This window comes from Oncorhynchus keta, unplaced genomic scaffold (genome assembly GCF_023373465.1).
Source record: "Oncorhynchus keta strain PuntledgeMale-10-30-2019 unplaced genomic scaffold, Oket_V2 Un_contig_4470_pilon_pilon, whole genome shotgun sequence".
In the NCBI taxonomy this organism is placed as follows: domain Eukaryota; kingdom Metazoa; phylum Chordata; class Actinopteri; order Salmoniformes; family Salmonidae; genus Oncorhynchus; species Oncorhynchus keta.
Window position 1 is genome coordinate 166,348 of NW_026287790.1, and position 72,089 is coordinate 238,436.

Below are 72,089 nucleotides of genomic sequence, written 5' to 3' on the forward strand. Positions count from 1 at the left end.
GGAATGTGAGATGTAATCTACACCTGGGGGTTAGGCTGATACAAATCCTCATTCATTTGTTTAATACATTCCTACACTTTCTCGTTCACAACTTGTGGTGGGTGTGGCTTCATGACAATGATCACAAGAGCTGCTGCTCACCGATTTGACTGTTCCACTTGCCAACACATCAGCTATGTGGTGTCGGCTATCGCCGGTTAATGAGCTGATTTAATCTTAGTGTTTTTAATAAAAGGTTAAGGCAATGTTTTTAAAAGTACAGTTACATTGTTACTGCACAGGTTTAAGCACAACATTCTATAAAGTGTTAAACAGTTGTTCATATTTAACTTGCAATAATCTCACATCAGGGATATCATGTAAATCAATGTTTCCCAAACTTTGTATAGTCCTCAAACATTCAACCTCCAGCTCCCCCTCTAGCACCAGGGTCAAGCACACTCCAGCTGTGTACCCCCTCTAGCACCAGGGTCAGCACACTCCAGCTGTGTACCCCCTCTAGCACCAGGGTCAAGCACACTCCAGCTGTGTACCCCCTCTAGCACCAGGGTCAGCACACTCCAGCTGTGTACCCCCTCTAGCACCAGGGTCAGCACACTCCAGCTGTGTACCCCCTCTAGCACCAGGGTCAGCACACTCCAGCTGTGTACCCCCTCTAGCACCAGGGTCAGCACACTCCAGCTGTGTACCCTCTCTAGCACCAGGGTCAGCACACTCCAGCTGTGTACCCCTCTAGCACCAGGGTCAGCACACTCCAGCTGTGTACCCCCTCTAGCACCAGGGTCAGCACACTCCAGCTGTGTACCCCCTCTAGCACCAGGGTCAGCACACTCCAGCTGTGTACCCCTCTAGCACCAGGGTCAGCACACTCCAGCTGTGTACCCCTCTAGCACCAGGGTCAGCACACTCCAGCTGTGTACCCCTCTAGCACCAGGGTCAGCACACTCCAGCTGTGTACCCCTCTAGCACCAGGGTCAGCACTCCAGCTCCAGCTGTGTACCCCCTCTAGCACCAGGGTCAGCAGGGCACTCCAGCTGTGTACCCCTCTAGCACCAGGGTCAGCACACCAGCTGTGTACCCTCAGCACCACACTCCAGCTGTGTACCCCTCTAGCACCAGGGTCAGCGCACTCCAGCTGTGTACCCCTCTAGCACCAGGGTCAGCACACTCCAGCTGTGTACCCCCTCTAGCACCAGGGTCAGCACACTCCAGCTGTGTACCCCCTCTAGCACCAGGGTCAGCGCACTCCAGCTGTGTACCCCCTCTAGCACCAGGGTCAGCTGTGCTAGCACCAGGGTCTCCAGCTGTGTACCCCCCCTCTCAGCACCAGGGTCAGCGCACTCCAGCTGTGTACCCCTCTAGCACCAGGGTCAGCACACTCCAGCTGTGTACCCCTCTAGCACCAGGGTCAGCACACTCTCAAATGTTGTTTTTTCCCATCATTGTAAGCCTGCCACACACACACACACACTATACAATACATTTATTAAACATAAGAATGAGTGTGAGTTTTTGCCACAACCCGACTCGTAAGAAGAGTTCTTATAGGACCAGGGCACCAATAATAATATAATGATAGTAATACATCATGTTGCTCTTTATTTAACCACCTTACATATAAAACCTTATTTGTTCATCGAAAACTGTGATTAACTCACCACAGGTTAATAAGGTTGTGCTTGAAAGGAGGCACATAACTCTGCAATGTTGGGTTGTATTAGAGAGAGTCTCAGTCTTAAATCATTTTCCACACACAGTCTGTGGCTGTATTTAGTTTTCATGCTAGTGAGAGCCGAGAATCCACTCTCACATAGGTACGTGGTTGCAAAAGGCTTCAGTGTCTTAACAGCGTGATTTGCCAAGGCAGGATATTCTGAGTGCAGCCCAATCCAGAAATCTGGCAGTGGCTTCTGATGAAATTCAATTTTCACAGAACCGCTTGTGGCAATTTCGTTGAGGCTCTCTTGTTCAGATATCGGTAAGTAGACTGGAGGCAGGGCATGAAAGTGGTAACGAATCCAGTTGTTTGTGTCATCCGTTTCGGGGAAGTACCTGCGTAATTGCGTATCCAACTCACTCTGGTGCTTTGACATTGTCCGTAAGCTTGAGTTCATTTGCACACAAAAATCAAACAATGATGGAAAGACCTGTGTGTTGTCCTTGTTAATGGTGACAGAGAAGAGCTCCAACTTGTTAATCATAGCCTCAATTTGGTCCCGCACATTGAATATAGTTGCGGCGAGTCCCTGTACTATTGATTCAGATCCTTCAGGCGAGAAAAAACATCATCCAGAAAGGCCAGTCGTGTGAGGAACTCATCATCATGCAAGCGGCCAGACAAGTAACAATGATGGTCAGTATAAAGAAACCTTTAAGCTTGTCTCTCAATTCAAAATAACGTGTCAATACTTTGCCCCTTGATAACCAGCGCTCTTCTGTATGTTGTAAAAGTGTTACATGGTCGCTGCCTTTATCATTGCATAGTGCAGAAAATACACAAGAGTTCAGGGGCCTTGCTTTAACAAACTTAACCATTTTCACTGTAGTGTCCAAAACGTCTTTCAAGCTATCAGGCATTCCCTTGGCAGCAAGAGCCTCTCGGTGGATGCTGCAGAGTACCCAAGTGGCATCGGGAGCAACTGCTTACACGCGCATTACCACTCCGCTATGGCTTTTGCGCCATCTGTACAGATACCAACATGAGCAGCAGCTACGTTTGGCTACATACATAAGTGGAATTCCTGCGAGAGAGTAACGGTTCATTTGATTGGAAGGTAATTGTTTTTATAGGCTACCTGTTGTTATTTCGCAGCACACTAGATGGTTTCATTTGATTTCTGACAGTGAAACGAGGCCACTCAGGCGTGAAAAAATACTCATTCAAAAGTATGTCCCCTTTGGAAAATATAAATGGACTATTTGAAAATGTGAAGAAAAAATATCTATAAAAAAAATACAGTTGAAGTGGGAAGTTTACATACACCTCAGCTAGATACATTTAAACTCAGTTTTTCACAATTCCTGACATTTAATCCTAGTAAAAATTCCTTGTTTTAGCTCATTTAGGATCACCACTTTATTTTAAGAATGTGAAATGTCAGAATAATAGTAGAGAGAATTATTTATTTCAGCTTGTATTTCTTTCATCACATTCCCTGTGGTTCAGAAGTTTACATACACTCAATTAGTATTTGGTAGCATTGCCTTTAAATTGTTTAACTTGGGTCAAACATTTCGGGTAGCCTTCCATAAGCTTCCCACAATAAGTTGGGTGAATTTTGGCCCATTCCTGCTGATAGAGTTGGTGTAACTGAGTCAGGTTTGTAGGCCTCCTTGCTCGCACACACTTTTTCAGTTCTGCCCACAAATGTTCTATAGGACTGAGGTTAGGGCTTTGTGATGGCCAATACACTGACTTTGTTGTCCTTAAGCCATTTTGCCACAACTTTGGAAGTATGCTTGGGGTCATTGTCCATTTGTAAGCCATTTGCAACCAATCTTTAACTTCCTGACTGATTTCTTAAGATGTTGCTTCAATATATCCACACCATTTTCCTACCTCCTGATGCCATCTATTTTGTGTAGTGCACCAGTCCCTCCTGCAGAAAAGCACCCCCACAACATGATGTGCCACCCCCGTGCTTCACGGTTGGGATGGTGTTCTTCGGCTTGCAAGCATCCCCCTTTTTCCTCCAAACATAACGATGGTCATTATGGCCAAACAGTTCTATTTTTGTTTCATCAGACCAGAGGACATTTCTCCAAAAAGTATGTTCTTTGTTCCCATGTGCAGTTGCAAACCGTAGTCTGGCTTTTTATGGCGGTTTTGGAGCAGTGGCTTCTTCCTTGCTGAGCAGCCTTTCAGGTTATGTCAATATAGGACTCGTTTTACTGTGGATATAGATACTTTTGTACCTGTTTCCTCCAGCATCTTCACAAGGTCCTTTGCTGTTGTTCTGGGATTGATTTGCACCTTTCCACACCAAAGTACGTTCATCTCTAGGAGACAGACGCGTCTCCTTCCTGAGCGGTATGACGGCTGCATGGTCCCATGGTGTTTATACTTGAGTACTGTTGTTTGTACAGATGAATGTGGTACCTTCAGGTGTTTGGAAATTGCTCCCAAGGATGAACCAGACTTGTGTAGGTCTACAATAGTTTTTCTGAGGTCTTGGCTGATTTCTTTAAATGTTCCCATGATGTCAATTAAAGAGGCACTGAGTTTGAAGGAACGCCTTGAAATACATCCACAGGTACACCTCCAATTGACTCAAATTATGTCAATTAGCCTATCAGAAGCTTCTAAAGCCATGACATACTTTTCTGGAATTTTCCAAGCTGTTTAAAGGCACAGTCAAATTCGTGTATGTAAACTTCTGACCCACTGGAAATGTGATACAGTGAATTATAAGTGAAATAATCTTTCTGTAAACAATTGTTGGAAAAATGACTTGTGTCATGCACAAAGTAGATGTCCTATCCGACTTGTCAAAACTATAGTTTGTTAACAAGACATTTGTGGAGTGGTTGAAAAGCAAGTTTTAATGACTTGCTTAAGTGTATGTGAACTTCAACTGTATATATTTTTTAATATGAATCATATTTTTATTTAGCGTACCCCCAAAGGCATTCCCCAGTTTGGGAACACCTGATGTAAATTAACCTTCTATGGCAGGAATCAAACCCAGGATGACTGCTTAGAAGGCAACTATGCTCACCGCTATACCACCATCGCTCAGTACCAACACCACCACGAGGCAGAGACTCACAACATTCCTACCCAGAATTCACATGGGGAAATGTAGGCCTGATGGTTCATTGTAGGCCAAGTGAGTTTTTGCTGACACATCTTATGACAGACAGAGTGAGAAGGAGTGGAGGAAGACTGAGGAAGCAGGGGAACAGATAGTCAACTATCTGCCTCCTCAACTCAGACTGAGGAAGCAGGGGAACAGATAGCCAACTATCTGCCTCCTCAACTCATACTGAGGAAGCAGGGGAACAGATAGCCAACTATCTGCCTCCTCAACTCATACTGAGGAAGCAGGGGAACAGATTGCCAACTATCTGCCTCCTCAACTCATACTGAGGAAGCAGGGTAACAGATAGCCAACTATCGGCCTCCTCAACTCATACTGAGGAAGCAGGGGAACAGATAGCCAACTATCTGCCTCCTCAACTCATACTGAGGAAGCAGGGGAACAGATAGCCAACTATCTGCCTCCTCAACTCATACTGAGGAAGCAGGGGAACAGATAGCCAACTATCTGCCTCCTCAACTCATACTGAGGAAGCAGGGGAACATATAGCCAGCTATCGGCCTCCTCAACTCAGACTGAGGAAGCAGGGGAACAGATAGCCAACTATCGGCCTCCTCAACTCATACTGAGGAAGCAGGGGTATTTATGATCAAATAGCTACTTGGAAAACTCAATACTGGATTGGTAATTTTCTCTCACGGGAAAAATAAAATCATATTTTTCCCTCATACTGGGAGGAAGCAGGGGAACAAATAGTCCAGTCTTGTAATCAGTCTGAGGGGCCCTCAGGTAGTCAGAATGAGGGAAGCAGTGGGGACCAGACTTAGCCAGGCTAGGTGGTGGATGTGCCTCAGGAGGATGGAACTCAGACTGCAGAACCACCAGCCCATCCTGGAGACACCACACAGCGCAAGCTGTTAGATACTGTCAATGACCTCACAGTGAAGGGTGCTTTATCTCGATTTAAAACAGACTGAAAAGGAACTCTACAAGGCTGTTAGATACTGTATGACCTCACAGTGAAGGGTGCTGTGTATTTATGATCAAATGGGCTACTTGGAAAACTTTTTCAATACTGGAATTGGTTGTTGATTATCTCACAGGGAAAAAATAAAATAGATATATTTTTTCCCTCACCTTGTAAGTCTGTGGAATAGGAACTCTACAAGGCTGTTAGATATGACCTCACAGTGAAGAAGGAGATTTATCTCTATTTAAAACAGACTGGAATAGGAACTCTACAAGGCTGTTAGTACTGTATGACCTCACAGTGAAGAGGGAGATTTATCTCTATTAAAACAGACTGGAATAGGAACTCTACAAGGCTGTTAGATATCTCACAGTGAAGAAGGGAGATTTATCTCTATTAAAACAGACTGGAATAGGAACTCTACAAGGCTGTTAGATACTGTATGACCTCACAGAGAAGAAGGGAGATTTATCTCTATTTAAAACAGACTGGAATAGAACTCTACAAGGCTGTTAGCTATGACCTCACAGTGAAGAAGGGAGCTCTATCTATTTTTAAAACAGACTGGACTAGGACCTCCACAAGGCTGTTAGATATGACCTCACAGTGAAGGGAGCTTTATCTGTATTTAAAACAGACTGGAATAGGAACTCTACAAGGCTGTTAGATACTATATGACCTCACAGTGAAGAAGGGAGATTTATCTCTATTTAAAACAGACTGGAATAGGAACTCTACAAGGCTGTTAGATACTGTATGACCTCACAGTGAAGAAGGGAGCTTTATCTCTATTTAAAACAGACTGGAATAGGAACTCTACAAGGCTGTTAGATACTATATGACCTCACAGTGAAGGGAGCTTTATCTCTATTTAAAACAGACTGGAAAAGGAACTCTACAAGGCTGTTAGATACTGTATGACCTCACAGAGAAGAAGGGAGATGTATCACTTTTTAAAACAGACTAGAAAAGGAACTCTACAAGGTTGTTGATTATGACCTCACAGGGAAGGGAGATTTATCTCTATTAAAACAGACTGGAATAGGAATTCTACAAGGCTGTTAGATATGACCTCACAGTGAAGAAGGGAGATTTATCTCTATTTAAAACAGACTGGAATAGGAACTCTACAAGGCTGTTAGATATGACCTCACAGTGAAGAAGGGAGATTTATCTCTATTTAAAACAGACTGGAATAGGAACTCTACAAGGCTGTTAGATACTGTATGACCTCACAGTGAAGAAGGGAGATTTATCTCTATTAAAACAGACTGGAATAGGAACTCTACAAGGCTGTTAGATATGACCTCACAGTGAAGAAGGGAGATTTATCTCTATTAAAACAGACTGGAATAGGAACTCTACAAGGCTGTTAGATACTGTATGACCTCACAGAGAAGAAGGGAGATTTATCTCTATTAAAACAGACTGGAATAGGAACTCTACAAGGCTGTTAGATATGACCTCACAGGGAAGAAGGGAGCTCTATCTATTTTTAAAACAGACTGGACTAGGACCTCCACAAGGCTGTTAGATATGACCTCACAGTGAAGAAGGGAGATTTATCTCTATTTAAAACAGACTGGAATAGGAACTCTACAAGGCTGTTAGATACTATATGACCTCACAGTGAAGAAGGGAGATTTATCTCTATTAAAACAGACTGGAATAGGAACTCTACAAGGCTGTTAGATACTGTATGACCTCACAGTGAAGAAGGGAGATTTATCTCTATTAAAACAGACTGGAATAGGAACTCTACAAGGCTGTTAGATACTGTATGACCTCACAGTGAAGAAGGGAGATTTATCTCTATTAAAACAGACTGGAATAGGAACTCTACAAGGCTGTTAGATACTGTATGACCTCACAGAGAAGAAGGGAGATTTATCTCTATTAAAACAGACTGGAATAGGAACTCTACAAGGTTGTTGATTATGACCTCACAGGGAAGGGAGATTTATCTCTATTAAAACAGACTGGAATAGGAACTCTACAAGGCTGTTAGATATGACCTCACAGTGAAGAAGGGAGATTTATCTCTATTTAAAACAGACTGGAATAGGAACTCTACAAGGCTGTTAGATATGACCTCACAGTGAAGAAGGGAGATTTATCTCTATTTAAAACAGACTGGAATAGGAACTCTACAAGGCTGTTAGATACTGTATGACCTCACAGTGAAGAAGGGAGATTTATCTCAAATTAAAACAGACTGGAATAGGAACTCTACAAGGCTGTTAGATATGACCTCACAGTGAAGAAGGGAGATTTATCTCTATTAAAACAGACTGGAATAGGAACTCTACAAGGCTGTTAGATACTGTATGACCTCACAGAGAAGAAGGGAGATTTATCTCTATTAAAACAGACTGGAATAGGAACTCTACAAGGCTGTTAGATATGACCTCACAGGGAAGAAGGGAGCTCTATCTATTTTTAAAACAGACTGGACTAGGACCTCCACAAGGCTGTTAGATATGACCTCACAGTGAAGAAGGGAGATTTATCTCTATTTAAAACAGACTGGAATAGGAACTCTACAAGGCTGTTAGATACTATATGACCTCACAGTGAAGAAGGGAGATTTATCTCTATTAAAACAGACTGGAATAGGAACTCTACAAGGCTGTTAGATACTGTATGACCTCACAGTGAAGAAGGGAGATTTATCTCTATTAAAACAGACTGGAATAGGAACTCTACAAGGCTGTTAGATACTGTATGACCTCACAGTGAAGAAGGGAGATTTATCTCTATTAAAACAGACTGGAATAGGAACTCTACAAGGCTGTTAGATACTGTATGACCTCACAGAGAAGAAGGGAGATTTATCTCTATTAAAACAGACTGGAATAGGAACTCTACAAGGCTGTTAGATACTGTATGACCTCACAGTGAAGAAGGGAGATTTATCTCTATTAAAACAGACTGGAATAGGAACTCTACAAGGCTGTTAGATACTGTATGACCTCACAGTGAAGAAGGGAGATTTCTCTATTTAAACAGACTATAATAGGACCTCTACAAGGCTGTTAGATATGACCTCACAGTGAAGAAGGGAGCTCTATCTATTTTTAAAACAGACTGGACTAGGACCTCCACAAGGCTGTTAGATATGACCTCACAGTGAAGAAGGGAGATTTATCTCTATTTAAAACAGACTATAATAGGAACTCTACAAGGCTGTTAGATACTATATGACCTCACAGTGAAGAAGGGAGATTTATCTCTATTAAAACAGACTGGAATAGGAACTCTACAAGGCTGTTAGATACTGTATGACCTCACAGTGAAGAAGGGAGCTTTATCTCTATTTAAACAGACTATAATAGGAACTCTACAAGGCTGCTAGATATGACCTCGCAGTGAAGAAGTGAGCTTTCTCTCTATTTAAACAGACTATAATAGGACCTCTACAAGGCTGTTAGATACTGTATGACCTCACAGTGAAGAAGGCAGCTTTATCTCTATTTAAACAGACTATAATAGGAACTCTACAAGGTTGTTGATTATGACCTACAGGAAGGGAGATTTATCTCTGACTGGAATAGGAACTCTACAACTGATATGACCTCACAGTGAAGAAGGGAGATTTATCTCTATTTAAACAGACTATAATAGAACTCTACAAGGCTGACCTCACAGTGAAGAAGGGAGATTTCTCTATTTAAACAGAACCTCTACAAGGCTGTTAGATATGACCTCACAGTGAAGAAGGAGCTTTCTCTCTATTTAAAACAGACTGGAATAGGAACTCTACAAGGCTGTTAGATATGACCTCACAGTGAAGAAGGGAGATTTATCTCTATTTAAAACAGACTGGAATAGGAACTCTACAAGGCTGTTTAGATCACTGTATTTAAAACAGACCTCAACATGAGTGAAGAAGGGAGATTTATCTCTATTAAAACAGACTGGAATAGGAACTCTACAAGGCTGTTAGATACTGTGAAGAAGGGTGATTTATCTCTATTAAAACAGTGAAGAAGGGAGATTTATCTCTATTAAAACAGACTGGAATAGGAACTCTACAAGGCTGTTAGATACTGTATGACCTCACAGAGAAGAAGGGAGATTTTCTCTATTAAAACAGACTGGAATAGGAACTCTACAAGGCTGTTAGATATGATAGGGAAGAAGGGAGCTCTATCTATTTTTAAAACAGACAAGACCTCCACAAGGCTGTTAGATATGACCTCACAGTGAAGAAGGGAGATTTATCTCTATTTAAAACAGACTGGAATAGGAACTCTACAAGGCTGTTAGATATGACCTCACAGATTTATCTCTATTAAAACAGACTGAAAGACAAGGGAGCTCTACCTCTATTTATTTTAAAACAGACTGGAATAGGAACTCTACAAGGCTGTTAGATACTGTATGACCTCACAGTGAAGAAGAATGTATCTCTATTAAAACAGACTGGAATAGGAACTCTACAAAGCTATTTAGATACTGTATGACCTCACAGAGAAGAAGGGAGATTTATCTCTATTAAAACAGACTGGAATAGGAACTCTACAAGGCTGTTAGATACTATATGACCTCACAGTGAAGAAGGGAGATTTATCTCTATTAAAACAGACTGGAATAGGAACTCTACAAGGCTGTTAGATACTGTATGACCTCACAGTGAAGAAGGGAGATTTCTCTATTTTTAATAGGACCTCTATTTAAACAGATTTAAACAGACTGGAATAGGACCTCTACAAGGCTGTTGGATATGACCTCACAGTGAAGAAGGGAGCTTTATCTATTTTTAAAACAGACTGGACTAGGACCTCCACAAGGCTGTTAGATATGACCTCACAGTGAAGAAGGGAGCTTTCTCTCTATTTAAAACACACTCTAATACGAACTCTACAAGGCTGTTAGATTTGACCTCACAGTGAAGGGTGATGTTTTTGTGTGTAAAGGGTGATCAAAGAGATTGACTCCATGCTTCCCTGTTCACACACAGCCGTCTCTCTCTCTCTGACGCACGCACGCACGCACGCACGCACGCACGCACGCACGCACGCACACACGCACACACACACACACACACACACACACACACACACACACACACACACACACACACACACACACACACACACACACACACACACACACACACACACACACACACACACACACACACACACACACACTAAGAGGGTTGCACTTTGGCTATGGGTGTTAGACCTCAACTCTGGAAGTGTCTGTAAATAAATGGTTTTGCCACTGTAGCCAGACATTCCCCTAGGCTGTGGAGCCAGCTTAGCCACAAGCTGCTAGCGTAACAACTACCACTACTCAGCCAACAGAGAGCTGCTGAGGAGCCTGCTCGCACCCCACTGCTTTCAATGCTACGCTTCTAAAAGTAACTTTCCATAGATTCCAAACGGTTTAATCTCATTATTTCATGTATAATGATGGCCAAATGGGCGATGTAGAAGTATTGGCCTGTATACAGTAACACTGTTCTATGGTTAAAGAGTGAAAATGAATTTGATTGAGCCTGTGCAATATGTTGACCAATTGGTATTCCATGGACTTTGGAGGGTTAAGTAAAATATATTAGGGAAAAGTATGTTCTCTCTCTACCTCTCTCTCTGTACCTCTCTCTCTCTCTACCTCTCTCTCTATATATACCTCAAAGTGTCCCTGCCCTCTCAAACAATATTTGACTTAGATTAAATGATAAGATCAACTCAGCACCCAAACATTTAAAAACAGTCTCAAAACACTTAAACAGTCTCAAAACCTAGAACACCTCTAAAAACACATGCTCTTTTATCGCTCCATTTGATTTATTTAACCCTTAATTCACCAGGAAAGTTGACTGAGAAGACAATTTCATTTACCAGGAAAGTTGACTGAGAAGACATTTTAATTTACCAGGAAAGTTGATTGAGAGGACAATTTAATTTACCAGGAAAGTTGACTGAGAAGACATTTTAATTTACCAGGAATGTTGACTGAGAAGACAATTTAATTTACCAGGGAAAGTTGACTGAGAAGACAATTTAATTTACCAGGAAAGTTGATTGAGAAGACAGTTTAATTTACCAGGAAAGTTGACTGAGAAGACAATTTAATTTACCAGGAAAGTTGACTGAGAAGACAATTTCATTTACCAGGAAAGTTGACTGAGAAGACAATTTCATTTACCAGGAAAGTTGACTGAGAAGACAATTTAATTTACCAGGAAAGTTGACTGAGAAGACAATTTAATTTACCAGGAAAGTTGACTGAGAAGACCATTTAATTTACCAGGAAAGTTGACTGAGAAGACAATTTAATTTACTAGGAGTTGACTGAGAAGATAATTTAATTTACCAGGAAAGTTGACTGAGAAGACAATTTAATTTACCAGGAAAGTTGACTGAGAGGACAATTGAATTTACTAGGAAAGTTGACTGAGAAGACAATTGAATTTACTAGGAAAGTTGACTGAGAAGACAATTGAATTTACTAGGAAAGTTGACTGAGAGGACAATTGAATTTACCAGGAAAGTTGACTGAGAAGACAATTTAATTTACCAGGAAAGTTGACTGAGAAGACAATTTAATTTACCAGGAAAGTTGACTGAGAAGACAATTTAATTTACCAGGAAAGTTGACTGAGAAGACAGTTTAATTTACCAGGAAAGTTGACTGAGAAGACAATTTAATTTACCAGGAAAGTTGACTGAGAAGACAGTTTAATTTACCAGGAAAGTTGACTGAGAAGACAATTTAATTTACCAGGAAAGTTGACTGAGAAGACAGTTTAATTTACCAGGAAAGTTGACTGAGAGGACAATTTAATTTACTAGGAAAGTTGACTGAGAAGACAGTTTAATTTACCAGGAAAGTTGACTGAGAAGACAGTTTAATTTACCAGTGTAACGGCAGATCTCCTCTTCGTCTGAAGAGGAGTAAGGACCAGACCAAGATGCAGCGTGGTAAGTGTTCATGATGATTACTTTAATAAATAAACTGAACACTATAAAATACAAAACAATAAATGTGAACATGAACGAAACCGAAACAGTACCGTGTGGCGACAGACACTCACACAGACACAAACACTCACAAACCAACAGTGAAACCCAAGCTACCTAAGTAGAAGACAATTTCATTTACCAGGAAAGTTGATTGAGAAGACATTTTAATTTTCCAGGAAAGTTGATTGAGAGGACAATTTAATTTACCAGGAGAGTTGACTGAGAAGACAATTTAATTTACCAGGAAAGTTGACTGAGAAGACAATTTAATTTACCAGGAGAGTTGACTGAGAAGACAATTTAATTTACCAGGAGAGTTGACTGAGAAGACAATTTCATTTACCAGGAAAGTTGATTGAGAGGACAATTTAATTTACCAGGAAAGTTGATTGAGAGGACAATTTAATTTACCAGGAGAGTTGACTGAGAAGACAATTTAATTTACCAGGAAAGTTGACTAGAAGACAATTTAATTTACCAGGAAAGTTGACTGAGAAGACAATTTAATTTACCAGGAAAGTTGACTGAGAAGACAATTTAATTTACCAGGAAAGATGACTGAGAAGACAATTTAATTTACCAGGAAAGATGACTGAGAAGACAATTTAATTTACCAGGAAAGATGACTGAGAAGACAATTTAATTTACCAGGAAAGTTGACTGAGAAGACAATTTAATTTACCAGGAAAGTTGACTGAGAAGACAATTTAATTTACCAGGAAAGTTGACTGAGAAGACAATTTAATTTACCAGGAAAGTTGACTGAGAAGACATTTTAATTTACAGATAAAGAGTTACAGAGGTGAGAAGAGAATTAAATATAGATGGTATCTCCACATATCATCAACAACAGCCACACATCACGTCTGATCTTCATCATCATCCCTCCAGACTCTGAGTTCTCCAACCCCTCAAATCCCAATTCTTGTTCAACCCGGACCATGCCACGACACAACGAAAAAAACATTCTTACACACGAGGAGGGCGTCGCCTCACTGTTAATGACTTGTCGAAGAAGGGGAAAAAAGAGGTCAAGGAAAACAGAGGAGCATTCCTGTCTGGCCCGGCTGACATTAGTAGGCTGTCTAGGGGCTCAGTTAGGAGTCTAGGTGGGAAGTGGTGCCAGTGGAAGCCATGTCAACAGAGAGGGGAAAAAGATCCAGCTGGGGAGAGGAACCAAAGTATGATTAATCACTGGGGCCTGCCTGCTACTGGGATGTATATTCAGGGGGGGACCACTCAGGACCTCATTCATAACTCACGGTAGGGGGGCAGGAATGTGATGTATGGGTGGTCAATGAGTTTACAGTGTCAGCTGTGACCCACTGCCTCAGAGAAGAGAGACACAGGCACGCATGCACATGCACACAGACAGACAGACAGACAGACAGACAGACAGACAGACAGACAGACAGACAGACAGACAGACAGACCACAACACACACAGGTCTTTAATGTAAAATCACATTGCAGTTCCAGGGGTGTGGTGTTCTAAACTCTGATAGCTACTTGAATCAGCATTGTGTAGACCAGGAGCTGTTTGTAATCAGCATTGTGTAGACCAGGAGCTGTTTGTAATCAGCATTGTGTAGACCAGGAGCTGTTTTTAATCAGCATTGTGTAGACCAGGAGCTGTTTTTAATCAGCATTGTGTAGACCAGGAGCTGTTTGTAATCAGCATTGTGTAGACCAGGAGCTGTTTGTAATCAGCATTGTGTAGACCAGGAGCTGTTTTTAATCAGCATTGTGTAGACCAGGAGCTGTTTTTAATCAGCATTGTGTAGACCAGGAGCTGTTTTTAAACAGGAGATGTTGCTGGACAGGAACTGTTTGTAAACAGGAGCTGTTGCTGGACAGGAGCTGTTGCTGGACCGGAGCTGTTGCTGGACAGGAGCTGTTTGTAAACAGGAGCTGTTGCTGGACAGCGTTGTCTCCAACCTGTTCTCCAGGTCTTTCCTCCAGCTCCTATTGGAGTCAGTGAAGAACAGTGAAGACCTGCCTTAATAGCACTGAGGCTCCTTTCCCAGCATGCTCTTGGGTTCCTCATCAATCTGATGAGATCTGCGTTCAAACAGGATTGTCATCTTATGGAAAGATGGGGAAGTTTAAAATCTCATCGCTCAACACTGCCCAGTAATTTACACTGGAGTGGACACAATGCAGGCCAGACACAGACACAGAGGTGTAATTTACACTGGAGCTGACACAATGCAGGCCAGACACAGATACAGAGTGTAATTTACACTGGAGTAGACACAATGCAGGCCAGACACAGACACAGAGGTGTAATTTACACTGGAGTAGACACAATGCAGGCCAGACATAGATACAGAGGTGTAATTTACACTGGAGTGGACACAATGCAGGCCAGACACAGACACAGAGGTGTAATTTACACTGGAGAGACACAATGCAGGCCAGACACAGATACAGAGGTGTAATTTACACTGAGTAGACACAATGCAGGCCAGACATAGATACAGAGGTGTAATTTACAGGAGCTGTAGACACAATGCAGGCCAGACACAGGTACAGAGGTGTAATTTACACAGGAGTGGACACAATGCAGGCCAGACACAGATACAGAGGTGTAATTTACACTGGAGTAGACACAATGCAGGCCAGACACAGATACAGAGGTGTAATTTACACTGGAGCTGGACACAATGCAGGCCAGATACAGATACAGAGGTGTAATTTACACTGGAGTGGACACAATGCAGGCCAGACACAGATACAGAGGTGTAATTTACACTGGAGCTGGACACAATGCAGGCCAGACACAGATACAGAGGTGTAATTTACACTGGTGTGGACACAATGCAGGCCAGACACAGATACAGAGGTGTAATTTACACTGGAGTGGACACAATGCAGGCCAGATACAGATACAGAGGTGTAATTTACACTGGAGTGGACACAATGCAGGCCAGACACAGATACAGAGGTGTAATTTACACTGGAGTGGACACAATGCAGGCCAGACACAGAGGTGTAATTTACACTGGAGTGGACACAATGCAGGCCAGACACAGATACAGAGGTGTAATTTACACTGAGTGGACACAATGCAGGCCAGACACAGACACAGAGGTGTAATTTACACTGGAGTGGACACAATGCAGGCCAGATACAGATACAGAGGTGTAATTTACACTGGAGTGGACACAATGCAGGCCAGACACAGAGGTGTAATTTACACTGGAGTGGACACAATGCAGGCCAGACACAGATACAGAGGTGTAATTTACACTGGAGTGGACACAATGCAGGCCAGACACAGATACAGAGGTGTAATTTACACTGGAGTGGACACAATGCAGGCCAGATACAGATACAGAGGTGTAATTTACACTGGAGTGGACACAATGCAGGCCAGATACAGATACAGAGGTGTAATTTACACTGGAGTGGACACAATGCAGGCCAGACACAGATACAGAGGTGTAATTTACACTGGAGTGGACACAATGCAGGCCAGATACAGATACAGAGGTGTAATTTACACTGGAGTGGACACAATGCAGGCCAGACACAGATACAGAGGTGTAATTTACACTGGAGTGGACACAATGCAGGCCAGATACAGATACAGAGGTGTAATTTACACTGGTGTGGACACAATGCAGGCCAGACACAGATACAGAGGTGTAATTTACACTGGAGTGGACACAATGCAGGCCAGACACAGAGGTGTAATTTACACTGGAGTGGACACAATGCAGGCCAGACACAGATACAGAGGTGTAATTTACACTGGAGTGGACACAATGCAGGCCAGACACAGATACAGAGGTGTAATTTACACTGGAGTGGACACAATGCAGGCCAGACACAGATACAGAGGTGTAATTTACACTGGAGTGGACACAATGCAGGCCAGACACAGATACAGAGGTGTAATTTACACTGGAGTGGACACAATGCAGGCCAGACACAGATACAGAGGTGTAATTTACACTGGTGTGGACACAATGCAGGCCAGACACAGAGGTGTAATTTACACTGGAGTGGACACAATACAGGCCAGACACAGAGGTGTAATTTAGACTGGAGTGGACACAATGCAGGCCAGACACAGAACAGAGGTGTAATTTACACTGGAGTGGACACAATGCAGGCCAGACACAGATACAGAGGTGTAATTTACACTGGAGTGGACACAATGCAGGCCAGACACAGATACAGAGGTGTAATTTACGCTGGAGTGGACACAATGCAGGCCAGACACAGATACAGAGGTGTAATTTACACTGGAGTGGACACAATGCAGGCCAGACACAGATACAGAGGTGTAATTTACACTGGAGTGGACACAATGCAGGCCAGACACAGATACAGAGGTGTAATTTACACTGGTGTGGACACAATGCAGGCCAGACACAGATACAGAGGTGTAATTTACACTGGTGTGGACACAATGCAGGCCAGACACAGATACAGAGGTGTAATTTACACTGGAGTGGACACAATGCAGGCCAGACACAGATACAGAGGTGTAATTTACACTGGAGTGGACACAATGCAGGCCAGACACAGATACAGAGGTGTAATTTACACTGGAGTGGACACAATGCAGGCCAGACACAGATACAGAGGTGTAATTTACACTGGAGTGGACACAATGCAGGCCAGATACAGATACAGAGGAGTAATTTACACTGGAGTGGACACAATGCAGGCCAGATACAGATACAGAGGTGTAATTTACACTGGAGTGGACACAATGCAGGCCAGACACAGAGGTGTAATTTACACTGGAGTGGACACAATGCAGGCCAGACACAGATACAGAGGTGTAATTTACACTGGAGTGGACACAATGCAGGCCAGACACAGATACAGAGGTGTAATTTACACTGGTGTGGACACAATGCAGGCCAGACACAGATACAGAGGTTTAATTTACACTGGAGTGGACACAATGCAGGCCAGACATAGATACAAGGTTTACACTGAGTGGACACAATGCAGGCCAGACACAGATACAGAGGTGTAATTTACACTGGAGTGGACACAATGCAGGCCAGATACAGAGGTGTAATTTACACTGGAGTGGACACAATGCAGGCCAGACACAGAGGTGTAATTTACACTGGAGTGGACACAATGCAGGCCAGATACAGAGGTGTAATTTACACTGGAGTGGACACAATGCAGGCCACAGAGGTGGTTCTTAATACATGAGTCAATAATAAAGATATTTTAGGTAGATTCTCAGGATCAATTATGGAGTAAGAGGTTTCACCTGTGTGACATGAGTCATGACAGCAATACAATCTCTCTCTCTCTCTCTCTCTCTCTCTCTCTCTCTCTCTCTCTCTCTCTCTCTCTCTCTCTCTCTCTCTCTCTCTCTCTCTCTCTCTCTCTCTCTCTCTCTCTCTTTCCCTGCTTATCTCCTTTCTCAATCTTTCTTGTATTTTCCTCATCCCCTTCTGTGCATGTTTCAAGGCTTTTGGTATGTCAACAACTTGCTTCCAAGTATGGTGTGCCATATGATCATTTTGGGTAACAAGTCTGGGCATTTGGAATATCCCATCTCATTCCCTAAATCTGTCTCCCAATCTCTCTCGAGCACGGAGGAGTAGCAAGAGAGGCTCAGTAGTACATTCCAAGATCAATTACAGCTTTAAAGAGATTAGGCTGTTGGTGTTCTAATGTAGTACATTCCAAGATCAAGTCAGCTTTGTGTCTTCCTGTTGGTGTTCTAATGTAAGAAGTCAGCTTTATGTCTTCCTGTTGGTGTTCTAATGTAAGAAGTCAGCTTTGTGTCTTCCTGTTGGTGTTCTAATGTAAGAAGTCAGCTTTGTGTCTTCCTGTTGGTGTTCTAATGTAAGAAGTCAGCTTTATGTCTTCCTGTTGGTGTTCTAATGTAAGAAGTCAGCTTTGTGTCTTCCTGTTGGTGTTCTAATGTAAGAAGTCAGCTTTATGTCTTCCTGTTGGTGTTCTAATGTAAGAAGTCAGCTTTATGTCTTCCTGTTGGTGTTCTAATGTAAGAAGTCAGCTTTATGTCTTCCTGTTGGTGTTCTAATGTAAGAAGTCAGCTTTATGTCTTCCTGTTGGTGTTCTAATGTAAGAAGTCAGCTTTATGTCTTCCTGTTGGTGTTCTAATGTAAGAAGTCAGCTTTATGTCTTCCTGTTGGTGTTCTAATGTAAGAAATCAGCTTTATGTCTTCCTGTTGGTGTTCTAATGTAAGAACTAAGCTTTGTGTGTTCCTGTTGGTGTTCTAATGTAAGAAGTCAGCTTTATGTCTTCCTGTTGGTGTTCTGCTGTAAGAAGTCAGCTTTGTGTCTTCCTGTTGGTGTTCTGCTGTAAGAAGTCAGCTTTGTGTCTTCCTGTTGGTGTTCTAATGTAAGAAGTCAGCTTTGTGTCTTCCTGTTGGTGTTCTAATGTAAGAAGTCAGCTTTACGTCGTCCTGTTGGTGTTCTGATGTAAGAAGTCAGCTTTGTGTCTTCCTGTTGGTGTTCTAATGTAAGAAGTCAGCTTTATGTCTTCCTGTTGGTGTTCTAATGTAAGAAGTCAGCTTTGTGTCTTCCTGTTGGTGTTCTAATGTAAGAAGTCAGCTTTGTGTCTTCCTGGTATGAAATGTCACAACTTCCCGTCTTCACTGCATCAAAAGATCAAGCCCTCTTTTCTTTCTCTTTCTCTCCCTCCCTCTCTCATTCTCTGCCTGGCCTTCCCACTCCTCCTTCCCCCTCTCTCTGTTGCCTTTCCCTCACGTTCAACCCTTCGCGTGGCCCCACCAACATACATCCCCCCACCAGTCTCAACATTCCACATGCGGAACACCTTCGAACACTGGCTAAACCCGGGGAGTAACAGAGATATCAGCTGCCTCTCTCTCTCGCTGCCTGCCTGCCACCCTCTTCCAACCCAGTACAACAAAGCACTGGGAAGCCTGGGAGAAAAATGTAGCCCAGTATTTTGCCGGACGACATGACATCACCCAGCAACTGTTGGACTAGTGGTCTCTCAGAGAGCACACACACAGCAATACATGAGGGGTGGAGGTCAGGGCATGTGGTCCCTGTGTCTATAGCTTGCCGTGTGTTTTGTCTTAAGCCCCCGGGAGAATTCTCTTCTGGTCCCTCTCATGTCTGTGGGACATAGGGGCCAGCTGTGGCGACAGAGACTTAGCTTATGGGATTCCTCTTGTCTGAACACACACATTTACGCAAGGACAAAGGGCGTGCGCACACACACGTAACAACTAACTGGTGTTCACCTGAAGTTACAACCTGTCACCACATGAGGGCGTATTATGATCATTGTCTACAGCCAATCAGAATCAGAATACTTTTTATTCACCAAGTACATCTACTCAGTCAGAATGTGACCTGGTGAAATGATGCTGCTAGTGACAGACAATATAGAGACAGAAAACAGACAGAGGAATTTACACAAAGTCCAATATTTTGATGCACACTTTAAACTCCTGTTGTGAGTGTGCGTGACTCGTTCATACTGCAATACTATATTATATTATTGTTTATAATAGTATTTGAATGATATAATATGTAAATATGATATGTTACAGAGTATGTGTGGATACAGTACACTCCTGATTCTGTCTACACTTGCCAGGAGGCAGTGAATGTGCGCCCTCATGTGGTGGAAAGTTCTTACATCCTTAAAGAGAAGTTTAGAGCGGAGCACACATACACACACACACACACACACACACACACACACACACACACACACACACACACACACACACACACACACACACACACACACACACACACACACACACACACACACACACACACACACACACACACACACACACACACACACACACACACACACACACACACACACGTGTTTGTTTTACTATCCTTGTGAGGACCGAACAATTGATTTTCATTCAAAATCCTATTTTCCCAAACCCTTCATTACCCATGTCACTAACCTTAACCCTAACCTTAACCTCAAACCTCTAACCCCATCAACCTAACCCTCAAACAAATAAGCCTAAAATACTATTTTTGCCTTGGGGACCTGCAAAATGCCACCAGAATTGTCCTTGTTTTACTATCCATGTGAGTACTTCTGGACCCCACAAGACTTCTGTTTCCAACAAGCATAGTACAAGGAAACACACATGTAATGACTGCCTATCTATGCAGGTTACTGTACACCCCACCCTTGATAAAGTTCAACTCAGGGAGTTTGACAGCTCTCCAGTGACCAAGTCCATCTGACGTACACTGGGACTGAGATTGTTTAGCCATAGAGAGATAATAAACCACTGCATAAACCAAAAGGCATAAAAGCTGTGACCAAGTGCTTCTCAACGTTTGGTTGAAAACAAGTGGAGGTTGTTAAAATTGAAAGTCTTTAAAAAATTGTTGTTAAAAGTGAAAGTAATCTTTAGGGGATGACACATTGTGCGAGAAAATGGCTTTCAAATCATCTCTCCCGGAGGAAGATCTGTCCTGTGACATATTCCAGGATCCTGTCATTCTGTTTTGTAGACACAGTGTCTGCAAAGCCTGTCTGGATCTATGGTGTAAAGGGAAGGAATCTCCAGAATGTCCAGTTTTCAGAGGAAGTTCCTCAATGGAGCCACCTATGAACCTGGCTTTGAGGAACCTGTGTGAGGCCTTCTTACAGGAGAGAAGTCGAAAAGCTTTAGCAGGGTCTGAGGTAGGGCTTAATAGCTTCCCCAGAAATGTGCCTTCATCCCGGTACCACCCAGTATTCCTGTTCAAACCGTAAATGATATTTAAAAGAATATAATGCCATCAGAAAAAACAGACATAATTATGCCAGTGAAAATGTTGAAATGTACTCATGAACCTAAACGTTTCTTGTTGCATTTGTTGCAATTTAATAATCAACTCTAAGTTCTCTCAAAGTCAACAAAATATTTCATTGATGTGGGACTGCCTTGTTCAGGGGAACAGTGGGTTAAGCCTTGTTCAGGGAACATGGAAGCCACTTGCAATAAAGTTCTGTTTTATACTGGGGAACAGTTATGTTGAGCAGCCTAGTGTAATTAGGGGAACAGTGTAGTATTACTGTGTGTAAATGTGTAGGGCAGAAAACAGTGTAGTATTATGTGCAGTAAATGGGGATTGAATCTAGTAACCTAGTGTAGTATTATGTGTCCCAACATAGTGTAACCACTAGGCTACCTGCCGCCAAGTAAAAGGGGAGGGGTGTGTAGTATATATTGTAGTAAATGGTGTAGTAATTAGGTAGTAAATACGTTGTGGAGAAAAAATGACAACAAAAATGTACAAAAATCCAAATAAAAGGTGTATTTTTCAGGTGCTGCAGAAGCTTCAGAACCAGCACCTTCAGCACCCCTACCTCCTGCAGCGTTGGTGTTATAGATACTGGAGGAGATGGACTGTCTTTTCAACATGTCATCATCACTGTTGCTGTTGGTTTGGTTAGTGATATTTATATTAGTCAACAAACAAACTAACCCGTTGTGCTATCTGTAATGTGTAACGTGAAACGGACCCAGCGCTTGTTTGCTAACTAATATGGCAACCAATAAAAAGTCATCGCGGGTTGCTTTTGTCGCCGTGCCCATTTAAACAGAGACAACAACAATCTTCTGTCAATGTTTAATAATAAAACAATGAAAAGATGTCTAATTGTTCAACAGAAGAATATAAGTGATGTTGGACAGTAATATTTCCAGATGCCACATCACCATGAGAGCTGCGTAGGGTTGCAAAGGGAGGGTATATTACTGGAAACGTTCAAAGTTACCAGTTAACTATCAGATGACATCTAGTGGCCGTTTTGGGTACTTCAGTTTACAGGTGTCTAAGGGCCTCGACACAAAGGATATAGAATGGTCCTCATCGCTATAACATCACCCTGGGGTTTGATGGTGCTCCAAACAGTATCATGTCACACAGTCTAATGTTGATATGGCCAAAAACAAACAGAATGATTTACCAGATTTAATTAAAGCACTGAATTGATCTGTTGTTGTTATTTTTGTCTGTTTTACACATTTTCCAGGTTGATGCAAAAAGTCAGACATCTTCAGGTAACACTATTCTCTTGTTGATGTTATTTCACAACTGTTCTATGATGGCCTAATGACACAGAGAGAAAATAACATGTATTTACTGGGTATTTAGGGTTGAGTGTTGAATCATTCATTTTGTTCAGTATTTGGAGACAGTGGGTTAACAAAGCCTTGTTAACCTGGAGACAGGGGTTAACTGCCTGTGTACAGGGAGACAGTGGGTTAGCACTGCTGTGTACTGGAGAAAGTTTAGCACTGCTGTAGTACTGAACAGTGGGTTAGCACTGCTTAGTACTGGATAAGTTTAACTGCACTGCTGTAGTACTGGAACAAGGTTAACATAGCACTTGTTACTGGTAGTACTGGAAGAAGTTTCCTCATAGCACTGCTGTAGTACTGGAGAAGTTTTCATAGCACTGCTGTAGTAAGGAGAACAGTGGGTTAGCACTGCTTAGTACTGGGAAGGTGGGTTAACTGCTTAGCACTGGAGAAGGTTCCTCATAGCACTGCTGTAGTACTGGAGAAGGTTCTCTAGCACTGCTGTAGTACAGGGGGAGAAGGTTCCTTAGCACTGCTGTTACAGGAGAAGGTTCCTCATAGCACTGCTGTAGTACTGGAGAAGGTCCTCATAGCACTGCTGTAGTACTGGAGAAGGTTCCTTAGCACTGCTGTAGTACTGGAGAAGGTTCCTCATAGCACTGCTGTAGTACTGGAGAAAAAAAGCACTGCTGTAGCACTGGAGAATTTAATCAGTGGGTTAGCACTGCTGTAGTACTGGAGAAGGTTCCTCATAGCACTGCTGTAGTACTGAGAAGGTTCCTCATAGACTGCTGTAGTACTGAGAAGGTTCCTCATAGCACTGCTGTAGCACTGGAGAAGGTTCCTCATAGCACTGCTGTAGTACTGGAGAAGGTTCCTCATAGCACTGCTGTAGTACTGGAGAAGGTTTTAGCACTGGTAGTACTGGAGAAGGTTCCTCATAGCACTGCTGTAGTACTGGAGAAGGTTCCTCATAGCACTGCTGTAGCACTGGAGAAGGTTCCTCATAGCACTGCTGTAGTACTGAGAAGGTTCCTCATAGCACTGCTGTAGTACTGGAGAAGGTTCCTCATAGCACTGCTGTAGTACTGAGAAGGTTCCTCATAGCACTGCTGTAGTACTGGAGAAGGTTCCTCATAGCACTGCTGTAGTACTGAGAAGGTTCCTCATAGCACTGCTGTAGTACTGGAGAAGGTTCCTCATAGCACTGCTGTAGTACTGGAGAAGGTTCCTCATAGCACTGCTGTAGTACTGAGAAGGTTAGCACCAATTGTAGTTGGTTTAGCACTGCTGTAGTACTGGAGAAGTTTCTATAGCACTGCTGTAGTACTGAGAAGGTTTCCTCATAGCACTGCTGTAGTACTGGAGAAGGTTCCTCATAGCACTGCTGTAGTACTGGAGAAGGTTCCTCATAGCACTGCTGTAGTACTGGAGAAGGTTCCTCATAGCACTGCTGTAGTACTGGATGGAGAAGGTTCCTCATAGCACTGCTGTAGTACTGGAGAAGGTTCCTCATAGCACTGCTGTAGTACTGGAGAAGGTTTCCTCATAGCACTGCTGAGTACTGGAGAAGGTTCCTTTTAGCACTCTGTACCACTGGAGAAGGTTCCTCATAGCACTGCTGTAGTACTGGAGAAGGTTCCTCATAGCACTGCTCTTAGTACTGGAGAAGGTTCCTATAGCACTGCTGTAGTACTGAGAAGGTTCCTCATAGCACTGCTGTAGTACTGGAGAAGGTTCCTCATAGCACTGCTGTAGTACTGGAGAAGGTTCCTCATAGCACTGCAGGTGTAGTACTGGAGAAGGCCTCAGAGCACTGCTGTAGTACTGGAGAAGTTTTCCTCATAGCACTGCTGTAGTACTGGAGAAGTTTCCTCATAGCACTGCTGTAGTACTGGAGAAGGTTCCTCATAGCACTGCTGTAGTACTGGAGAAGTTTCCTCATAGCACTGCTGTAGTACTGGAGAAGGTTCCTCATAGCACTGCTGTAGTACTGGAGAAGGTTCCTCATAGCACTGCTGTAGTACTGGAGAAGTTTCCTCATAGCACTGCTGTAGTACTGGAGAAGTTTCCTCATAGCACTGCTGTAGTACTGGAGAAGGTTCCTCATAGCACTGCTGTAGTACTGGAGAAGGTTCCTCATAGCACTGCTGTAGTACTGGAGAAGGTTCCTCATAGCACTGCTGTAGTACTGGAGAAGGTTCCTCATAGCACTGCTGTAGTACTGGAGAAGTTCCTCATAGCACTGCTGTACTGGAGAAGTACTGCTAGTACTGGAGAAGGTTCCTCATAGCACTGCTGTAGTACTGGAGAAGGTTCCTCATAGCACTGCTGTAGTACTGGAGAAGGTTCCTCATAGCACTGCTGTAGTACTGGAGAAGGTTCCTCATAGCACTGCTGTAGTACTGGAGAAGGTTCCTCATAGCACTGCTGTAGTACTGGAGGTTCCTCATAGCACTGCTGTAGTACTGGAGAAGGTCATATACAGGGAAGGGGATATAATAATGAATGGAATTGGTTCCAAAATGACTCATAGCACTGCTGTAGTACTGGAGAAGGTTCCTCATGGTTTAGCACTGCTGTAGTACTGAGAAGGTTCCTCATAGCACTGCTGTAGTACTGGAGAAGGTTCCTCATAAAGCACTGCTGTAGTACTGGAGAAGGTCCCTCATAGCACTGCTGTAGTACTGGAGAAGGTCCCTCATTTGTTAGCACTGCTGTAGTACTGGAGAAGGTTCCTCATAATTAAACATACCGTTTGCGTTTAGTTTCTGCACAGCCTTTGCTACTCTGTTTTCTATGTCATTTCAGCTGTGGAGACAATAAAAAAATCAAAACCATGTAATTTGCAAAGTCCAAGTCAACGTATATCTGTACTACGAGTCCTTGGGCAACGTCTTGTATGGCAAGAACAGGCCAATGTGGAAGCTGCCTGAACCCTTCACAGAGAGGTTGCATCCTGTTTATGGTCATTCCTCTCCATGAAGAGACCATCAACGACCAGATGATGGTCCCCTTCAGTCAGGTGGACATTGACAGTGCTGAGGTCAAGCTCAGCCCTCCACCGAACCCGCTGAAGCAAACAGGACTAATGAAAACAAAAACACATTGACGGAGTGAAACAGAATGCCTTTGTCACAAACACCAGGAGTGGTGGGTGCAGAGTCAGATGCAGAGAGCAGAGGATACTGGGGAACCGACTTCATTAGGATTCCCAAAACCAACGCCCAAAACAACGCACAAACACAGGGCACAAACACAGGGCACAAACGGACAGGAACATTAACACGCACAACCTGACGAACAGAAAAACAATCCCGCACAACAATAGGCGGCCTAACAGGCTTAAATGGACATGAATCAAGAAACAAAATAAGAGACAGGTGCAACCAATAAGATCAAACAAACAGAAAAGGAAAAGGGGATCGGTGGCGGCTAGTAGACCGGCCACAACGACCGCCGAAGAGGGAGCCACCGTCAGTGGGAGTCGTGACAGCCTTGAACGTCTTCCATGACATCACGGCCCAATATGTAAACTTTTTGAGTGTTGTTGAAGTGCCCCAGTGTGGGAGGCGGTGGAGAAGGAAGTCCGCTCGGTGGTGAAAGAGGATGCTGTCCTGCTGATGGATGCATCCAGAAGGGCTCAGACAGCGGCCGGTCTGGCTGAAGACACAAAGCGGCTCAGGCGGTCGGTGGAGAGCCTCATGAAGAGGGCCATGAGTCACATACAGAGGCAGAGGGACAGGGTCTCACAGGAGATGGACGTGTCCCCTGCCATGTTCTACATCCTGCAGCAGGAAGGACTGGTGAAGCGCGCAGCAGATATGGGTCTCTCTTACAGAGACGACACCAAGAAGCTGGTTCTCTCAGGTCTTGTCGCAGAGGTGTAACAAGGTGCAGAACTGGATCTTGGAGAGGAAGCTCAGAATGAGGAAGATGCAGCTGAAGCTCGACCCTCACATCCTGGACTTCCTGAGGTCAGTGGACAGTATGGAGATGTCCCAGGACCTGTTTGCGCTTGGCACATCAGTGCTGTGTATAGCATGTAGGGTGGAGAAGTGCTTCTGACTGGCAGCTCAGATAAATCCTTGACTGACGCAGAGCAGATGGTGAAGACTGCCCTGTCCATGCAGAGCCTTGTCGTGGAGGAGCAGGATGTGTTGACGATACCTGGGTGGAAGGATCTGAACAGCCACCTGGTGGATACATACAACTCCCCAAAGAGGAAAACTGTGGTGATAAAGCTCCATCCAGAGAGCAGAGACAGAATTATTGTCTCTGGCTTTCTGGACCCGGTCAAAGAAGTCTGTACCTTTCTGGACCCGGTCAAAGAGGTCTGTACCTTTCTGGACCCGGTCAAAGAGGTCTGGACCTTTCTGGACCCGGTCAAAGAGGTCTGGACCTTTCTGGACGACTTTGTTGAAAACAACTTACAAGTCGACGTGGCTGTCTGTGTCAAGTCCAAGTTAAATTCATCCAGGAGAAAAAATGTCAGAACTGGATAAATTTTGCCAAAAGTGTGATGAGGTGAATGTCCGTTTTGAACCCAGAAGGTTCAGAATCATCCTCTCAAGGGCCTGTCTCTATGTCAAGATGGCCAAGGGATTCTTTCAGAAGATGGCAGCTGCCTTCTGCACTGATGAGCTCACCATCATGAAGTCTGGAACAAGAAAGTACTTCCAAGAGCAGGAGAGCATATTTGTATCCATGGCGATGAAGGAGCATGGATGTGTGGTGTTTCTGCAGGAGGATTACATACTGAGAACAAGTGTGTGAGTGTTATGAGTCGGCTACCAAGGGGACAAGAGAGAATGAAGGAGAATGTTTTCACCAAGGTCAAAGGTCAGTGAATATGAAAGTGTGTGAGGTAGAAGACAATGTGACGTCTAAATGTACACAAGTTTTATTATGTTGTTGATGTTTCTTCCACCCAATAGACGTCTTTATGGGACCCAGTGATGGAAGCTTTGGCAATGAGAACTCTGTCATTAAGGGGAGAGTTTTCTCCAACTGTGTTCCAGCTGTGTGCAGAGATCCCCCAGGCTGTGAGTCATACCCGGCACTGGGTTGAAAACCTTATCATGAAGGAGCAAACTGAGAGAATCATCAAGGACCCACACATCAGCCAGCTGAGCAAGGCGGATGTGGAGCAGCTGCAGGCCATGCAGAGGGAGCTGACTGTCAGGATCCGCCTGGAGATGAAGGGCCCCGACTCCCTGATCTGTCTGGAGGGCCTGAGCCGTGATTTGCTTACTGCAGACGGAATCATCAGGGACATGGTTGTGGAAAGGAAAGAACGTCAGACGATCAGTCTACCGGTTGAGCAGTCTGGGAGGATGGCAAAACCAAGACCACAATGTTGATAATGAGGCTAATGTCCTGTACAGAAACGCTTCCAACACAAAGGGCAGAAGAGAAATGGAATTATTGAGAAAATAACTGAAAGGTGACTATTATATGTTCTCATCTGTATGAATTAAATATATAAATAAATTAAACTATTTACATCAGTGAGATCTGAAATAATTAGTTTAAATAAATATTTTGTCTTTATTTAACTATGCAAGTCAGTTAAGCATAAGTTCTTATTTACAATGAGAGCCTACCTCAGCCAAATCCAGATGACCCTGGGCCAATTGTGCACGGTCCTTTGGGACTCCCAATCACAGCTGGATGTGACTCAGCCTGGATTTGAACCAGGGACTGTAGTGACATCCCTTATACTGAGATGCAGTGCCATAGACAGCTGCACCACTCAGGAGCCTGTACTGAAGGAATATGTACAGAATTGATACTTTTTTAATGACAGCATTTGTTGTGTCATGAATTGTTCACTAAAATACCAAACTGTCTCTCTTCTGTCCAGGTGACACCTTAGTGCCGACACACTGGGAACACATGAAGGGTTCCCTCTTAAAGTTGGTCAATCTGTCTCCAAGATTCAGGGACCACAAGGATGTGAAGACAGGGACCAACCAACCTGACCATGGTTAAAGTATGTTCACGTTAAGGTTCATGGAAACTTAAGATCATGTTGTTACTGGAGAATATTGGAGATAAAAGCAAGAGGTTGTGTAAATTGATACTTGAATTTCACTACCAAGCTCAACTCCCTAGCTGGCAATTTTGTCTAAACCAGTTGAAGATGTCAGTTGTTATTTCCTTACTGTCCATAAAATCCTCTGTGGCACTTCAGTAAAAAATAAATCACTTTCAAACTTTTTGTTGTACGTTTTCTCATATTGGTAGAATGAACGAGTCCAGAACGAGACACTCAAACTCAATCAAATTTATTTATAAAGCCCTTCTTACATCAGCTGATGTCACAAAGTGCTGTACAGAAACCCAGCCTAAAACCCCCAAACAGGATCTTACTTTGCCGTATACTCATTGTTTTCACCAAGAGGACACGTCCCACCTGATGCACAAGGGTTCAAGTGCATGTACCTGGTCAGGGTTCTGGTTGGAGACGACACTCAGAGACACTCAGACTGGATTATTCCCCCTGACAAACCTATAGGGAGATGTAGTGCATGTACCTGGTCAGGGTTCTGGTTGGAGACGACACTCAGAGACACTCAGACTGGATTATTCCCCCTGACAAACCTTTAGGGAGGTGTAGTGCATGTACCTGGTCAGGGTTCTGGTTGGAGACGACACTCAGAGACACTCAGGCTGGATTATTCCCCCTGACAAACCTTTAGGGAGATGTAGTGCATGTACCTGGTCAGGGTTCTGGTTGGAGACGACACTCAGAGACACTCAGACTGGATTATTCCCCCTGACAAACCTTTAGGGAGGTGTAGTGCATGTACCTGGTCAGGGTTCTGGTTGGAGACGACACTCAGACTGGATTATTCCCCCTGACAAGCCTTTAGGGAGGTGTAGTGCATGTACCTGGTCAGGGTTCTGGTTGGAGACGACACTCAGAGACACCCAGGCTGGATTATTCCCCCTGACAAACCTATAGGGAGGTGTAGTGCATGTACCTGGTCAGGGTTCTGGTTGGAGACGACACTCAGAGACACCCAGGCTGGATTATTCCCCCTGACAAACCTATAGGGAGGTGTAGTGCATGTACCTGGTCAGGGTTCTGGTTGGAGACGACACTCAGAGACACCCAGGCTGGATTATTCCCCCTGACAAACCTATAGGGAGGTGTAGTGCATGTACCTGGTCAGGGTTCTGGTTGGAGACGACACTCAGAGACACTCAGACTGGATTATTCCCCCTGACAAACCTTTAGGGAGGTGTAGTGCATGTACCTGGTCAGGGTTCTGGTTGGAGAAGACACTCAGAGACACTCAGGCTGGATTATTCCCCCTGACAAACCTTTAGGGAGGTGTAGTGCATGTACCTGGTCAGGGTTCTGGTTGGAGACGACACTCAGACTGGATTATTCCCCTGACAAACCTTTAGGGAGGTGTAGTGCATGTACCTGGTCAGGGTTCTGGTTGGAGACGACACTCAGAGACACTCAGACTGGATTATTCCCCCTGACAAACCTTTAGGGAGGTGTAGTGCATGTACCTGGTCAGGGTTCTGGTTGGAGACGACACTCAGAGACACTCAGACTGGATTATTCCCCCTGACAAGCCTTTAGGGAGGTGTAGTGCATGTACCTGGTCAGGGTTCTGGTTGGAGACGACACTCAGAGACACTCAGACTGGATTATTCCCCCTGACAAGCCTTTAGGGAGGTGTAGTGCATGTACCTGGTCAGGGTTCTGGTTGGAGACGACACTCAGACTGGATTATTCCCCCTGACAAACCTTTAGGGAGGTGTAGTGCATGTACCTGGTCAGGGTTCTGGTTGGAGACGACACTCAGAGACACTCAGACTGGATTATTCCCCCTGACAAGCCTTTAGGGAGGTGTAGTGCATGTACCTGGTCAGGGTTCTGGTTGGAGACGACACTCAGACTGGATTATTCCCCCTGACAAACCTTTAGGGAGGTGTAGTGCATGTACCTGGTCAGGGTTCTGGTTGGAGACGACACTCAGGCTGGATTATTCCCCCTGACAAACCTTTAGGGAGGTGTAGTGCATGTACCTGGTCAGGGTTCTGGTTGGAGACGACACTCAGAGACACTCAGGCTGGATTATTCCCCCTGACAAACCTTTAGGGAGGTGTAGTGCATGTACCTGGTCAGGGTTCTGGTTGGAGACGACACTCAGAGACACTCAGACTGGATTATTCCCCCTGACAAACCTTTAGGGAGGTGTAGTGCATGTACCTGGTCAGGGTTCTGGTTGGAGACGACACTCAGGCTGGATTATTCCCCCTGACAAACCTTTAGGGAGGTGTAGTGCATGTACCTGGTCAGGGTTCTGGTTGGAGACGACACTCAGAGACACTCAGACTGGATTATTCCCCCTGACAAACCTTTAGGGAGGTGTAGTGCATGTACCTGGTCAGGGTTCTGATTGGAGACGACACTCAGACTGGATTATTCCCCCTGACAAACCTTTAGGGAGGTGTAGTGCATGTACCTGGTCAGGGTTCTGGTTGGAGACGACACTCAGAGACACTCAGACTGGATTATTCCCCCTGACAAACCTTTAGGGAGGTGTAGTGCATGTACCTGGTCAGGGTTCTGGTTGGAGACGACACTCAGAGACACTCAGACTGGATTATTCCCCCTGACCAATCTTTAGGGAGTTGTAGTGCATGTACCTGGTCAGGGTTCTGGTTGGAGACGACACTCAGAGACACTCAGACTGGATTATTCCCCCTGACAAACCTTTAGGGAGGTGTAGTGCATGTACCTGGTCAGGGTTCTGGTTGGAGACGACACTCAGAGACACTCAGGCTGGATTATTCCCCCTGACAAACCTTTAGGGAGGTGTAGTGCATGTACCTGGTCAGGGTTCTGGTTGGAGATGACACTCAGAGACACTCAGACTGGATTATTCCCCCTGACAAACCTTAAGGGAGGTGTAGTGCATGTACCTGGTCAGGGTTCTGGTTGGAGACGACACTCAGAGACACTCAGACTGGATTATTCCCCCTGACAAACCTTTAGGGAGGTGTAGTGCATGTACCTGGCCAGGGTTCTGGTTGGAGACGACACTCAGAGACACTCAGACTGGATTATTCCCCCTGACAAACCTTTAGGGAGGTGTAGTGCATGTACCTGGTCAGGGTTCTGGTTGGAGACGACACTCAGAGACACTCAGACTGGATTATTCCCCCTGACAAACCTTTAGGGAGGTGTAGTGCATGTACCTGGTCAGGGTTCTGGTTGGAGACGACACTCAGAGACACGCAGACTGGATTATTCCCCCTGACAAACCTTTAGGGAGGTGTAGTGCATGTACCTGGTCAGGGTTCTGGTTGGAGACGACACTCAGAGACACTCAGACTGGATTATTCCCCCTGACAAACCTTTAGGGAGGTGTAGTGCATGTACCTGGTCAGGGTTCTGGTTGGAGACGACACTCAGAGACACTAAGACTGGATTATTCCCCTGACAAACCTTTAGGGAGGTGTAGTGCATGTACCTGGTCAGGGTTCTGGTTGGAGACGACACTCAGAGACACTCAGACTGGATTATTCCCCTGACAAACCTTTAGGGAGGTGTAGTGCATGTACCTGGTCAGGGTTCTGGTTGGAGACGACACTCAGAGACACTCAGACTGGATTATTCCCCTGACAAACCTTTAGGGAGGTGTAGTGCATGTACCTGGTCAGGGTTCTGGTTGGAGACGACACTCAGAGACACTCAGACTGGATTATTCCCCCTGACAAACCTTTAGGGAGGTGTAGTGCATGTACCTGGTCAGGGTTCTGGTTGGAGACGACACTCAGAGACACTCAGACTGGATTATTCCCCTGACAAACCTTTAGGGAGGTGTAGTGCATGTACCTGGCCAGGGTTCTGGTTGGAGACGACACTCAGAGACACTCAGGCTGGATTATTCTCCCTGACAAACCTTTAGGGAGGTGTAGTGCATGTACCTGGCCAGGGTTCTGGTTGGAGACGACACTCAGAGACACTCAGGCTGGATTATTCCCCCTGACAAACCTTTAGGTAGGTGTAGTGCATGTACCTGGTCAGGGTTCTGGTTGGAGACGACACTCAGAGACACTCAGGCTGGATTATTCCCCTGACAAACCTTTAGGGAGGTGTAGTGCATGTACCTGGTCAGGGTTCTGGTTGGAGACGACACTCAGAGACACTCAGACTGGATTATTCCCCCTGACAAACCTTTAGGGAGGTGTAGTGCATGTACCTGGTCAGGGTTCTGTTGGAGACGACACTCAGAGACACTCAGACTGGATTATTCCCCTGACAAACCTTTAGGGAGGTGTAGTGCATGTACCTGGCCAGGGTTCTGGTTGGAGACGACACTCAGAGACACTCAGACTGGATTATTCCCCCTGACAAACCTTTAGGGAGGTGTAGTGCATGTACCTGGTCAGGGTTCTGGTTGGAGACGACACTCAGAGACACTCAGACTGGATTATTCCCCCTGACAAACCTTTAGGGAGGTGTAGTGCATGTACCTGGTCAGGGTTCTGGTTGGAGACGACACTCAGGCTGGATTATTCCCCCTGACAAACCTTTAGGGAGGTGTAGTGCATGTACCTGGTCAGGGTTCTGGTTGGAGACGACACTCAGAGACTCTCAGGCTGGATTATTCCCCCTGACAAACCTTTAGGGAGGTGTAGTGCATGTACCTGGTCAGGGTTCTGGTTGGAGACGACACTCAGAGACTCTCAGGCTGGATTATTCCCCCTGACAAACCTTTAGGGAGGTGTAGCGCATGTACCTGGTCAGGGTTCTGGTTGGAGACGACACTCAGGACCATCTCAGACTGGATTATTCCCCCTGACAAACCTTTAGGGAGGTGTAGTGCATGTACCTGGTCAGGGTTCTGGTTGGAGACGACACTCAGAGACACTCAGACTGGATTATTCCCCTGACAAACCTTTAGGGAGGTGTAGTGCATGTACCTGGTCAGGGTTCTGGTTGGAGACGACACTCAGAGACACTCAGACTGGATTATTCCCCTGACAAACCTTTAGGGAGGTGTAGTGCATGTACCTGGTCAGGGTTCTGGTTGGAGACGACACTCAGAGACACTCAGACTGGATTATTCCCCCTGACAAACCTTTAGGGAGGTGTAGTGCATGTACCTGGTCAGGGTTCTGGTTGGAGACGACACTCAGAGACACTCAGACTGGATTATTCCCCTGACAAACCTTTAGGGAGGTGTAGTGCATGTACCTGGTCAGGGTTCTGGTTGGAGACGACACTCAGAGACACTCAGGCTGGATTATTCCCCTGACAAACCTTTAGGGAGGTGTAGTGCATGTACCTGGTCAGGGTTCTGGTTGGAGACGACACTCAGAGACACTCAGACTGGATTATTCCCCCTGACAAACCTTTAGGGAGGTGTAGTGCATGTACCTGGTCAGGGTTCTGGTTGGAGACGACACTCAGAGACACTCAGACTGGATTATTCCCCTGACAAACCTTTAGGGAGGTGTAGTGCATGTACCTGGTCAGGGTTCTGGTTGGAGACGACACTCAGAGACACCCAGGCTGGATTATTCCCCTGACAAACCTTTAGGGAGGTGTAGTGCATGTACCTGGTCAGGGTTCTGGTTGGAGACGACACTCAGGCTGGATTATTCCCCCTGACAAACCTTTAGGGAGGTGTAGTGCATGTACCTGGTCAGGGTTCTGGTTGGAGACGACACTCAGAGACACCCAGGCTGGATTATTCCCCCTGACAAACCTTTAGGGAGGTGTAGTGCATGTACCTGGTCAGGGTTCTGGTTGGAGACGACACTCAGAGACACTCAGACTGGATTATTCCCCTGACAAACCTTTAGGAGGTGTAGTGCATGTACCTGGCCAGGGTTCTGGTTGGAGACGACACTCAGAGACACTCAGGCTGGATTATTCTCCCTGACAAACCTTTAGGGAGGTGTAGTGCATGTACCTGGCCAGGGTTCTGGTTGGAGACGACACTCAGAGACACTCAGGCTGGATTATTCCCCCTGACAAACCTTTAGGGAGGTGTAGTGCATGTACCTGGTCAGGGTTCTGGTTGGAGACGACACTCAGAGACACTCAGGCTGGATTATTCCCCCTGACAAACCTTTAGGGAGGTGTAGTGCATGTACCTGGTCAGGGTTCTGGTTGGAGACGACACTCAGAGACACTCAGACTGGATTATTCCCCTGACAAACCTTTAGGGAGGTGTAGTGCATGTACCTGGTCAGGGTTCTGGTTGGAGACGACACTCAGAGACACTCAGACTGGATTATTCCCCTGACAAACCTTTAGGGAGGTGTAGTGCATGTACCTGGCCAGGGTTCTGGTTGGAGACGACACTCAGAGACACTCAGACTGGATTATTCCCCCTGACAAACCTTTAGGGAGGTGTAGTGCATGTACCTGGCCAGGGTTCTGGTTGGAGACGACACTCAGAGACACTCAGACTGGATTATTCCCCTGACAAACCTTTAGGGAGGTGTAGTGCATGTACCTGGTCAGGGTTCTGGTTGGAGACGACACTCAGGCTGGATTATTCCCCCTGACAAACCTTTAGGGAGGTGTAGTGCATGTACCTGGTCAGGGTTCTGGTTGGAGACGACACTCAGAGACACTCAGACTGGATTATTCCCCCTGACAAACATTTAGGGAGGTGTAGTGCATGTACCTGGTCAGGGTTCTGGTTGGAGACGACACTCAGAGACACTCAGACTGGATTATTCCCCCTGACAAACCTTTAGGGAGGTGTAGTGCATGTACCTGGTCAGGGTTCTGGTTGTAGACGACACTCAGAGACACTCAGGCTGGATTATTCCCCCTGACAAACCTTTAGGGAGGTGTAGTGCATGTACCTGGTCAGGGTTCTGGTTGGAGACGACACTCAGAGACACTCAGACTGGATTATTCCCCTGACAAACCTTTAGGGAGGTGTAGTGCATGTACCTGGTCAGGGTTCTGGTTGGAGACGACACTCAGAGACACTCAGACTGGATTATTCCCCCTGACAAACCTTTAGGGAGGTGTAGTGCATGTACCTGGTCAGGGTTCTGGTTGTAGACGACACTCAGAGACACTCAGACTGGATTATTCCCCCTGACAAACCTTTAGGGAGGTGTAGTGCATGTACCTGGTCAGGGTTCTGGTTGGAGACGACACTCAGAGACACTCAGACTGGATTATTCCCCCTGACAAACCTTTAGGGAGGTGTAGTGCATGTACCTGGCCAGGGTTCTGGTTGGAGACGACACTCAGAGACACTCAGGCTGGATTATTCTCCCTGACAAACCTTTAGGGAGGTGTAGTGCATGTACCTGGCCAGGGTTCTGGTTGGAGACGACACTCAGAGACACTCAGGCTGGATTATTCCCCCTGACAAACCTTTAGGGAGGTGTAGTGCATGTACCTGGTCAGGGTTCTGGTTGGAGACGACACTCAGAGACACTCAGGCTGGATTATTCCCCCTGACAAACCTTTAGGGAGGTGTAGTGCATGTACCTGGTCAGGGTTCTGGTTGGAGACGACACTCAGAGACACTCAGACTGGATTATTCCCCCTGACAAACCTTTAGGGAGGTGTAGTGCATGTACCTGGTCAGGGTTCTGGTTGGAGACGACACTCAGAGACACTCAGACTGGATTATTCCCCCTGACAAACCTTTAGGGAGGTGTAGTGCATGTACCTGGCCAGGGTTCTGGTTGGAGACGACACTCAGAGACACTCAGACTGGATTATTCCCCCTGACAAACCTTTAGGGAGGTGTAGTGCATGTACCTGGCCAGGGTTCTGGTTGGAGACGACACTCAGAGACACTCAGACTGGATTATTCCCCCTGACAAACCTTTAGGGAGGTGTAGTACATGTACCTGGTCAGGGTTCTGGTTGGAGACGACACTCAGGCTGGATTATTCCCCCTGACAAACCTTTAGGGAGGTGTAGTGCATGTACCTGGTCAGGGTTCTGGTTGGAGACGACACTCAGAGACTCTCAGGCTGGATTATTCCCCCTGACAAACCTTTAGGGAGGTGTAGTGCATGTACCTGGTCAGGGTTCTGGTTGGAGACGACACTCAGAGACTCTCAGGCTGGATTATTCCCCCTGACAAACCTTTAGGGAGGTGTAGCGCATGTACCTGGTCAGGGTTCTGGTTGGAGATGACACTCAGAGACACTCAGGCTGGATTATTCCCCTGACAAACCTTTAGGGAGGTGTAGTGCATGTACCTGGTCAGGGTTCTGGTTGGAGACGACACTCAGAGACACTCAGGCTGAATTATTCCCCCTGACAAACCTTTAGGGAGGTGTAGTGCATGTACCTGGTCAGGGTTCTGGTTGTAGACGACACTCAGAGACACTCAGACTGGATTATTCCCCCTGACAAACCTTTAGGGAGGTGTAGTGCATGTACCTGGTCAGGGTTCTGGTTGGAGACGACACTCAGAGACACTCAGACTGGATTATTCCCCCTGACAAACCTTTAGGGAGGTGTAGTGCATGTACCTGGCCAGGGTTCTGGTTGGAGACGACACTCAGAGACACTCAGGCTGGATTATTCTCCCTGACAAACCTTTAGGGAGGTGTAGTGCATGTACCTGGCCAGGGTTCTGGTTGGAGACGACACTCAGAGACACTCAGGCTGGATTATTCCCCCTGACAAACCTTTAGGGAGGTGTAGTGCATGTACCTGGTCAGGGTTCTGGTTGGAGACGACACTCAGAGACACTCAGGCTGGATTATTCCCCCTGACAAACCTTTAGGGAGGTGTAGTGCATGTACCTGGTCAGGGTTCTGGTTGGAGACGACACTCAGAGACACTCAGACTGGATTATTCCCCCTGACAAACCTTTAGGGAGGTGTAGTGCATGTACCTGGTCAGGGTTCTGGTTGGAGACGACACTCAGAGACACTCAGGCTGGATTATTCCCCCTGACAAACCTTTAGGGAGGTGTAGTGCATGTACCTGGTCAGGGTTCTGGTTGGAGACGACACGCAGAGACACTCAGGCTGGATTATTCCCCCTGACAAACCTTTAGGGAGGTGTAGTGCATGTACCTGGTCAGGGTTCTGGTTGGAGACGACACTCAGAGACACTCAGACTGGATTATTCCCCTGACAAACCTTTAGGGAGGTGTAGTGCATGTACCTGGTCAGGGTTCTGGTTGGAGACGACACTCAGAGACACTCAGACTGGATTATTCCCCCTGACAAACCTTTAGGGAGGTGTAGTGCATGTACCTGGTCAGGGTTCTGGTTGGAGACGACACTCAGAGACACTCAGGCTGGATTATTCCCCCTGACAAACCTTTAGGGAGGTGTAGTGCATGTACCTGGTCAGGGTTCTGGTTGGAGACGACACTCAGAGACACTCAGACTGGATTATTCCCCCTGACAAACCTTTAGGGAGGTGTAGTGCATGTACCTGGTCAGGGTTCTGGTTGGAGACGACACTCAGAGACACTCAGGCTGGATTATTCCCCTGACAAACCTTTAGGAGGTGTAGTGCATGTACCTGGTCAGGGTTCTGGTTGGAGACGACACTCAGAGACACTCAGGCTGGATTATTCCCCCTGACAAACCTTTAGGGAGGTGTAGTGCATGTACCTGGTCAGGGTTCTGGTTGGAGACGACACTCAGAGACACTCAGACTGGATTATTCCCCCTGACAAACCTTTAGGGAGGTGTAGTGCATGTACCTGGTCAGGGTTCTGGTTGGAGACGACACTCAGAGACACTCAGACTGGATTATTCCCCCTGACAAACCTTTAGGGAGGTGTAGTGCATGTACCTGGCCAGGGTTCTGGTTGGAGACGACACTCAGAGACACTCAGACTGGATTATTCCCCCTGACAAACCTTTAGGGAGGTGTAGTGCATGTACCTGGCCAGGGTTCTGGTTGGAGACGACACTCAGAGACACTCAGACTGGATTATTCCCCCTGACAAACCTTTAGGGAGGTGTAGTGCATGTACCTGGTCAGGGTTCTGGTTGGAGACGACACTCAGGCTGGATTATTCCCCCTGACAAACCTTTAGGGAGGTGTAGTGCATGTACCTGGTCAGGGTTCTGGTTGGAGACGACACTCAGAGACTCTCAGGCTGGATTATTCCCCCTGACAAACCTTTAGGGAGGTGTAGTGCATGTACCTGGTCAGGGTTCTGGTTGGAGACGACACTCAGAGACTCTCAGGCTGGATTATTCCCCTGACAAACCTTTAGGGAGGTGTAGCGCATGTACCTGGTCAGGGTTCTGGTTGGAGATGACACTCAGAGACACTCAGGCTGGATTATTCCCCTGACAAACCTTTAGGGAGGTGTAGTGCATGTACCTGGTCAGGGTTCTGGTTGGAGACGACACTCAGAGACACTCAGACTGGATTATTCCCCCTGACAAACCTTTAGGGAGGTGTAGTGCATGTACCTGGTCAGGGTTCTGGTTGGAGACGACACTCAGAGACACTCAGACTGGATTATTCCCCCTGACAAACCTTTAGGGAGGTGTAGTGCATGTACCTGGTCAGGGTTCTGGTTGGAGACGACACTCAGAGACACTCAGGCTGGATTATTCCCCCTGACAAACCTTTAGGGAGGTGTAGTGCATGTACCTGGTCAGGGTTCTGGTTGGAGACGACACTCAGAGACACTCAGACTGGATTATTCCCCTGACAAACCTTTAGGGAGGTGTAGTGCATGTACCTGGTCAGGGTTCTGGTTGGAGACGACACTCAGAGACACTCAGACTGGATTATTCCCCCTGACAAACCTTTAGGGAGGTGTAGTGCATGTACCTGGTCAGGGTTCTGGTTGTAGACGACACTCAGAGACACTCAGACTGGATTATTCCCCTGACAAACCTTTAGGGAGGTGTAGTGCATGTACCTGGTCAGGGTTCTGGTTGGAGACGACACTCAGAGACACTCAGACTGGATTATTCCCCCTGACAAACCTTTAGGGAGGTGTAGTGCATGTACCTGGCCAGGGTTCTGGTTGGAGACGACACTCAGAGACACTCAGGCTGGATTATTCTCCCTGACAAACCTTTAGGGAGGTGTAGTGCATGTACCTGGCCAGGGTTCTGGTTGGAGACGACACTCAGAGACACTCAGGCTGGATTATTCCCCTGACAAACCTTTAGGGAGGTGTAGTGCATGTACCTGGTCAGGGTTCTAGTTGGAGACGACACTCAGAGACACTCAGGCTGGATTATTCCCCCTGACAAACCTTTAGGGAGGTGTAGTGCATGTACCTGGTCAGGGTTCTGGTTGGAGACGACACTCAGAGACACTCAGACTGGATTATTCCCCTGACAAACCTTTAGGGAGGTGTAGTGCATGTACCTGGTCAGGGTTCTGGTTGGAGACGACACTCAGAGACACTCAGACTGGATTATTCCCCTGACAAACCTTTAGGGAGGTGTAGTGCATGTACCTGGCCAGGGTTCTGGTTGGAGACGACACTCAGAGACACTCAGACTGGATTATTCCCCTGACAAACCTTTAGGGAGGTGTAGTGCATGTACCTGGCCAGGGTTCTGGTTGGAGACGACACTCAGAGACACTCAGACTGGATTATTCCCCCTGACAAACCTTTAGGGAGGTGTAGTACATGTACCTGGTCAGGGTTCTGGTTGGAGACGACACTCAGGCTGGATTATTCCCCCTGACAAACCTTTAGGGAGGTGTAGTGCATGTACCTGGTCAGGGTTCTGGTTGGAGACGACACTCAGAGACTCTCAGGCTGGATTATCCCCCTGACAAACCTTTAGGGAGGTGTAGTGCATGTACCTGGTCAGGGTTCTGGTTGGAGACGACACTCAGAGACTCTCAGGCTGGATTATTCCCCCTGACAAACCTTTAGGGAGGTGTAGCGCATGTACCTGGTCAGGGTTCTGGTTGGAGATGACACTCAGAGACACTCAGGCTGGATTATTCCCCCTGACAAACCTTTAGGGAGGTGTAGTGCATGTACCTGGTCAGGGTTCTGGTTGGAGACGACACTCAGAGACACTCAGGCTGAATTATTCCCCCTGACAAACCTTTAGGGAGGTGTAGTGCATGTACCTGGTCAGGGTTCTGGTTGTAGACGACACTCAGAGACACTCAGACTGGATTATTCCCCTGACAAACCTTTAGGGAGGTGTAGTGCATGTACCTGGTCAGGGTTCTGGTTGGAGACGACACTCAGAGACACTCAGACTGGATTATTCCCCCTGACAAACCTTTAGGGAGGTGTAGTGTATGTACCTGGCCAGGGTTCTGGTTGGAGACGACACTCAGAGACACTCAGGCTGGATTATTCTCCCTGTCAAACCTTTAGGGAGGTGTAGTGCATGTACCTGGCCAGGGTTCTGGTTGGAGACGACACTCAGAGACACTCAGGCTGATTATTCCCCTGACAAACCTTTAGGGAGGTGTAGTGCATGTACCTGGTCAGGGTTCTGGTTGGAGACGACACTCAGAGACACTCAGGCTGGATTATTCCCCCTGACAAACCTTTAGGGAGGTGTAGTGCATGTACCTGGTCAGGGTTCTGGTTGGAGACGACACTCAGAGACACTCAGACTGGATTATTCCCCTGACAAACCTTTAGGGAGGTGTAGTGCATGTACCTGGTCAGGGTTCTGGTTGGAGACGACACTCAGAGACACTCAGACTGGATTATTCCCCCTGACAAACCTTTAGGGAGGTGTAGTGCATGTACCTGGCCAGGGTTCTGGTTGGAGACGACACTCAGAGACACTCAGACTGGATTATTCCCCTGACAAACCTTTAGGAGGTGTAGTGCATGTACCTGGCCAGGGTTCTGGTTGGAGACGACACTCAGAGACACTCAGACTGGATTATTCCCCCTGACAAACCTTTGGAGGTGTAGTACATGTACCTGGTCAGGGTTCTGGTTGGAGACGACACTCAGGCTGGATTATTCCCCTGACAAACCTTTAGGGAGGTGTAGTGCATGTACCTGGTCAGGGTTCTGGTTGGAGACGACACTCAGAGACTCTCAGGCTGGATTATTCCCCCTGACAAACCTTTAGGGAGGTGTAGTGCATGTACCTGGTCAGGGTTCTGGTTGGAGACGACACTCAGAGACTCTCAGGCTGGATTATTCCCCCTGACAAACCTTTAGGGAGGTGTAGCGCATGTACCTGGTCAGGGTTCTGGTTGGAGATGACACTCAGAGACACTCAGGCTGGATTATTCCCCCTGACAAACCTTTAGGGAGGTGTAGTGCATGTACCTGGTCAGGGTTCTGGTTGGAGACGACACTCAGAGACACTCAGGCTGAATTATTCCCCCTGACAAACCTTTAGGGAGGTGTAGTGCATGTACCTGGTCAGGGTTCTGGTTGGAGACGATACTCAGAGACACTCAGGCTGGATTATTCCCCCTGACAAACCTTCAGGGAGATGTAGTGCATGTACCTGGTCAGGGTTCTGGTTGGAGACGACACGCAGAGACACTCAGGCTGGATTATTCCCCTGACAAACCTTTAGGGAGGTGTAGTGCATGTACCTGGTCAGGGTTCTGGTTGGAGACGACACTCAGAGACACTCAGGTTGGATTATTCCCCCTGACAAACCTTTAGGAGGTGTAGTGCATGTACCTGGCCAGGGTTCTGGTTGGAGACGACACTCAGAGACACTCAGGCTGGATTATTCCCCCTGACAAGCCTTTAGGGAGGTGTAGTGCATGTACCTGGCCAGGGTTCTGGTTGGAGACGACACTCAGAGACACTCAGGCTGGATTATTCCCCCTGACAAACCTTTAGGGAGATGTAGTGCATGTACCTGGTCAGGGTTCTGGTTGGAGACGACACGCAGAGACACTCAGGCTGGATTATTCCCCCTGACAAACCTTTAGGGAGGTGTAGTGCATGTACCTGGTCAGGGTTCTGGTTGGAGACGACACTCAGAGACACTCAGACTGGATTATTCCCCCTGACAAACCTTTAGGGAGGTGTAGTGCATGTACCTGGTCAGGCTTCTGGTTGGAGACGACACTCAGAGACACTCAGACTGGATTATTCCCCCTGACAAACCTTTAGGGAGGTGTAGTGCATGTACCTGGTCAGGGTTCTGGTTGGAGACGACACTCAGAGACACTCAGACTGGATTATTCCCCCTGACAAACCTTTAGGGAGGTGTAGTGCATGTACCTGGTCAGGGTTCTGGTTGGAGACGACACTCAGAGACACTCAGGCTGGATTATTCCCCCTGACAAACCTTTAGGGAGGTGTAGTGCATGTACCTGGTCAGGGTTCTGGTTGGAGACGACACTCAGAGACACTCAGGCTGGATTATTCCCCTTGACAAACCTTTAGGGAGGTGTAGTGCATGTACCTGGTCAGGGTTCTGGTTGGAGACGACACTCAGGCTGGATTATTCCCCTGACAAGCCTCTAGGGAGGTGTAGTGCATGTACCTGGTCAGGGTTCTGGTTGGAGACGACACTCAGGCTGGATTATTCCCCTGACAAACCTTTAGGGAGGTGTAGTGCATGTACCTGGTCAGGGTTCTTGTTGGAGACGACACTCAGGCTGGATTATTCCCCTGACAAACCTTTAGGGAGGTGTAGTGCATGTACCTGGTCAGGGTTCTGGTTGGAGACGACACTCAGAGACACCCAGGCTGGATTATTCCCCTGACAAACCTTTAGGGAGGTGTAGTGCATGTACCTGGTCAGGGTTCTGGTTGGAGACGACACTCAAGCTGGATTATTCCCCCTGACAAACCTTTAGGGAGGTGTAGTGCATGTACCTGGTCAGGGTTCTGGTTGGAGACGACACTCAGAGACACTCAGACTGGATTATTCCCCCTGACAAACCTTTAGGGAGGTGTAGTGCATGTACCTGGTCAGGGTTCTGGTTGGAGACGACACTCAGAGACACCCAGGCTGGATTATTCCCCCTGACAAACCTTTAGGTAGGTGTAGTGCATGTACCTGGTCAGGGTTCTGGTTGGAGACGACACTCAGAGACTCTCAGGCTGGATTATTCCCCCTGACAAACCTTTAGGGAGGTGTAGTGCATGTACCTGGTCAGGGTTCTGGTTGGAGACGACACTCAGAGACACTCAGACTGGATTATTCCCCCTGACAAACCTTTAGGGAGGTGTAGTGCATGTACCTGGTCAGGGTTCTGGTTGGAGACGACACAAAGAGACACTCAGGCTGGATTATTTTCCCTGACAAACCTTTAGGGAGGTGTAGCGCATGTACCTGGTCAGGGTTCTGGTTGGAGACGACACTCAGAGACACCCAGGCTGGATTATTCCCCCTGACAAACCTTTAGGGAGGTGTAGCGCATGTATCTGGTCAGGGTTCTGGTTGGAGACGACACTCAGAGACACTCAGGCTGGATTATTCCCCCTGACAAACCTTTAGGGAGGTGTAGTGCATGTACCTGGTCAGGGTTCTGGTTGGAGACGACACTCAGAGACACTCAGGCTGAATTATTCCCCCTGACAAACCTTTAGGGAGGTGTAGTGCATGTACCTGGTCAGGGTTCTGGTTGGAGACGATACTCAGAGACACTCAGGCTGGATTATTCCCCCTGACAAACCTTTAGGGAGATGTAGTGCATGTACCTGGTCAGGGTTCTGGTTGGAGACGACACGCAGAGACACTCAGGCTGGATTATTCCCCCTGACAAACCTTTAGGGAGGTGTAGTGCATGTACCTGGTCAGGGTTCTGGTTGGAGACGACACTCAGAGACACTCAGGTTGGATTATTCCCCTGACAAACCTTTAGGGAGGTGTAGTGCATGTACCTGGCCAGGGTTCTGGTTGGAGACGACACTCAGAGACACTCAGGCTGGATTATTCCCCTGACAAGCCTTTAGGGAGGTGTAGTGCATGTACCTGGCCAGGGTTCTGGTTGGAGACGACACTCAGAGACACTCAGGCTGGATTATTCCCCTGACAAACCTTTAGGGAGATGTAGTGCATGTACCTGGTCAGGGTTCTGGTTGGAGACGACACGCAGAGACACTCAGGCTGGATTATTCCCCTGACAAACCTTTAGGAGGTGTAGTGCATGTACCTGGCCAGGGTTCTGGTTGGAGACGACACCCAGGCTGGATTATTCCCCCTGACAAACCTTTAGGGAGGTGTAGTGCATGTACCTGGCCAGGGTTCTGGTTGGAGACGACACTCAGAGACACTCAGGTTGGATTATTCCCCCTGACAAACCTTTAGGGAGGTGTAGTGCATGTACCTGGTCAGGGTTCTGGTTGGAGACGACACTCAGAGACACTCAGGCTGGATTATTCCCCCTGACAAACCTTTAGGGAGGTGTAGTGCATGTACCTGGTCAGGGTTCTGGTTGGAGACGACACTCAGAGACACTCAGGCTGGATTATTCCCCCTGACAAACCTTTAGGGAGGTGTAGTGCATGTACCTGGTCAGGGTTCTGGTTGGAGACGACACTCAGAGACACTCAGGCTGAATTATTCCCCCTGACAAACCTTTAGGGAGGTGTAGTGCATGTACCTGGTCAGGGTTCTGGTTGGAGACGATACTCAGAGACACTCAGGCTGGATTATTCCCCCTGACAAACCTTTAGGGAGATGTAGTGCATGTACCTGGTCAGGGTTCTGGTTGGAGACGACACGCAGAGACACTCAGGCTGGATTATTCCCCCTGACAAACCTTTAGGGAGGTGTAGTGCATGTACCTGGTCAGGGTTCTGGTTGGAGACGACACTCAGAGACACTCAGACTGGATTATTCCCCCTGACAAACCTTTAGGGAGGTGTAGTGCATGTACCTGGTCAGGGTTCTGGTTGGAGACGACACTCAGAGACACTCAGGCTGGATTATTCCCCTGACAAGCCTTTAGGAGGTGTAGTGCATGTACCTGGCCAGGGTTCTGGTTGGAGACGACACTCAGAGACACTCAGGCTGGATTATTCCCCTGACAAACCTTTAGGGAGGTGTAGTGCATGTATCTGGTCAGGGTTCTGGTTGGAGTCGACACTCAGAGACACTCAGGCTGGATTATTCCCCTGACAAACCTTTAGGTAGGTGTAGTGCATGTACCTGGTCAGGGTTCTGGTTGGAGACGACACTCAGAGACACTCAGGCTGGATTATTCCCCCTGACAAGCCTTTAGGGAGGTGTAGTGCATGTACCTGGTCAGGGTTCTGGTTGGAGACGACACTCAGAGACACCCAGGCTGGATTATTCCCCCTGACAAACCTTTAGGGAGGTGTAGTGCATGTACCTGGTCAGGGTTCTGGTTGGAGACGACACTCAGAGACACTCAGGCTGGATTATTCCCCCTGACAAGCCTTTAGGGAGGTGTAGTGCATGTACCTGGTCAGGGTTCTGGTTGGAGACGACACTCAGAGACACTCAGACTGGATTATTCCCCCTGACAAACCTTTAGGGAGGTGTAGTGCATGTACCTGGCCAGGTTTCTTGTTGGAGACGACACTCAGAGACACTCAGGCTGGATTATTCCCCCTGACAAGCCTTTAGGGAGGTGTAGTGCATGTACCTGGTCAGGGTTCTGGTTGGAGACGACACTCAGAGACACTCAGACTGGATTATTCCCCCTGACAAACCTTTAGGGAGGTGTAGTGCATGTACCTGGCCAGGGTTCTGGTTGGAGACGACACTCAGGCTGGATTATTCCCCCTGACAAACCTTTAGGGAGGTGTAGTGCATGTAACTGGCCAGGGTTCTTGTTGGAGACGACACTCAGAGACACTCAGACTGGATTATTCCCCCTGACAAACCTTTAGGGAGGTGTAGTGCATGTACCTGGTCAGGGTTCTGGTTGGAGACGACACTCAGAGACACTCAGGCTGGATTATTCCCCCTGACAAGCCTTTAGGGAGGTGTAGTGCATGTACCTGGTCAGGGTTCTGGTTGGAGACGACACTCAGAGACACCCAGGCTGGATTATTCCCCCTGACAAACCTTTAGGGAGGTGTAGTGCATGTACCTGGTCAGGGTTCTGGTTGGAGACGACACTCAGGCTGGATTATTCCCCCTGACAAGCCTTTAGGGAGGTGTAGTGCATGTACCTGGTCAGGGTTCTGGTTGGAGACGACACTCAGGCTGGATTATTCCCCCTGACAAACCTTTAGGGAGGTGTAGTGCATGTACCTGGTCAGGGTTCTTGTTGGAGACGACACTCAGGCTGGATTATTCCCCTGACAAACCTTTAGGGAGGTGTAGTGCATGTACCTGGTCAGGGTTCTGGTTGGAGACGACACTCAGAGACACCCTGGCTGGATTATTCCCCCTGACAAACCTTTAGGGAGGTGTAGTGCATGTACCTGGTCAGGGTTCTGGTTGGAGACGACACTCAGGCTGGATTATTCCCCTGACAAACCTTTAGGGAGGTGTAGTGCATGTACCTGGTCAGGGTTCTGGTTGGAGACGACACTCAGAGACACTCAGACTGGATTATTCCCCCTGACAAACCTTTAGGGAGGTGTAGTGCATGTACCTGGTCAGGGTTCTGGTTGGAGACGACACTCAGAGACACCCAGGCTGGATTATTCCCCTGACAAACCTTTAGGTAGGTGTAGTGCATGTACCTGGTCAGGGTTCTGGTTGGAGACGACACTCAGGCTGGATTATTCCCCCTGACAAACCTTTAGGGAGGTGTAGTGCATGTACCTGGTCAGGGTTCTGGTTGGAGACGACACTCAGAGACACTCAGACTGGATTATTCCCCCTGACAAACCTTTAGGGAGGTGTAGTGCATGTACCTGGTCAGGGTTCTGGTTGGAGACGACACTCAGAGACACTCAGGCTGGATTATTCCCCCTGACAAGCCTTTAGGGAGGTGTAGTGCATGTACCTGGCCAGGGTTCTGGTTGGAGACGACACTCAGAGACACTCAGGCTGGATTATTCCCCCTGACAAACCTTTAGGGAGGTGTAGTGCATGTATCTGGTCAGGGTTCTGGTTGGAGTCGACACTCAGAGACACTCAGGCTGGATTATTCCCCCTGACAAACCTTTAGGTAGGTGTAGTGCATGTACCTGGTCAGGGTTCTGGTTGGAGACGACACTCAGAGACACTCAGGCTGGATTATTCCCCCTGACAAGCCTTTAGGGAGGTGTAGTGCATGTACCTGGTCAGGGTTCTGGTTGGAGACGACACTCAGAGACACTCAGACTGGATTATTTCCCCTGACAAACCTTTAGGGAGGTGTAGTGCATGTACCTGGTCAGGGTTCTGGTTGGAGACGACACTCAGAGACACTCAGGCTGGATTATTCCCCTGACAAGCCTTTAGGGAGGTGTAGTGCATGTACCTGGTCAGGGTTCTGGTTGGAGACGACACTCAGAGACACTCAGACTGGATTATTCCCCTGACAAACCTTTAGGGAGGTGTAGTGCATGTACCTGGTCAGGGTTCTGGTTGGAGACGACACTCAGAGACACCCAGGCTGGATTATTCCCCTGACAAACCTTTAGGTAGGTGTAGTGCATGTACCTGGTCAGGGTTCTGGTTGGAGACGACACTCAGGCTGGATTATTCCCCTGACAAACCTTTAGGGAGGTGTAGTGCATGTACCTGGTCAGGGTTCTGGTTGGAGACGACACTCAGAGACACTCAGACTGGATTATTCCCCTGACAAACCTTTAGGGAGGTGTAGTGCATGTACCTGGTCAGGGTTCTGGTTGGAGACGACACTCAGAGACACTCAGGCTGGATTATTCCCCCTGACAAGCCTTTAGGGAGGTGTAGTGCATGTACCTGGCCAGGGTTCTGGTTGGAGACGACACTCAGAGACACTCAGGCTGGATTATTCCCCTGACAAACCTTTAGGGAGGTGTAGTGCATGTATCTGGTCAGGGTTCTGGTTGGAGTCGACACTCAGAGACACTCAGGCTGGATTATTCCCCTGACAAACCTTTAGGTAGGTGTAGTGCATGTACCTGGTCAGGGTTCTGGTTGGAGACGACACTCAGAGACACTCAGGCTGGATTATTCCCCTGACAAGCCTTTAGGGAGGTGTAGTGCATGTACCTGGTCAGGGTTCTGGTTGGAGACGACACTCAGAGACACCCAGGCTGGATTATTCCCCCTGACAAACCTTTAGGGAGGTGTAGTGCATGTACCTGGTCAGGGTTCTGGTTGGAGACGACACTCAGAGACACTCAGGCTGGATTATTCCCCCTGACAAGCCTTTAGGGAGGTGTAGTGCATGTACCTGGTCAGGGTTCTGGTTGGAGACGACACTCAGAGACACTCAGACTGGATTATTCCCCTGACAAACCTTTAGGGAGGTGTAGTGCATGTACCTGGCCAGGTTTCTTGTTGGAGACGACACTCAGAGACACTCAGGCTGGATTATTCCCCTGACAAGCCTTTAGGGAGGTGTAGTGCATGTACCTGGTCAGGGTTCTGGTTGGAGACGACACTCAGAGACACTCAGACTGGATTATTCCCCTGACAAACCTTTAGGGAGGTGTAGTGCATGTACCTGGCCAGGGTTCTGGTTGGAGACGACACTCAGGCTGGATTATTCCCCCTGACAAACCTTTAGGGAGGTGTAGTGCATGTAACTGGCCAGGGTTCTTGTTGGAGACGACACTCAGAGACACTCAGACTGGATTATTCCCCCTGACAAACCTTTAGGAGGTGTAGTGCATGTACCTGGTCAGGGTTCTGTTGGAGACGACACTCAGAGACACTCAGGCTGGATTATTCCCCCTGACAAGCCTTTAGGGAGGTGTAGTGCATGTACCTGGTCAGGGTTCTGGTTGGAGACGACACTCAGAGACACCCAGGCTGGATTATTCCCCTGACAAACCTTTAGGGAGGTGTAGTGCATGTACCTGGTCAGGGTTCTGGTTGGAGACGACACTCAGGCTGGATTATTCCCCTGACAAGCCTTTAGGGAGGTGTAGTGCATGTACCTGGTCAGGGTTCTGGTTGGAGACGACACTCAGGCTGGATTATTCCCCCTGACAAACCTTTAGGGAGGTGTAGTGCATGTACCTGGTCAGGGTTCTTGTTGGAGACGACACTCAGGCTGGATTATTCCCCCTGACAAACCTTTAGGGAGGTGTAGTGCATGTACCTGGTCAGGGTTCTGGTTGGAGACGACACTCAGAGACACCCTGGCTGGATTATTCCCCCTGACAAACCTTTAGGGAGGTGTAGTGCATGTACCTGGTCAGGGTTCTGGTTGGAGACGACACTCAGGCTGGATTATTCCCCCTGACAAACCTTTAGGGAGGTGTAGTGCATGTACCTGGTCAGGGTTCTGGTTGGAGACGACACTCAGAGACACTCAGACTGGATTATTCCCCCTGACAAACCTTTAGGGAGGTGTAGTGCATGTACCTGGTCAGGGTTCTGGTTGGAGACGACACTCAGAGACACCCAGGCTGGATTATTCCCCCTGACAAACCTTTAGGGAGGTGTAGTGCATGTACCTGGTCAGGGTTCTGGTTGGAGACGACACTCAGGCTGGATTATTCCCCTGACAAACCTTTAGGGAGGTGTAGTGCATGTACCTGGTCAGGGTTCTGGTTGGAGACGACACTCAGAGACACTCAGACTGGATTATTCCCCCTGACAAACCTTTAGGGAGGTGTAGTGCATGTACCTGGTCAGGGTTCTGGTTGGAGACGACACTCAGAGACACTCAGGCTGGATTATTCCCCTGACAAGCCTTTAGGGAGGTGTAGTGCATGTACCTGGCCAGGGTTCTGGTTGGAGACGACACTCAGAGACACTCAGGCTGGATTATTCCCCCTGACAAACCTTTAGGGAGGTGTAGTGCATGTATCTGGTCAGGGTTCTGGTTGGAGTCGACACTCAGAGACACTCAGGCTGGATTATTCCCCCTGACAAACCTTTAGGTAGGTGTAGTGCATGTACCTGGTCAGGGTTCTGGAGACGACACTCAGAGACACTCAGGCTGGATTATTCCCCCTGACAAGCCTTTAGGGAGGTGTAGTGCATGTACCTGGTCAGGGTTCTGGTTGGAGACGACACTCAGAGACACCCAGGCTGGATTATTCCCCCTGACAAACCTTTAGGGAGGTGTAGTGCATGTACCTGGTCAGGGTTCTGGTTGGAGACGACACTCAGAGACACTCAGGCTGGATTATTCCCCCTGACAAGCCTTTAGGAGGTGTAGTGCATGTACCTGGTCAGGGTTCTGGTTGGAGACGACACTCAGAGACACTCAGACTGGATTATTCCCCCTGACAAACCTTTAGGGAGGTGTAGTGCATGTACCTGGTCAGGGTTCTGGTTGGAGACGACACTCAGAGACACCCAGGCTGGATTATTCCCCTGACAAACCTTTAGGTAGGTGTAGTGCATGTACCTGGTCAGGGTTCTGGTTGGAGACGACACTCAGGCTGGATTATTCCCCCTGACAAACCTTTAGGGAGGTGTAGTGCATGTACCTGGTCAGGGTTCTGGTTGGAGACGACACTCAGAGACACTCAGACTGGATTATTCCCCCTGACAAACCTTTAGGGAGGTGTAGTGCATGTACCTGGTCAGGGTTCTGGTTGGAGACGACACTCAGAGACACTCAGGCTGGATTATTCCCCCTGACAAGCCTTTAGGAGGTGTAGTGCATGTACCTGGCCAGGGTTCTGGTTGGAGACGACACTCAGAGACACTCAGGCTGGATTATTCCCCCTGACAAACCTTTAGGGAGGTGTAGTGCATGTATCTGGTCAGGGTTCTGGTTGGAGTCGACACTCAGAGACACTCAGGCTGGATTATTCCCCCTGACAAACCTTTAGGGAGGTGTAGTGCATGTACCTGGTCAGGGTTCTGGTTGGAGACGACACTCAGAGACACTCAGGCTGGATTATTCCCCCTGACAAGCCTTTAGGGAGGTGTAGTGCATGTACCTGGTCAGGGTTCTGGTTGGAGACGACACTCAGAGACACCCAGGCTGGATTATTCCCCCTGACAAACCTTTAGGGAGGTGTAGTGCATGTACCTGGTCAGGGTTCTGGTTGGAGACGACACTCAGAGACACTCAGGCTGGATTATTCCCCCTGACAAGCCTTTAGGGAGGTGTAGTGCATGTACCTGGTCAGGGTTCTGGTTGGAGACGACACTCAGAGACACTCAGACTGGATTATTTCCCCTGACAAACCTTTAGGGAGGTGTAGTGCATGTACCTGGCCAGGTTTCTTGTTGGAGACGACACTCAGAGACACTCAGGCTGGATTATTCCCCCTGACAAGCCTTTAGGGAGGTGTAGTGCATGTACCTGGTCAGGGTTCTGGTTGGAGACGACACTCAGAGACACTCAGACTGGATTATTCCCCCTGACAAACCTTTAGGGAGGTGTAGTGCATGTACCTGGCCAGGGTTCTGGTTGGAGACGACACTCAGGCTGGATTATTCCCCCTGACAAACCTTTAGGGAGGTGTAGTGCATGTAACTGGCCAGGGTTCTTGTTGGAGACGACACTCAGAGACACTCAGACTGGATTATTCCCCCTGACAAACCTTTAGGGAGGTGTAGTGCATGTACCTGGTCAGGGTTCTGGTTGGAGACGACACTCAGAGACACTCAGGCTGGATTATTCCCCCTGACAAGCCTTTAGGGAGGTGTAGTGCATGTACCTGGTCAGGGTTCTGGAGACGACACTCAGAGACACCCAGGCTGGATTATTCCCCCTGACAAACCTTTAGGGAGGTGTAGTGCATGTACCTGGTCAGGGTTCTGGTTGGAGACGACACTCAGGCTGGATTATTCCCCCTGACAAGCCTTTAGGGAGGTGTAGTGCATGTACCTGGTCAGGGTTCTGGTTGGAGACGACACTCAGGCTGGATTATTCCCCCTGACAAACCTTTAGGGAGGTGTAGTGCATGTACCTGGTCAGGGTTCTTGTTGGAGACGACACTCAGGCTGGATTATTCCCCCTGACAAACCTTTAGGGAGGTGTAGTGCATGTACCTGGTCAGGGTTCTGGTTGGAGACGACACTCAGAGACACCCTGGCTGGATTATTCCCCCTGACAAACCTTTAGGGAGGTGTAGTGCATGTACCTGGTCAGGGTCGGGTTCTGGTTGGAGACGACACTCAGGCTGGATTATTCCCCCTGACAAACCTTTAGGGAGGTGTAGTGCATGTACCTGGTCAGGGTTCTGGTTGGAGACGACACTCAGAGACACTCAGACTGGATTATTCCCCCTGACAAACCTTTAGGAGGTGTAGTGCATGTACCTGGTCAGGGTTCTGGTTGGAGACGACACTCAGAGACACCCAGGCTGGATTATTCCCCCTGACAAACCTTTAGGTAGGTGTAGTGCATGTACCTGGTCAGGGTTCTGTTGGAGACGACACTCAGAGACTCTCAGGCTGGATTATTCCCCTGACAAACCTTTAGGGAGGTGTAGTGCATGTACCTGGTCAGGGTTCTGGTTGGAGACGACACTCAGAGACACTCAGACTGGATTATTCCCCCTGACAAACCTTTAGGGAGGTGTAGTGCATGTACCTGGTCAGGGTTCTGGTTGGAGACGACACTCAGAGACACCCAGGCTGGATTATTCCCCCTGACAAACCTTTAGGTAGGTGTAGTGCATGTACCTGGTCAGGGTTCTGCTGGAGACGACACTCAGAGACTCTCAGGCTGGATTATTCCCCTGACAAACCTTTAGGGAGGTGTAGTGCATGTACCTGGTCAGGGTTCTGGAGACGACACTCAGGCTGGATTATTCCCCCTGACAAACCTTTAGGGAGGTGTAGTGCATGTACCTGGTCAGAGACGACACTCAGAGACACCCTGGCTGGATTATTCCCCTGACAAACCTTTAGGAGGTGTAGTGCATGTACCTGGTCAGGGTTCTGGTTGGAGACGACACTCAGGCTGGATTATTCCCCCTGACAAACCTTTAGGGAGGTGTAGTGCATGTACCTGGTCAGGGTTCTGGTTGGAGACGACACTCAGAGACACTCAGACTGGATTATTCCCCCTGACAAACCTTTAGGGAGGTGTAGTGCATGTACCTGGTCAGGGTTCTGGTTGGAGACGACACTCAGAGACACCCAGGCTGGATTATTCCCCTGACAAACCTTTAGGTAGGTGTAGTGCATGTACCTGGTCAGGGTTCTGGTTGGAGACGACACTCAGAGACTCTCAGGCTGGATTATTCCCCTGACAAACCTTTAGGGAGGTGTAGTGCATGTACCTGGTCAGGGTTCTGGTTGGAGACGACACTCAGAGACACTCAGACTGGATTATTCCCCCTGACAAACCTTTAGGGAGGTGTAGTGCATGTACCTGGTCAGGGTTCTGGAGACGACACAAAGAGACACCCAGGCTGGATTATTCCCCCTGACAAACCTTTAGGGAGGTGTAGTGCATGTACCTGGTCAGGGTTCTGGTTGGCGACGACACTCAGAGACACTCAGGCTGAATTATTCCCCCTGACAAACCTTTAGGGAGGTGTAGTGCATGTACCTGGTCAGGGTTCTGGTTGGAGACGATACTCAGAGACACTCAGGCTGGATTATTCCCCCTGACAAACCTTTAGGGAGATGTAGTGCATGTACCTGGTCAGGGTTCTGGTTGGAGACGACACGCAGAGACACTCAGGCTGGATTATTCCCCCTGACAAACCTTTAGGGAGGTGTAGTGCATGTACCTGGTCAGGGTTCTGGTTGGAGACGACACTCAGAGACACTCAGGTTGGATTATTCCCCCTGACAAACCTTTAGGGAGGTGTAGTGCATGTACCTGGCCAGGGTTCTGGTTGGAGACGACACTCAGAGACACTCAGGCTGGATTATTCCCCCTGACAAGCCTTTAGGGAGGTGTAGTGCATGTACCTGGCCAGGGTTCTGGTTGGAGACGACACTCAGAGACACTCAGGCTGGATTATTCCCCCTGACAAACCTTTAGGGAGGTGTAGTGCATGTACCTGGCCAGGGTTCTGGTTGGAGACGACACTCAGACTGGATTATTCCCCCTGACAAACCTTTAGGGAGGTGTAGTGCATGTACCTGGTCAGGGTTCTGGTTGGAGACGACACTCAGAGACACTCAGGCTGGATTATTCCCCCTGACAAGCCTTTAGGGAGGTGTAGTGCATGTACCTGGTCAGGGTTCTGGTTGGAGACGACACTCAGAGACACCCAGGCTGGATTATTCCCCTGACAAACCTTTAGGGAGGTGTAGTGCATGTACCTGGTCAGGGTTCTGGTTGGAGACGACACTCAGAGACACTCAGGCTGGATTATTCCCCCTGACAAGCCTTTAGGGAGGTGTAGTGCATGTACCTGGTCAGGGTTCTGGTTGGAGACGACACTCAGAGACACTCAGACTGGATTATTCCCCCTGACAAACCTTTAGGGAGGTGTAGTGCATGTACCTGGCCAGGTTTCTTGTTGGAGACGACACTCAGAGACACTCAGGCTGGATTATTCCCCCTGACAAGCCTTTAGGGAGGTGTAGTGCATGTACCTGGGCAGGGTTCTGGTTGGAGACGACACTCAGAGACACTCAGACTGGATTATTCCCCCTGACAAACCTTTAGGGAGGTGTAGTGCATGTACCTGGCCAGGGTTCTGGTTGGAGACGACACTCAGGCTGGATTATTCCCCCTGACAAACCTTTAGGGAGGTGTAGTGCATGTACCTGGTCAGGGTTCTGGTTGGAGACGACACTCAGAGACACCCTGGCTGGATTATTCCCCCTGACAAACCTTTAGGGAGGTGTAGTGCATGTACCTGGTCAGGGTTCTGGTTGGAGACGACACTCAGGCTGGATTATTCCCCCTGACAAACCTTTAGGGAGGTGTAGTGCATGTACCTGGTCAGGGTTCTGGTTGGAGACGACACTCAGAGACACTCAGACTGGATTATTCCCCCTGACAAACCTTTAGGGAGGTGTAGTGCATGTACCTGGTCAGGGTTCTGGTTGGAGACGACACTCAGAGACACCCAGGCTGGATTATTCCCCCTGACAAACCTTTAGGTAGGTGTAGTGCATGTACCTGGTCAGGGTTCTGGTTGGAGACGACACTCAGAGACTCTCAGGCTGGATTATTCCCCCTGACAAACCTTTAGGGAGGTGTAGTGCATGTACCTGGTCAGGGTTCTGGTTGGAGACGACACTCAGAGACACTCAGACTGGATTATTCCCCCTGACAAACCTTTAGGGAGGTGTAGTGCATGTACCTGGTCAGGGTTCTGGTTGGAGACGACACAAAGAGACACTCAGGCTGGATTATTCCCCCTGACAAACCTTTAGGGGAGGTGTAGCGCATGTACCTGGTCAGGGTTCTGGTTGGAGACGACACTCAGAGACACCCAGGCTGGATTATTCCCCCTGACAAACCTTTAGGGAGGTGTAGCGCATGTACCTGGTCAGGGTTCTGGTTGGAGACGACACTCAGAGACACTCAGGCTGGATTATTCCCCCTGACAAACCTTTAGGGAGGTGTAGTGCATGTACCTGGTCAGGGTTCTGTTGGAGACGACACTCAGAGACACTCAGGCTGGATTATTCCCCTGACAAACCTTTAGGGAGGTGTAGTGCATGTACCTGGTCAGGGTTCTGGTTGGCGACGACACTCAGAGACACTCAGGCTGAATTATTCCCCTGACAAACCTTTAGGGAGGTGTAGTGCATGTACCTGGTCAGGGTTCTGGTTGGAGACGATACTCAGAGACACTCAGGCTGGATTATTCCCCTGACAAACCTTTAGGGAGATGTAGTGCATGTACCTGGTCAGGGTTCTGGTTGGAGACGACACGCAGAGACACTCAGGCTGGATTATTCCCCTGACAAACCTTTAGGGAGGTGTAGTGCATGTACCTGGTCAGGGTTCTGGTTGGAGACGACACTCAGAGACACTCAGGTTGGATTATTCCCCCTGACAAACCTTTAGGGAGGTGTAGTGCATGTACCTGGCCAGGGTTCTGGTTGGAGACGACACTCAGAGACACTCAGGCTGGATTATTCCCCCTGACAAGCCTTTAGGGAGGTGTAGTGCATGTACCTGGCCAGGGTTCTGGTTGGAGACGACACTCAGAGACACTCAGGCTGGATTATTCCCCCTGACAAACCTTTAGGGAGATGTAGTGCATGTACCTGGTCAGGGTTCTGGTTGGAGACGACACTCAGAGACACTCAGGCTGGATTATTCCCCCTGACAAGCCTTTAGGGAGGTGTAGTGCATGTACCTGGTCAGGGTTCTGGTTGGAGACGACACTCAGAGACACTCAGACTGGATTATTCCCCCTGACAAACCTTTAGGGAGGTGTAGTGCATGTACCTGGCCAGGTTTCTTGTTGGAGACGACACTCAGAGACACTCAGGCTGGATTATTCCCCCTGACAAGCCTTTAGGGAGGTGTAGTGCATGTACCTGGTCAGGGTTCTGGTTGAGACGACACTCAGAGACACTCAGACTGGATTATTCCCCCTGACAAACCTTTAGGGAGGTGTAGTGCATGTACCTGGCCAGGGTTCTGGTTGGAGACGACACTCAGGCTGGATTATTCCCCTGACAAACCTTTAGGGAGGTGTAGTGCATGTACCTGGCCAGGGTTCTTGTTGGAGACGACACTCAGAGACACTCAGACTGGATTATTCCCCCTGACAAACCTTTAGGGAGGTGTAGTGCATGTACCTGGCCAGGGTTCTGGTTGGAGACGACACTCAGAGACACTCAGGCTGGATTATTCCCCCTGACAAACCTTTAGGGAGGTGTAGTGCATGTACCTGGTCAGGGTTCTGGTTGGAGACGACACTCAGAGACACTCAGGCTGGATTATTCCCCCTGACAAACCTTTAGGGAGGTGTAGTGCATGTACCTGGTCAGGGTTCTGGTTGGAGACGACACTCAGAGACACTCAGGCTGGATTATTCCCCCTGACAAACCTTTAGGGAGGTGTAGTGCATGTACCTGGTCAGGGTTCTGGTTGGAGACGACACTCAGAGACACTCAGACTGGATTATTCCCCCTGACAAACCTTTAGGGAGGTGTGCAGACTTGTACGACAGTGTCACAGATAACACCTCCAATCCAACCACGTTTTTAATCTTCAATGATGTGCACGATTATCCAGAGTTCCCGATAACATTTCATTCAATTTAGTTGCAGGCTACACGTGTTTACAATAAACACCAATCCTTCATAGTGAAAAATGTATTTCATATATCTATTTAAATGTCTTTAAAGTTACAGCCATGTATATGATTAGACAACATTAGCCAGCCCTGATACTGACCATTACTGGTATAACTTTGGTTACAAATCTACTGCTTTGAGGATAATAATAAAATACACTATTTTGTGTGGGTAGTGGGTAACCTATTGTGTCAGCAAAAACATCTTACTTTCCATTTTCTCTGTATAATGAATTAATAAATAACTATTCTGTTCAACGGAAAGATCTTCAATCTCCTGTGTTTGATTAATGTTCAGTTACAGTCGGTTTGGTAGACATTTATCTATGCTCTTTTTAATGATTCCCCAGTTACTGATTCTTTTTGTTGCTGTTGAATCTGAATTGCTGATTACATTTTGATACTTTCACAATCTGATCTGGGGCCTTTGCAGAGCTGTGATAGTACAGCCTCCTAACCTGAAGGGGGCCCCATTGGTCAAATGACGAGTGACAAAACCTTATCTTGTCTATCCATATGGAATTGTATCACACACACACACACACACACACACACACACACACACACACACACACACACACACACACACACACACACACACACACACACACACACACACACACACACACACACACACACACACACACACACTAGAACTTCAAGTACATCAACTCAAACACAGGCTGGTGGTGCATTTGCCAAGTCTTTCCAGTGTGAGGGTGGGGGGTCTTTAGGCAGGAGCCCAGTTGACTGAGCTGACATCCATGTCTACACAACACAGACAGGACGTTCTACAGAGCCCAAGGACAGAATGTCTGTTCTGTTCTGTTCAGTGTGATGGGACACATCAAATAGGGAGACCGAGGAGCATCATTGGGTCCATATCCACCATTACTCATACAGTAACCTTGGTCTCAGACAGAGGAAGTCACATTGAACAGTGGGTTTAGTGAGGAGGTTTTGGGGAACAAATGCCCAGGTCCACAGTAAACTCCCGACATCCTACAGAACAATAAAATGGTTAAATTACAGTAGTAGAAATCATGTCCCAACCCACTGGGCACACACTGGTTGAATCAATGTTGTTTCAATGTAATTTGTCAACGTATTGCGACATGTAATCAACGTGGAAAGTACACTGAATTTGAAAAAGGTCATCGACCAGTACAGCAGAGATCATCAGCTAGATTCAGCAGCAGAGATCATCAACCAGTATAGCAGATATAATCAACCAGTACAGCAGGGATCATCAACCAGTACAGCAGGGATCATCAACCAGTACAGCAGGGATCATCAGCCAGTACAGCAGGGATCATCAGCTAGATTCAGCAGCAGGGATCATCAACCAGTACAGCAGGGATCATCAGCTAGATTCAGCAGCAGGGATCATCAACCAGTACAGCAGGGATCATCAACCAGTACAGCAGGGATCATCAACCAGTACAGCAGGGATCATCAGCTAGATTCAGCAGCAGGGATCATCAACCAGTACAGCAGGGATCATCAACCAGTACAGCAGGGATCATCAACCAGTACAGCAGGGATCATCAGCCAGTACAGCAGGGATCATCAGCTAGATTCAGCAGCAGGGATCATCAACCAGTACAGCAAGGATCATCAGCTAGATTCAGCAGCAGGGATCATCAACCAGTACAGCAGGGATCATCAGCTAGATTCAGCAGCAGGGATCATCAACCAGTACAGCAGGGATCATCAGCCAGTACAGCAGGGATCATCAGCTAGATTCAGCAGCAGGGATCATCAACCAGTACAGCAGGGATCATCAGCTAGATTCAGCAGCAGGGATCATCAACCAGTACAGCAGAGATCATCAACCAGTACAGCAGGGATCATTTAAAAAATATATATATTTCACCTTTATTTAATCAGGTAGGCAAGTTGAGAACAAGTTCTCATTTACAACTGCGACCTGGCCAAGATAAAGCAAAGCAGTTCAACACAGAGTTACACATGGAGAAAAACAAACATACAGCCAATAATACAGTAGAAAAATAAGTATATATACAATGTGAGCAAATGAGGTGAGAAAAGGGAGGTAAAGGCAATACATAGGCCATGGTGGCGTAGTAAATACAATATAGCAATTAAAAACACTGGAATGGTAGATTTGACAGTAGATGAGTGTGAAAAGTAGAAATACTGGGGTGCAAATGAGCAAAATAAATAAATACAGTAGGGGATGAGGAAGTTGTTTGGGCTATTTATAGATGGGCTATGTACAGGTGCAGTGATCTGTGAGCTGCTCTGACAGCTGGTGCTTAAAGCTAGTGAGGGAGATAAGTGTTTCCAGTTTCAGAGATTTGTGTATTTCGTTCCAGTCATTGGCAGCAGAGAACTGGAAGGAAAGGCGGCCAAAGTAGGAATTGGCTTTGGGGGATGACAAGTGGAACGCGTGCTACAGGTGGGTGCAGCTATGGTGACGAGCGAGCAGAGATAAAGCGGGACTTTACCTAGCAGGGTCTTGTAGATGACCTGGAGCCAGTGGGTTTGGCGACGAGTATAAAGCGAGGGCCAGCCAACGAGAGTGTACAGGTCACAGTGGTGGGTAGTATATGGGGCTTTGGTGACAAAACGGTTGGCACTGTGATAGACTGCATCCAATTTGTTGAGTAGGGTGTTGGAGACTGTTTTGTAAATCACATCACCAAAGTCGAGGATCGGTAAGATGGTCAGTTTTACGAGGGTATGTTTGGCAGCATGAGTGAAGGATGCTTTGTGGCAAAATAGGAAGCCGATTATAGATTTAACTTTGGATTGAGATGTTTTATGTGAGTCTGGAAGGAGAGTTTACAGTCTAACCAGACACCTAGGTATTTGTAGTTATACACATATTCTAAGTCAGAACCGTCCAGTGTAGTGATGCTAGACGGGCGGGCAGGTGCAGGCAGCGATCGGTTGAAGAGCATGCATTTAGTTTTACTTGTATTTAAGAGCAGTTGGAGGCCACGGAAGGAGAGTTGTATGGCATTGAAGCTCGTCTGGAGGGTTGTTAACACAGTGTCCAAAGAAGGGCCAGAAGTATTCAGAATGGTGTCATCTGCATAGAGGTGAATCAGAGACTCACCAGCAGCAAGAGCGACATCATTGATATATATAGAGAAGAGAGGCGGTCCAAGAATTTAACCATGTGGCACCCCCATAGAGACTGCCAGAGGCCCAGACAACAGGCCCTCAGATTTGACACACTGAACTCTGTCGGAGAAGTAGTTGGTGAACCAGGCGAGGCAATCATTTGAGAAACCAAGGCTGTTGAGTCTGAAGATGAGGATGTGGTGATTGACAGAGTCTAAAGCCTCGGCCAGGTCAATGAATACGGCTGCACAGTATTGTTTGTTATCGATGGCGGTTAAGATATGGTTTAGAACCTTGAGCGTGGCTGAGGTGCACCTATGACCAGCTCTGAAACCAGATTGCATAGCGGAGAAGGTACGGTGGGATTCGAAATGGTCGGTGATCTGTTTGTTAACTTGGCTTTCGAAGACCTTAGAAAGGCAGGGTAGGATAGAAATAGGTCTGTAGCAGTTTGGGTCAAGAGTGTCATGACCGCAGCTGCTTTCCAATATTTGGGAATCTCAGACGACACGAAAGAGAGGTTGAACAGGCTAGTAATAGGGGTTGCAACAATTTTGTCAGATAATTTTAGAAAGACAGGGTCCAGATTGTCTAGTCCGGCTGATTTGTGAGCGTCCAGATTTTGCAGCTCTTTCAGAACATCAGCTATCTGAATTTGGGAGGAGGAGAAATATGGAAGGGTTGGGCGAGTTGTTGTGGGGGGTGCAGTACTGTTGACCAGGGTATCGGTGGCCAGGTGGAAAGCATGGCCAGCCGTAGAAAAATACTTGTTGAATTTCTCAATTATAGTGGATTTATCTGTGGTGATAGAGTTTTCTATCCTCAGTGCAGTGGGCAGCTGGGAGGAGGTGCATTATTCTCCATGGACTTTACAATGTCTCAGAACTTTTTTGAGTTTGTTTTGCAGGAAGCAAATTTCTGCTTGAAAAAGCTAGCCTTGGCTTTTCTAACTGCCTGTGTTTATTGGTTTCTAACTTCCCTAAAAAGTTGCATATCACAGGGGCTATTTGATGCTAATGCAGAACGCCACAGGATGTTTTTGTGCTGGTCAAGGGCAGACAGGTCTGGAGTGAACCAAGGGCTATATCTATTCCTAGTTCACATTTTTTTGAATGGAGCATGCTTATTTAAGATGGTGAGGAAGTCACTTTTAAAGAATAACCAGGCATCCTCTACTGACGGGATGAGGTCAATGTCCTTCCAGGATACCCGGGCCAGGTCGATTAGAAAGGCCTGCTCGCTGAAGTGTTTCAGGGAGCGTTTGACAGTGATGAGTGGAGGTCGTTTGACCGCTGACCCATTACGGATGCAGGCAATGTGCAGGGTGATCGCTGAGATCTTGGTTGAAAATAGCAGAGGTGTATTTAGAGGGTAAGTTGGTTAGGATGATATCTATGATGGTGCCCGTGTTTACGGCTTTGTTGTTGTACCTGGTAGGTTCATTGATAATTTGTGTGAGATTGAGGGCATCAAGCTTAGATTGTAGGATGGCCGGGGTGTTAAGCATGTCACAGTTTAGGTCACTTAGCAGCACGAGCTCTGAAGATAGATGGGGGGCAATCAGTTCACATATGGTGTCCAGAGCACAGCAGGCGGCAACGGTGAGAGACTTGTTTTTAGAGAGGTGGATTTTTAAAAGTAGAAGTTGAAATTGTTTGGGTACAGACCTGGATAGTAGGACAGAACTCTGCAGGCTATCTCTGCAGTAGATTGCAACACCGCCCCTTTGGCCGTTCTATCTTGTCTGAAAATGTTGTAGTTATGGATCATCAAACAGTCCAGCAGGGATCATCAACTAGATTCGGCTGCAGGATGATTTTTTATTGAGTGGCTGGTCAGGAGGCCAGAGCATACAATTACAAATCATTTGTAGACTGTGAATTTGGTTGGGGAACCCTGCAGTACTGTTTTCATCTCATTTCAACCAGTGCTGTGGAGATTGAATTTAGGTAAACATTTCAACTTAAATACATTGACTCAAGGCCAGATTCAATCAGTTCTGCCTTAACCCGCGATAACCGACATAGCAGTTTCTTTGTTTTTTATTTCAGTGACATCGGAGGTGTCCAATCAGCAAATGGCTCCGGGCGTTATACCTATCGCGGTCGCATTAGTAATAACCCCATGTAGCTTTGTTACAAGTTGTAACACTAGAATGTGTGTTGTAATAATCTACACCGCCATTAGGCTGACATACACTGATATACACTCATGACCAACAGTACATGGACACCTCATCGAACATCTCATTCCAAATTCATCAATATTAATATGGAGTTGGTCCCCCCCTTTAATGCACAGCCGTTTCACATCTGTTACACAAAGTCTCGTCTTTCCCCTCTTAGGGATCCGATCCCATTACCGGGATCAAAACCCACATCATCCGTTGGAATGCGCCAAATTCAATTATTAAACATTCATGAACATACAAGTGTCCGACATCGTTTAAAAGCTTAACTTCTTTTTAATCCAACCACGTTGTCAGATTTCAAAAAGGCTTTAAGGCAAAAGCATACCATGCGATTATCTGAGAACAGCGCCCCACATCAAAATACTTTTTTCAAACCAGCACAGGAGTCACAAAAATCACAAATATCGATTAAATATATCACTTACCTTTGAATATCTTCCCCTGTTTGCAATGCCAAGGGCCCCAACTACACAATGAATGGTCGTTTAGTTCGATAAAGTCCTTCTTTATATCCAAAAAAGTATGCTTATGTGGCGCCATTGATTTCAGTAATCCACTCGATCAACATGCATACAAACAAACCTAAAAAGTTTCCGGTAAAGTTCGTCCAAACAAGTCAAACGATGTTTCTAATTAATCCTCAGGTACTCTAATATCTAAATAAATGATACAATTTAATATGGAGAATAGTATGTTCAATAGGGAAGATAAATAATGAAAAGCACCCACCTCATTCACACACACAACAAGACTACTTTTCTAATGAGGGACACCTTGGAAAAACTACAACTACTTGTTCATTGTTCAAGAAACAAGCCTGAAAGCCTTTCTAAAGACTGTTGACATCTAGTGGAAGCCATAGAAACTGCAATCTGGGTCATTTTTATTTGTATGTCCCATAGGCTAGCATTGAAATGGCCTGTGACCTCCCAATTTTTTTTATCCGGATGGATTTTCCTTGGGATTTCGCCTGCCATATCAGTTCTGTTATACCCACAGAAATTATTGTAACAGTTTTAGAAGCTTCAGAGTGTTTTCTATCCAATGCTACCGATTATATGCATATCCTAGCTTCTGGGCCTGAGTAACAGGCAGTTGACTTCGGGCACGTCAGTCATCCGAACTTCCGAACACTGCCCCCTAGCCCTAAGAGGAGACAGAGGACTTCAAGACACTGTTTTGGAATCAGTAAAAAAGCTATTGGGTCTGTCATATTTCTGCAGGGGACATTGAGTCACTGATTAGGGGTCAGTGAAAAAGCTGTTGAGACTAAAGAGGGGGCTTAGTACATGACCAAAAGTATGTCATGTCGAACATCTCATTCCAAAATCATGGGCATTAATATGGAGTTGGTCCCCTGCCTTTGACTCTATAACAGCCTCCACTCTTCTGGGAAGGCTTTCCACTTGATGTTGGAACATTGCTGTGGGGAAAACACTTAACACTTTTTACAGCTAGCCAAATAGGCTAAGGCTAATAACATTGAAGCTTTTTACAGCTAGCCAAATAGGCTAAGGCTAATAACACTGAAGCTTTTTGCAGCTAGCCAAATAGGCTAAGGCTAATAACACTGAAGCTTTTTACAGCTAGCCAAATAGGCTAAGGCTAATAACACTGAAGCTTTTTACAGCTAGCCAAATAGGCTAAGGCTAATAACACTGAAGCTTTTTACAGCTAGCCAAATAGGCTAAGGCTAATAACACTGAAGCCTTTTACAGCTGTATTGGTGGGTATGAGGTAGAGTTGAGTGAAGCGCCTTGACCACGCCCTTAAAAATGAAAATGTAATATTACAGGTTGTCACACCCTGACCTTAGTTATCTTAGTTTTCTTTATTATTTTGGTTAGGTCAGGATGTGACGAGGGTGGTAAATGTGTTTTTGTCTTGTTTAGTTTTTTTTTTGTATATCTATGGGGTTTTGGTTTGTCTAGGTAAATGTAGATCTATGGTGGCCTGAATTGGTTCCCGATCAGAGGCAGCTGTTTATCGTTGTCTCTGATTGGGGATCCTATTTAGGTTGCCATTTTGGTTTGGTGGGTTATTGTCTATGTGTAGTTGCATGTCAGCACTCGTGTTTATAGCGTCTCGTCCATTTTGTTCTTGTTTGGTGGGTTATTCTGTCACGTTGGTCATAACGAGGAGACCAAGGCACAGCATGATATGAATACATTCTTCTTTAATGGAAGAACGAACACTGAACAGACTATACAAAACAACAAAATGAACGTGAAGCTATAAACACGAGTGCTGACATGCAGCAACACATAGACAATAACCCACAAAACCAAAATGGAAAAATGGCAACCTAAATAGGAGTGTTCAAAACTATACTGAAAATGACATTTCTTGATCAACAATTGGCCTTTCCAAACTTCAATGGCACAACGTTGGGGATATGTTTAGCTCTGACTTCGAGGGCTGTTCGATGTACGGACTCTCTCACACACACACACACACACACGCACCAAACACATGCACACTCACGCACACGTGCGCGCGCACACGCACACATGGAAGTAACACATTCAAACTTCCTGGAAATCACCCTCACCAGTGTAAGTTCTGCAGGGCCCTGCCCCAAATATAAGCTTTTGTTGATGGGCTGCGGAGTAGAAAAATGATTTTCTGCTGCAGCTTCCTCCTGGGTCAGTGGAGCGGGCTGTTAAAGAGGATTAAAGAGTGTTGTCTGCTGTTAATGGATCCCTGTCTTCATTAACATAGAGAACCTGTGGAGCCAAAAATCATATAGCCTTTCTCTGTCGGTCTCTCCTTCTGTCTTCTCTCTCATACAGTATGTTTTCTCTGTCGGTCTCTCCCTGTGTCTTCTCTCTCATACAGTATGTTTTCTCTGTCGGTCTCTCCTTCTGTCTTCTCTCTCATACAGTATGTTTTCTCTGTCGGTCTCTCCCCCTGTCTTCTCTCTCATACAGTATGTTTTCTCTGTCGGTCTCTCCCCCTGTCTTCTCTCTCATACAGTATGCTTTCTCTGTCGGTCTCTCCCTGTGTCTTCTCTCTCATACAGTATGCTTTCTCTGTCGGTCTCTCCTTCTGTCTTCTCTCTCATACAGTATGTTTTCTCTGTCGGTCTCTCCCTGTGTCTTCTCTCTCATACAGTATGTTTTCTCTGTCGGTCTCTCCTTCTGTCTTCTCTCTCATACAGTATGTTTTCTCTGTCGGTCTCTCCCCCTGTCTTCTCTCTCATACAGTATGTTTTCTCTGTCGGTCTCTCCCCCTGTCTTCTCTCTCATACAGTATGCTTTCTCTGTCGGTCTCTCCCTGTGTCTTCTCTCTCATACAGTAGGTTTTCTCTGTCGGTCTCTCCCTGTGTCTTCTCTCTCAGACAGTATGTTTTCTCTGTCGGTCTCTCCCTGTGTCTTCTGTCTCATACAGTATGCTTTCTCTGTTGGTCTCTCCCTGTGTCTTCTCTCTCATACAGTATGCTTTCTCTGTCGGTCTCTCCCTGTGTCTTCTCTCTCATACAGTAGGTTTTCTCCGTCGGTCTCTCCCTGTGTCTTCTCTCTCATACAGTATGCTTTCTCTGTCGGTCTCTCCCTCTGTCGTCTCTCTCATACAGTATGCTTTCTCTGTCGGTCTCTCCCTGTGTCTTCTCTCTCATACAGTATGTTTTCTCTGTCGGTCTCTCCTTCTGTCTTCTCTCTCATACAGTATGCTTTCTCTGTCGGTCTCTCCCTGTGTCTTCTCTCTCATACAGTAGGTTTTCTCCGTCGGTCTCTCCCTGTGTCTTCTCTCTCATACAGTATGCTTTCTCTGTCGGTCTCTCCCTCTGTCGTCTCTCTCATACAGTATGCTTTCTCTGTCGGTCTCTCCCTGTGTCTTCTCTCTCATACAGTATGTTTTCTCTGTCGGTCTCTCCCTGTGTCTTCTCTCTCATACAGTATGCTTTCTCTGTCGGTTTCTCCCTCTGTCTTCTCTCTCATACAGTATGCTTTCTCTGTCGGTCTCTCCCTGTGTCTTCTCTCTCATACAGTATGCTTTCTCTGTCGGTCTCTCCCTGTGTCTTCTCTCTCATACAGTAGGTTTTCTCCGTCGGTCTCTCCCTGTGTCTTCTCTCTCATACAGTATGCTTTCTCTGTCGGTCTCTCCCTCTGTCGTCTCTCTCATACAGTATGCTTTCTCTGTCGGTCTCTCCCTGTGTCTTCTCTCTCATACAGTATGTTTTCTCTGTCGGTCTCTCCCCCTGTCTTCTCTCTCATACAGTATGCTTTCTCTGTCGGTTTCTCCCTGTGTCTTCTCTCTCATACAGTATGCTTTCTCTGTCGGTCTCTCCCTGTGTCTTCTCTCTCATACAGTATGCTTTCTCTGTCGGTCTCTCCCTGTGTCTTCTCTCTCATACAGTATGTTTTCTCTGTATCTTCCTTGTTCGACACACATAGAACATTGTCACACACACATCTTGTATCCCTCTCTGTGGTGTAAAGTACTTAAGTAAAATTACTTTAAAGTACTACTTAAGGAGTTGCAGGGTATCTGTAATTTCATATTTATATTTTTTTGACAACTTTTACTTCACTACAGTGCTAAAGAAAATAATGTTATTTTTACTTCATACATTTTCCCTGACACCCAAAAGTACTCATTCCATTTTAAATGCTTAGCAGAACAGGAAAAGGGTCCAATTCACACACTTATTAAGAGAACATTCCTGCTCATCCCTACTGCCTCTGATTTACTAAACACAAATGCTTCATTTGTAAATGATGTGTTGGAGTGTCGGAGTGTGCCCCTGACTATCCGTAAATTCAAAAATCAAGAACATCGGGCCGTCTGGTTTGCTTAATATAAGGAATTTGAAATTACTTATACATTTCCTTTCACTTTTGATACTTAAGTATATTTAAAATCAAATACTGTTAAACCTTTACTCAAGTAGTATTTTACTGGGTGACTTTACTTGAGTCATTTTCTGTTAAGGTATGTTCACTTTTACTCAAGTATGACAATTGGGTACTTTTCCCACCAGTGATTTCTCCCCATTCAGACAAAATCTCTTTCACATTCACCTGAAGAGTGGAAGGCAATACTTCTCTTGCCGAACAGAGCAGAATGGGTTTGATTGGCTGAACACTCAGCTGGCCAGGAGATGTGTTCTGGTGACACAGAGCACTGAACCAGACAGTGGACACTAACTGTAGCCTGAAACCCTCCTTCCTCCACCTTCCCCAACACTGAACCAGACAGTGGACACTAACTGTAGCCTCAAACCCTCCTTCCTCCACCTTCCCCAGCACTGAACCAGACAGTGGACACTAACTGTAGCCTGAAACCCTCCTTCCTCCACCTTCCCCAGCACTGAACCAGACAGTGGACACTAACTGTAGCCTCAAACCCTCCTTCCTCCACCTTCCCCAACACTGAACCAGACAGTGGACACTAACTGTAGCCTCAAACCCTCCTTCCTCCACCTTCCCCAACACTGAACCAGGCAGTGGACACTAACTGTAGCCTCAAACCCTCCTTCCTCCACCTTCCCCAACACTGAACCAGACAGTGGACACTAACTGTAGCCTGAAACCCTCCTCCCTCCACCTTCCCCAGCACTGAACCAGACAGTGGACACTAACTGTAGCCTGAAACCCTCCTTCCTCCACCTTCCCCAACACTGAACCAGACAGTGGACACTAACTGTAGCCTGAAACCCTCCTTCCTCCACCTTCCCCAACACTGAACCAGACAGTGGACACTAACTGTAGCCTGAAACCCTCCTTCCTCCACCTTCCCCAACACTGAACCAGACAGTGGACACTAACTGTAGCCTCAAACCCTCCTTCCTCCACCTTCCCCAGCACTGAACCAGACAGTGGACACTAACTGTAGCCTGAAACCCTCCTTCCTCCACCTTCCCCAACACTGAACCAGACAGTGGACACTAACTGTAGCCTGAAACCCTCCTTCCTCCACCTTCCCCAACACTGAACCAGACAGTGGACACTAACTGTAGCCTCAAACCCTCCTTCCTCCACCTTCCCCAGCACTGAACCAGACAGTGGACACTAACTGTAGCCTCAAACCCTCCTTCCTCCACCTTCCCCAACACTGAACCAGACAGTGGACACTAACTGTAGCTTCAAACCCTCCTTCCTCCACCTTCCCCAACACTGAACCAGACAGTGGACACTAACTGTAGCCTAAAACCCTCCTTCCTCCACCTTCCCCAACACTGAACCAGACAGTGGACACTAACTGTAGCTTCAAACCCTCCTTCCTCCACCTTCCCCAGCACTGAACCAGACAGTGGACACTAACTGTAGCCTCAAACCCTCCTTCCTCCACCTTCCCCAGCACTGAACCAGACAGTGGACACTAACTGTAGCTTCAAACCCTCCTTCCTCCACCTTCCCCAACACTGAACCAGACAGTGGACACTAACTGTAGCCTCAAACCCTCCTTCCTCCACCTTCCCCAACACTGAACCAGACAGTGGACACTAACTGTAGCTTCAAACCCTCCTTCCTCCACCTTCCCCAACACTGAACCAGACAGTGGACACTAACTGTAGCTTCAAACCCTCCTTCCTCCACCTTCCCCAACACTGAACCAGACAGTGGACACTAACTGTAGCCTCAAACCCTCCTTCCTCCACCTTCCCCAACACTGAACCAGACAGTGGACACTAACTGTAGCCTCAAACCCTCCTTCCTCCACCTTCCCCAGCACTGCCCATCAACCCAGAGGGGAGTGGGGGAGAGTGACCTCTATGCCTGGAAGCCCTGTGAGTCATGTCTGCGTGTCATTGTGTCTGGGACAGGGAGGAACACGATAATGAGAGGTGAAAGGGAAAAACCACGCTCTCCAGGTGCCGTCTCTGCTCTGTCCTACTGGCAGCTGGGTGAGTGGCCTGCATCTGGCTTGTAGAGAATTAGAGCCCCTAAGAGGGTCACTCCAATACTCACAATATACACTGAAAATATACATGTGTGTGTGTGGTGTTCGGTAAGCAGGCTGTGGCCTCTCTGACCTATATAGCTGTGTGTGTTCAGTTTACACAGGGTAACTGTGTGTTCAGTATGCACAGGGTAACTGTGTGTTCAGTATGCACAGGGTAACTGTGTGTTCAGTATACACAGGGTAAATGTGTGTTCAGTATGCACAGGGTAACTGTGTGTTCAGTATGCACAGGGTAACTGTGTGTTCAGTTTACACAGGGTAACTGTGTGTTCAGTATACACAGGGTAAATGTGTGTTCAGTATACACAGGGTAACTGTGTGTTCAGTATACACAGGGTAAATGTGTGTTCAGTATGCACAGGGTAACTGTGTGTTCAGTATGCACAGGGTAACTGTGTGTTCAGTATGCACAGGGTAACTGTGTGTTCAGTATGCACAGGGTAACTGTGTGTTCAGTATGCACAGGGTAACTGTGTGTGTTCAGTATGCACAGGGTAACTGTGTGTGTTCAGTATGCACAGGGTAACTGTGTGTTCAGTATACACAGGGTAAATGTGTGTTCAGTATGCACAGGGTAACTGTGTGTTCAGTATGCACAGGGTAACTGTGTGTGTGTGTTCAGTATACACAGGGTAACTGTGTGTTCAGTATGCACAGGGTAACTGTGTGTTCAGTATGCACAGGGTAACTGTGTGTTCAGTATGCACAGGGTAACTGTGTGTGTGTGTGTGTGTGTTCAGTATACACAGGGTAACTGTGTGTTCAGTATGCTGTGCCCTACCTGCCCTGCAGTAGTCGGTAGAGCTGTCTGTCAGGGTTGGCATGCCTGTCTCCAGCCTCCTGCTTTATTAGGAGACATTTTGGGTGTTAAAGAAGTTAATCCTATCCTCACCCCTCTCTCTTATCTCCCTTTGTCCAGAAGCTCCTTGGGATCCAAAAGAGTTGTGTTTTTGTAGTTACTGCACTGTGAAATGTGTCTGGAGAGACGGAGGAAGAAGGAGGTATAGAGGGAGGGAGGATGAGAGGAGGGAGGATGAGGGGAGGGAGAGAGGACGAGGGGAGGAAGGTCTGCTGTATCCTGGTATAATTGTAGAAAGTAAAGCATTTATTTATCTCTCTCTCTCATTCTCGTTATTGTTTTCTCTCTGGAAGAGGGAGGAAGAACACATCTCAATGATATGACATCAAGGAGAGGGAAACATTAAAGTTACATGATAATCCTTGTTTTTAAATCTATAACTCATTATACATCCCTTTTAAAGGTATAACTCATTTTACAGTATGTCCCTCTTAAAGCTGAGCCGATGACACAAAAGCTTTCTTGATCGCCAGGTCTTCTTCTTCTTCTTCCGAGAGAAAGTCACCCGACTCCAAATGGTCCAATAAAAGGAGTGTCTGACTCCTAAACGGAGAGAACAGAAAAGGACTCTACGATTGGAATGAGACATTAGCCCTGATGTAAAGATCAGAGTCCTGCCTCTTGCTGTAACTTTTCCCATCACGGCTCCTAAAGGTTCTGGAAAGTAAGAGCTTGAAGTCGGGGTGATCTGCTCTCTAGAAGGGTCATATCTCTGGTCTGTCTTGGAATATGTGGGAATTGGCTCTAATGTCAATCCCTCAGCCATAGTTATAACAGGCAATATCTGCTCTACTCCGTTCAGAATCACAAGAAGCAACAGACAAAGCCATCCGATTTCCTCTTTTTATTTTACACGGAGCCCCTGGCCCAGGCAATTTGTCAATCGAAGGAGATAACACCAATTTCCCTCAAATCTATTTAATCTTATTATACGCAGGCCGATATTTTACTATATCTAGACCATGTCTATATTTAGCCTTCCTTAGATAAAATCGTTGCCAGAGACTTTAACAGAACACTCAAATCAATTCAATCTGACCTCAGTAGATGGACTAACATCCCAGTTTTGACTGGCAGAATATCTATTGTCCAAATGAATATATTGCCACGGCTGAACCTCTGTAGGTCAATGCTTCCTTTGCTCCCTCTTCTGTATCAGGTATCACAGTAAGACCTAAGAGCAGACTGTGTGAAGTAACA

General features: G+C 46.9%; 2 long non-coding RNA genes across 6 annotated transcripts; both read left to right on the plus strand.

Annotated features, from left to right (window-relative positions):
- Positions 1 to 11,597: 11,597 nt before the first annotated feature.
- On the plus strand, positions 11,598 to 25,999 carry LOC127924707 (uncharacterized). 2 transcript variants are annotated; one of them, XR_008118672.1, is made up of 4 exons: positions 11,598 to 12,665; positions 21,988 to 22,111; positions 22,699 to 22,726; positions 25,559 to 25,999. It is a non-coding gene; the product is annotated as an uncharacterized LOC127924707 (long non-coding RNA). The 2 variants fall into 2 exon arrangements; XR_008118673.1 differs by lacking the exon at positions 11,598 to 12,665 and adding an exon at positions 13,737 to 13,970.
- On the plus strand, positions 23,765 to 24,877 carry LOC127924708 (uncharacterized). Of its 4 annotated transcripts, none has more exons than XR_008118675.1 (3): positions 23,765 to 23,811; positions 24,651 to 24,716; positions 24,750 to 24,877. It is a non-coding gene; the product is annotated as an uncharacterized LOC127924708 (long non-coding RNA). The 4 variants fall into 4 exon arrangements; XR_008118676.1 differs by lacking the exon at positions 23,765 to 23,811 and adding an exon at positions 23,830 to 23,876; XR_008118677.1 differs by lacking the exon at positions 23,765 to 23,811 and adding an exon at positions 23,895 to 23,941.
- Positions 26,000 to 72,089: the final 46,090 nt, after the last annotated feature.